The following is a 72089-nucleotide window of genomic DNA, read 5'->3' as shown; positions in this document are numbered from 1 at the left end:
CCAACAATCATTTAATGCAGCAATCAACATTTTACTTATTTTCGTCCCACGTTGTATAGTTGTCACCACTAACTACTCCTTGGAAGATCACGGTTGATTTTTGCAATTCAATTTTTGCAATTTTTCAAAATATCACATAACTCAGTCTTCTGCCAGATGAATGCGAATACGACAACAAACAAATCAAATTAAGCATGTGCTAGAAAAGAAATAATGGTAAACGCTAGTCTTAATGTCTTTTGATATCATGTCCAGTTCCGAGTAAAGTTCTTCGTTGTGGCATACTAACGGCCGAAAGTAGTCTAACAGTAGCCTAAACAGCTTTCTCTCCATGCAGTCAAGCTTCTCCATCATCACTGCCAGAGCTGCCCAAGTCTCCGATCCGTACATCATGAGAGGGCGAATTGCAGATTAGTAGACTTGTAGCTTGACTTCGTTGACGATGGGGGTCGACCACAGGCACTCGGCCAACGAGTTGAAAGCTGAGTTAGCTTTAACGCATCTGTACATCCCTCTCGTAGCTGCCATCGTTTATTCAGCATACAGCCCAAATAACAGAAACTCATTCATAGGATAGGATAGGTTGCCCGTCCACCCTGATTCTCGTTGAGAGTCTCGAAGAGACCCACATCTGCTTGCATTTACCGGGCAGATTCGCAATACGTAGGCTGCAGCTAATTTCGATACAAGGTTAGTCGAAAGCGGCTTTGAAGTCCAAAAATGCTAACCGTAGAGGCTTCGAATACCGCTGTCACACTTCAGTCACTCTCCTCACAATAAACACCTAATCAGTCGTCGATCATCCAGGGCGAAAGCAGGCTTGCTCGTCACGGGTGGTTTCTTCCCGATTTCGAATTAGTCGATCCAAGGTGATCCGCTCTTTGTATATTACACGCAGCAATGATCACCTTGACTTCCGTTGATTTTCGAACTGGTCGAGCGGGCGCCAGTAATTCTTCCATTTGTCCCGATCGCATGCCAGAATAGCCCTCCTTTCGCGTGGGATACGAAGAACATCATAACTTTCTTTGAAGGACTTCGTGAAGAAATCTAACCATCGGGTCGGCGGTCTTCCTGTGATGCGTTTGATGTCATGGTATCCAGTCGCCTACGGCTCTGGTCCAACGGTTGTCGTTAAAGGGCATCACGTGTCCGGCCCACCTCATTTTACTTTCCTTAGCTAATGCGGCGGCGTCTCTAATCTTCTATCGACGTAGGAGAGAACTTCGAATCCCGTCCCTCAATTGCGTGAAACGGGATACTCCTAGCACACTCTCTCAATTGCGCGTTCAATGACGCTTACCGCGTTTTCTTCCTGCTTGCGAAATGCCCAGGTTTCCGAAGCATAGGTCAAAGCAGGAAGTACGGTGGTGTTGAAGAGGTGAGCACGGAGCCGGGTGTTCCTGAGCCTCTGTCCTCGACGCTCTTGAATGCTCCCCAAGCCGCTCGTTTTATTCTGCCCAACTCGGAGGTCAGGTCGTTCATTATTTTCATTTCCCAACCTAGATATACATAGCTGGAGCATTCGGATATGTTCGTCCCGCTGAGCGTGAATGGGGCAGCAGAAACCCATCGGTTCCTCATAAGCATCGTCTTGTCTAGATTCAGCTGAAGACCGATGCATCCACATGTTTCGTCGAATTCGGTCAACATTCGTTCCGTTTGGCTGATGCTAGGAGTTATCAATACAATGTCATCAGCAAAGCGCAAATGGTGTAGCTGCCGACCGTCGACCTTCACTCCCATGTCGTCCCATTCCAACTTTCGCATTGCGTTCTCGAGGGTGGCTGTGAATATTTTGGATGAGATTGTGTCACCCTGTCGGACCCCCCTCTTCACGTCAATGATGATATTCTTGTAGAATGGCGCAATTCCGGTCGTGAAGTTACTGTACAACTCTCGAAGTACCTTTATGTACTGAGTAGGGACGCCTTGGTTGTCCAAGGCTTCCACGACCGCTTCCGTCTCAACTGAGTCGAAGGCCTTCCTTAAGTCGATAAAGGTGAGAAAGCGGCATCTTGTACTCTCGTGATACCTCGATGAGTTTCGAAAGAGTGTGAGTGTGGTCAATCGTGAGGAATCCTTTTCGAAACCTTGCTTACTTGCATGGCTGTCCTTCATCCAAGACTTTTTCAATCCTATTAAGGATCACTCTTGTAAAGAGTTTGTAGATGATGGACAGTAAGCAGATTGGCCGATAGTTTCCGATGTCATGTGGATCTCCCTTTTTATACAGCAACACAGTCTTGCTGGTCTTCTACTGTTTAGAAACCTTGCATTCCGATCGGTAACGTGTAAAGAGCCTCGACAGGGTGTTGATGAGTACCGGCGGAAGGTTCTTCAGGCTCATTCTGTCGTACCGGGTGCCGTACGATTTCTTATCGACATGATACCATGTCGTATTTCGGACGGGAGAACCTCTGGAATGACACGTCCGTCTTCCCTCAGATGGTGAGGAGGCAAGTGGACATAGCTGTCGAAGAGATCAGAGTAGAAGTAGATGATTTTCTCCATCCCCCTTTTCGATGCAATGTAGATGATATGGTTGTTCCCTTGTGGTTCCGGAGAGCAGTCATCTTCGTCTTGCGACTGACGGAGTATCGACGGGCATAGCAAATGTTTTTTTCCCTCCTCTACGGCTTCAGCCAGCACTTCTGCTCTTCTCTGTCTAAGATCTTCCTTTATCGCCTCTTTGCAAAGCCTTGCGAGCTCGAACGTGAGCTCTTGGTTCCCTGCGGCTCGTGCTGCTCCACGCTGGCGTATCAGCTCAAGAGTTTCAAGAGACAGCCGTCTCTTGGTGGTTTTTAAGCTCTCAGCCTTCTTCGCGCAATCGTGAAGGTGATCAACGAGCCGGTCATATTCCTCGTCGATGTTGCGGAATCTTCCCAAAAGCCAGCTAGCGTAGCGAAGAGACCCCAGTTGATGATAGTTGTGGGATTTCTCTCTCTGAACTTGGCGGCTTTCTCTGCTCTCCTTGTGAAGGAAAATCTTCCTCGGAGGAGGCCGTATAGAACTTTGGTACAACAGCGACGTCCGTCGACGGTTTCCCGTTAACAGGCTATGTCGGTCTATGAACGTGCTCTGCTGGTCTATGAATGAGACTTCATGAACTGATGGCGATCGTGAATTCACAAAGCAAGTGGACGAAAAGAATACGTTACGAGAATAGACACCCATGCCCAAAGAAGACAAAAACACGACGGAGACGATTTTGAAATCAAGGTCCAAATCTTAGTGCACGAATCTAAAACTCGGCTCGAAAATTGCTGGAGGCATTTTAGATTCAAACCAAAAACCCTAAAATGAACCGCAAAGGCGAATGCCTGCCGATAATGCGGGAACTCACGCCATATCTATCCGAATGAGACATTTGAACAATTCGTTCTCGTGATCGATCAGTCAGCGCTAGTCGTCTCCGATCTATGGTGAGCATTCAGTGCAGTCGCTAAGTTGGTGATTGAAAAAGTAGCATTGGAGTTTATAAATTTGGTTGTGGAGAGGTTTGGTGGTTTAAATTTTAAACTGAATAAATAATAAACCCATTTCAGGCTTTGAAGAAGGCCATTCTGCCGAAACGTTAGTCAGTAAAATTATTCAACAACCTCGCGTACAGCTTATCAAAATCAATACAACATTAAACTGTGCCGAGGCTCATTGAAAGTCTAACCTTTCAACACTTCTACTAAACTAATTTTTGCGTAGATAGGCACATGTGCATCTGACAGATGCTTGCGAAAGGTTAATACCTTACGTTTACACGTATTCAATAAATCGTCTTAATCAACAGAAAACAATATAGCGATCCACTGGACAAATTAATCAGAGAGGATTGGAAGGGTCGAAACACCCTTTCTGCTGAAACCAATTCTTCGCTTTCTTCCGTTCGCAGGTGTGTTTGAGTCCTTCATTATCAACATGACTAACCTCAATCAGCTTTGAATATTCTGTGTCACTCTGAACCTTGTGAAACCTGTTAGAAATCCGTTATTCTAACCGGTTCTGCATCTCCGTTACGGTTTCATAATTCCGTTTGTATTTTAAGATAATCTTCTCAGATCAATCCAGACCGGTTTAGCTGGTGCTTCAAAAGCCACTTGATGACAAAGGAGGGAAATTTAGAATGAATTTACAGATTGGTGCATGACATCCGAATCTGTCAGTAGAACGCATTCCTACTAATTCCGCCTTTCACTTATTCATCAATCCAATAAAATAGCAAGCAGACATGGAGAACGTGAATTGCAGACCGGGACATGAATGACAGCAGAGACTCCGTGAGTGAAACTCAAAAATTATGAAAGGGAATGTAAACATGAAGAGACATCGTTCTACTTTATCAGCCGAGTGGAGAAGTTGCTTCTGACAGTCTCTCTTCAGTGACGAAGGACATGCATTGAACGAGATAAAAGCAGGCGTTTCAACAGTTCTCTCAGTAGTTTGCCTTAAACAAATCAAGTATTTAAAGACAGTAGTTTCCTGCAATAGAATCATTCCTTTACATTTCATTAATCGCTTAATTTCCCTTAAACTCATTCAAAATCGTGAGGGAAAGACATTCATAGAAATTTCAAGTCTCTCAGTCTCCTGTTGGATTTGTCGAAGATGCTGGTGGAATTCTAATTTTAATTTAAAAAAATTTAATCCAGAGATTTCTAAGGTCACTTTAAAAGACCCGAGTTAAAAGGTTCCATCTACTGTCAGCGGCTCTACTCGAATTGCTAAAGCACTTTTAAAAACTGAGAACCAATCCATGCTCCAAAGATCCGAGACGGTGACCTTTAGGTGATTTCGTGGGTCTTTCGCACTACTAGAACGTTTTAACTTCTGTTGTATTTACTGCCTGTTTACGAAACCATTTCTCTTTTCCCAACCGCAGGAAGTAAATACTTTAAATACCATGGTTTAACCATGGTATTTCGAAGTAAAATGAAATAAATCTAAATATTTCGTCGTTGTTAGAATAATAATGCTTCCCTCTCATCAGAGGAGAAGTTTGTTCGTGTTCGTTTAGCTTTAGAGTACTGCAGAATGGAGTACGACTTTGCCAAATTTAGCATGCAGTTTTTAATTGGCATATATATATATATATATATATATATATATATATATATGAAATTTTAAGATTTATTTATTGAGCAAGTCGAGTATCAGACAAAAATTTGAGGAGTTTTTGTTTTCTCGTCCAAGAGATACCGACTAGCTTCTTTCAAAGTGTCTCTTTGATCAAACTATGCTTTCGAAAAGGTGACCTCAGCTGCTCCGTCGCCACCATGTGGTCACTGTAATTCTATTCCTATTTTATTGCAGTTTTGACTGCATCATATCTCTACGTAGCGGCTGTCCTTCCACCACAGCATACGGTTCGACTTCCTTTCTTTTTCGAACCTTTTTGATGTGAAGCTTCATCTCTATAAGTTTCTTCTGATTGTTGAGGATGACCTCCCAAAGCGAGGTTTTTGAACCACTGGTTGTCATTGCTATGAGAGCGTCATTCCATGAAATCTTAAAGGAAAAGTATCGGCGCGTTGTAGCAAATCCTTACTGAAGTAACTCAATTCTTATCCATTAGATATTTGAATGCCGTCAGTTTGTTTATAATGGAAATTCTATGTATTTGTTTTAGCCATCAACACAAAGATTCATTCGTGATATAACCGTTAAGTTCGTAATCTAAAAATAGCCCTCTACCTCCTCACGAAACTGCAAAGTGAATGTATTCTGGTAAGAAAAAGGACAGCTTTCTTTTTGAAACAAAAACAAAAAACAGTAGTGATTAATGATCAAAAATAGATATCAAGGCTATAAAAAGTAAGTCAATAGTAAAAACTGTAATCAAAAATACTATCTGGAAAATCTAAGTTCTATTTCATCCAGTTCTAGACATTATCATTACGAATTCACTTTTGTACCATTTTTGAATTTTCTTTGCTCATTCTCAAAGTAAGGTTGGGAATTTCTCTAACCAAACACATACTTGCTGATCTTCTAGGGGAGGTCATTTTGACGTCTTCTTCCTTAAAAAAAGTGGAAAGGTAGTAGAAACCAAAACAATTTCAGGCTGATAGCATGCAGAAGCATTTCGACATCTGTTCCTATTGCCAGGAAGCCCTTGCCAAAGCTTCTCATTCGGAATGTTTTCAAGCACCAGATACGTGTCATGCATATCACCACTGTGTATTCACCGGTTGTTTTGGCTGTTTTTCGGCAGACAACTGTTTTGTGCTGAATTTTAACTGGTGGCTCTATAGCAAGCCCACTCGGGTATGTCTCGTGTGAAACAGTCGTAGATATCGCAGCATCACATGGTCGACTTCACGTGCGTAGAACAAAGAGAGCGCCGCGTGGAGTGCCAGTGATCACGGACCACCATTACATCATGAATTCGCGTTCGATTCTTCCCGCTCTCCATACTGACAGCTTATTCATAAAATAAACAAAATAAGTGATGATTTCACAAAAATCGCAAGCATTTGTGGAGAAATGTCGGCGGTTACGTGATACCAAAAATGTGAGGAAAGAACGAGGTCAAGCTTCTCGTAACTGAATATGTACTTCAGTCGCATTTATTCATAATTATATTTTGGGAGGGGGTCTCACGAGATTCAGGATTTGCCTCACACTCATCAACCTATTGTTCATGTGAAGAGAATAAAAAAATCTATAAACGGATGGCACTAAGGTGATATGTATTCTTCTGCTACAAATGCAATATTGCTTACCTTCTCTGAAGGGAATTTGTCACGTGGAACCATCGCTTTCCGATTCGAGCATCCATTAACGTTCATGCAACTAAAACACGGTTGTGACCTCGGAAAGTCTTCTTTGTAGTGGCTATGGATGATTATCTCGCGTATCCTATATTTTCCCGTTCTAACATCTATGGGATTCAAAGGAGTGTGGGAAAAGGAACAACTATAGATATTGCAGAAAAAAAATCCGCACTTTTTTTTCCTGATAAATTTGAATTGAATTTAGCGGTGAGGTACATGGACATAAAATCAGGACAGCCGTCATTTTTAAGGGAGTTATTCGAAGATATTTTGATAACACAGGCAAGTCTCAATCTTGTAATACGATAGAGAATCTCTTGGAGTGGATATTCTAGAAGAAAGTGGTAAATTTTGTTCGAGTACACAATACACTCTGTGTGTATGTTCTTTACTGTTGAGAACAGTAAGGAGCGTGTTCCCGTAGAATAATTCTCATGCTTGGCTGAAGTCCACTGTGCCCAAACTTCCACACCAAGGCTACCTTAGTTCGCTATGCATTCCTCTTGATTTTTCTAAAGGAATTGATCTGAAGATGCCATCCCGAGTCCATTTTAAAGCTTCTCCTTTTGAAATAATCGCGGTAGTAGCAATTTACTGTGGACGAACTGAAACATGTTGTCTGCTGCGGCTCTCTGGTTTATTTTTCGTTCCCATTTTAACTTGACCACTCATTAAAAGAGTATCTCACAGTGGTGCATTAATTCAGTACTTAGCTCTTTATACTCAGGCGAACATTCCTTCAATGTTCGAATGGATCTGCGTGTGTAGACATTGTTTAAGGCAGCGAGGAAGCGAGGAAGGGGAACAAGCCTCCTCGCCTGGTCAGTTGTTTGTCGAGCTTCTGCAACTAACACCCATTTCCGAGTAATGCGCAACCTCAACCTTACCAAATCCTTCAGTTCCCGACCTCTTACTGTATGGTTATTTTACAACACAGATCCAGAAACTGTCCTACCGTGAACAATAATATGCAACCGCTTCGGGTATGCAATAGAGACGCAAGTTCTTCGTGCGAAAACCTGCTCTCTTTTACAGTTTTGACGGTTTTCAGTGAGAGGAACCGAAATCTGCCACGTTTTCGAGGTGTTATAAATCAACATTGGTGCGTTTCTTTACAGCGTACATAACTGAGACGTTAGGGGAATTATTGAGAGAACGAAGATTTATGGTCAGGTCGTATCCACACCATCTACGGTGACCTACGTGTTTAACGTCGTAATTTTCTTATTTATAGATCAGTTTTACTGAGTGTAGTGACATCAAAGAAATAATGTTGGAGTTAGCGTTTGTAGGTTTGTTTTACTCACAGGGTCACTTTCCTTTAATGCTTTAATGTCTCTTTAATGCTCGTTTCAGAGAGAACGAGAGCAAGAATACGTAAAATATCGCTAAGCAACAATAAACCCTTAGTTTCTTAATCAGATGAGCGTCAAATGTTGATGATAAATTTCAATGAATTCAGTAACATTAACAAATAACAAAAATGACAATAAAATAACACGCGTAATAACAAGGGCCCCTAAGGGAAAAAAATCCAAAAAGAACTAGTTTTGATAACCGACAGCCATTTCAATAGGACATAGACAGGTGATAGGTGATTTGTTTCCACATGCGGAGGGATTTTCACATGCAGAGGAACGTTCATGCTGCGGGCAAAAAAAAAATGCAACTCGTACAGTTGCACTTTTGCGGTTTCTAAAAGTTGGCAAATGCGTGCAACACAAATCTAATTTCATTTCCTTTGCTTTTGTTTGCAAATGTGAAGAAAAGTGTTCAATAATTTTTCTAAAAAATCCAAGCGGAGTTAGAAAGTTATAAAGAGCAGCTCCGTGATCCACAGAAGTGTCCGTTGAAATGTTGCCTTTTATTTCTTTTCTGTGTTTTCGGCATCTTTTCCTCTCATTTTATCGTCGCTTTTTTGTTCAATAAGCTGAGGAGGGTAGAAAGCAAGCATATTAAGGTAATTTCGCTAGCTAAAGCACATATTGTATCACCAATAGATTTCATTGGTTAATAGATGTTAAAACACAAACATAGTGTAGCAGGACCGCAAAGCAAACAAGTAAAATATGAGGAAATGAAAGCTTGTCGGCGGTTCACTTTTTAGAAGAGAGTTCATTTATTCGAGTACCTCTACTCTGGTAGCATTAATAGATCAACAACGCTGAAGACCGAAGACCGTGAAAGTACTGGATTTTAACTCTGCTAAAGAAATTTTACAACCCTTCGGAGGTACATTTCATTGAGAGTGCCATCAGACCACTATTTCTCCCTCTTTTTCTCGATGATTTGTCCAGTCAGAGTGAAAGCAGTGGTTCCTCTTGAAACCACTGAGCAGCATCTTTATGTGTTTTTTTACTGCTTCGCTGAAGTGCCAATTAATTGGTAATTGCTAAAATCGCAGAAATAAATATTTACGACTGGCGTGGACGTTCCAGCAGTTCGCTCGGACGGTCGAGCTGCCAGCATACGCTGACGAGTTGCATCATGTTCGACATGTTCAAACCCGGACGGGTGCTGTTATTTAAGGCGAGGAAAGTCTGGCGAAGCAGCATTGCTGTCCTGAACTCTCGGATGATGGCGATTACTAGGACCAGCGAACAGTCGTTGTTACGAACAGCTATGGCGGGTAATAGCAGACGATTACGCTGTATCTTCTCCGCGTTCATCAAAAGACGCTTGCTTTCGTTTAGTTTGCATTAGGACGTCGGCTAGGCACTGCAGGTAACAGTTACAGGAGGTCAGCGCCGCCAGGGACACGCCCCTTTAACCTCCATCGGCACTCACCACTCTAAGAGCCGCTCTTTTTGTGTGTTTGCCATAATCCGTGGCTGATCGCTATGGTCCTGTTGTCCGTTGTGTTCCCTTCTATTCTATCTGTTCAGATATTTCTCACTGGTTCTCGGCTTATTTAACAGCATATGGCTCTGCTCTAATTTTTTTTCTAGAGTGACCATGATTGACTTTGCTATGTTCGAGTGCGAAATTGAGCCGACCAATGCAAAGGAACCTAAGTCGCCTGTCCCGGAAGAGGCCCCCTCTTCACCTGTCAGAGACCAACGTCTCCACTCCATCCGCAAACATCTCGAGCAGGTCGGTATATTATCCTCCTTGATCAGTCAAAATGCGTTATCAAATGTATGGCGTTGCCGCTGATAACGCCGAGATCAGCTGCTGCTCTCGGCGATTTGTTGGGAGAAAAACATTCGGCGAGTTGGGACTGGGGACGGGTGGATCGGAACAGTCCTGCTTTTGATAACTCTCCCCAGCGGGATCTGTAGGGTGTTAGGAGGTTATCTGAGAAGTCAGGAAGAGTCCACTTGATATCCTGCGGCACTCTCGCACTTTCCTTTTCTTTTCGGTAAGAAAGTCGCGGACAATTATTGTCGGTAAACATAACTCAGTAATTCTTTAATCTTTGATCTACTTAAACTCTTGTCTTGCCTCGAATTCTAGACTTTCTAGAACTTACTTCTAGACTTACTAGAATTCTAGACATGTAAAAATCCCCAGACTAAACCGGAAGTGCTTCTTGGTTTTGCTACATAGCATTTCTTAAAATTTGAATTTATCAAATGAATAACGGATAAGCCCTGCAGGACTATTTCATGTTGTTTTCTTCCCTGTCTTGTCTAGTATGAGAGGAAACACTTGACATCGTGTAACCAACGGAACAAATGGACCAATGTTTCATGGAGCAAACATTGATTCTCGAGGATTGCAGCATCATAGGGCCTACACATCGTTAAAATTAAATTTCTTAGGTCTACGAAGCCGATCGCATTCTTTTGTGGAAGATGACGCATTGTACAGCGTATACCCAGATGACAGAGATCATTGCTGGTTTAAGATTGGTTCGAAGACTTGAATGTGCTATTCAGCAACGATTATTCGAATATGTGGGTTGAATTCACGGATTATTTTGGTGTTTTCTGGATATTTCAAACGCAAGAAAAACAACCGTTTTTTCAGTTACAACTTCCCCACTCGATTAACTAGAAGGAGACTCGGAAGATCTCAATAAGTGTCAAGTGCCTATCATTGTGTATGTCTGTAAATAACAAAGCTGTATATGGATATTGACTATTGTATTTGTTATTGTGTGTTATATATCTGTATGTATTCCATATTACTGAATCGCTACTAATAAAACATACTGCTGTATGTTTTCATCGTTCCACGAACTGCAGTAGTATCGGCGGATACAGACGAGTTTGTGGACAAAGCTGTATGTGGGTGTAATGGTGCGGATTTAGGGTTATTTAGATAGCGGTATGACAAAAAGCCTATATTGCTATCGATTCTGTGCATAAACTGCTTGTGCTGCACGTGGGGCATAGTACGAAATTCTAGAAGAGCTGCGAAATTCTTTTAATCCCCTTCCTTCGTCTGCATTTCCAAAGGTCAACAGCGAACTCAAGAGCTGATGTCTACAAGTACTAGGTACCACCTCTTTATCGAGGTGACTTTGCCGCTGTAGAATATCTACAGAGCATTCCCAGCACACCTTAGATGCATAACATACTTGACTGTCGGTGAGCTCTTCCTAATCCTCTTTTAGCATCGATTCACCGCTTACTATTTCTTTTTGCAGTAAATGTGCCCATGGTGTAAACAATTACATGGTGCTCGTGACCTTGCTGCCTTTATTTTTTCCTCCTTTCTTTCAGTGTTATCATTGCCATGTGTGATGATCTTTGGAAAGAAACAGTGAGCAAAAAAAACTATTTGCATCATGCGCTGCGTATCGAAATATTTTTTTCTACAAACTTGAGTGGTGAATCTTGCAGCTCCGTTCCTGTATTGTTCGCCCAGGAAGTTGGTTTTCATTGTCTTTTGCAGTACTGAACGATTCCAGGTCCCTGGAGTCAACCTTTTGAAAAGAATAAAGTATTCTGTCAAGTTTGAGCTACATGAAATCGCCAGCAACTGATTCAAAAGAAAATTTTGATTTTACATGCAGTTATGTAAGAAAGTTTGTGGGCAACTTATATAACTTCTCCATTATAATAATTATATAATGCAGTTACATCGATGAATCAGCAGCACTCAGCATAGAAATCAATTCTTCTGGCTCTGAATACGACTAAAATCCCAATATTCCAAGCTGATAATTGTAGATGATGAGTGGCATCGGTCAGTTCTAATAACAATTGGTGCCATCCTTTTTGAATGTCTAACATTTGCAAGTGCATTTGTTCTAGCCGTGTTATTTTCAAAGGTATCAAGACAGGATTTCTGAGAACAAGAAGAAACGTTTCGCTTAATGGTTTTAGTCAGCTTCTTTAGAGTTCACTTCATCTTAAAGTTTGCAAGAATAGAAGTGCACATTTTAGCGTTTTATAGTTTACAAAAGTACATGTGCAGTAGATGTAACATAAAATAAATATGTACATACGCATTCCTTTGAGAAAACGCATAAATACAGTCCCTGTAATTTCACAGCTCACATTAAGAGTAAACCCGCCTAATCCAGCGAAAGAACAGTGACCTGTCGCATCAAATTATTGAAAATTAGCTCTATGTTTGGATTCCTTTCCGGAGAAGATGTGAGAACTACTGCAAATGCCGCATAATCATCTCGTTTGCAAAAAAAAAAAACCTTTGTGCAAATCAGCAGTTCGGTAAATCCTCTTGAAAATGATGAAGTCTTTAAAAACTGCGAACAGAAAGATATTATACCACAAGAAATATTGCGTTGCAAGCGAATTTTGATAAAAGCTCCATTTACAGTACAACCATTCACATACATACACACACTTCACTTCATGATGGCGAATGAAAAGACTGGACGAGCAAGTAAGTCACAATCGCTCCGGCGCAGTTTTGTGGACTTTTGTAACTTCGAAATAACGCACATGAGGTTCAGGGAACAATCCAGAGTAGACTTCGTTGGGTACTTCATAAAACGCCACAATTTAATGGCGAAAAGTTAAACTTAACATTACATCTGTTCTTGAAGTTTTCCATTGGAACCTCAGCGGCATTCTATATATAGGGAAGGGAGGCGTTGGAAATCATGTCACTTACTCTCACCTTATAGGTCAGCATTCAACGCACTTTAGAAGAAAATATGAAAACAAGACTGCTCGGACAGGCAGTTAAGTAAAGTGAAAATAGAAACATCTTAGGGTGTGTTATCAAAAAGCTTACAATTAAAAAACCGAAGGCTTGTGCTCAGCCATTTAGTTTCAATTATTGAAATCTGCGATTTAAAATTGAAGCACCTGAAGTGAATAAAGACATAAAATGATTCAATTTCTTGAAATTTGATTAGGATTGGATATTGCAGTTCGTAGTAATAGTGGGAACTACATAATCATCTTATTTGCAAAAAGAAATCTTTCGCCATGCTCTATTTCGTATCTGTGTTTCTCCTCCGCTTTCTTCAACCTTATTGTCTTATGGAACTCTCAGACTCGAAACTTTTAACAGCATTGCTACTTTATCATAGATCTAACCTTCACTTTCTGCACTGCGATTGCTCTTTAGAAGTTTTTGCCACAAAAATTTGTTCTCCTTCGAACAGTAATCACTCATCGGTTCGGTGACGCAGCGACGACTAGAGCGACCAGCCCTACCTTATCGCTGAGAGTAAATCAGACCGTATCGCCCTAACGTCAACTTGCAGACTAATAAATTATTCTAACCGCGCTGTAAGACGGGGCGCAGACAGTCGTCGCAGCAGTGCGCTGCACTGCGATAACTACGACCCGTTGAGAGCATCCTATGATAAGGTACCCACTACACAGCGCATGTGTACTTTGCAATGTCATTCAGACCTTCCGAAATAGCAGTCACGTACATTTCCCCTTCAGCAAAAGAATGATAGTTTTTTCTTGAATTATCCATGGAATTCTTCTTCTTGATACGCTTACATCATATCATTCCATTTTCAGAAAAAAAAAACTACCCAAAGAATGGGGAAAAAGTTAGAAATTTTCCTTCGACGCTGAGCTGTTTGGTTGCTAAGTTTTCTTCCCGAACACAGAATTTAATGATAAGGAAATCACACATGTGACTCACCCTCTTCCCGTACGGGACAGGGACTGGTTTCCGGTCAATTATTTTTGGCATTGTGCTCAACGCATTACATTCATTCCTTTTAGGTTAACAGAAATGCTTTGAAGCAGTGCCAAACGTTGAAGATGGAACTGTGTCTTACTCGGATCGTATGCAGTTAACTTTCACATACTGAAAGGGTTGCTCATTACACAGACCTAAAATTGGTGGATGAAAGGATAAAATATGAACTGACTGGCGTTGATCAATCGCTTCGCAATGTACTTTCCGCTTCAATTCAGAATCGCAGAAGTTTACGAATGCTTATATGGTTTATTCAATTACCACTGTAGACTAACCGATGTGTCCTTGTCGTTCCAGAGAATTACGGCACCAGTTTATCGATCTCGGATAGACCCCCAAAAGCTACTGTGTGGGTTGGAATAAGCAGTTGATTTGAATTATTTTCCCTCCTAAAAACACGACTCTTGCGCTCACATACTTTCGGGAGTAAGGAAAACCGCTCGGATGACACACTACTGTGTTGACGAAGCTGATTATTGATTTTGTTCATTCGTACCTAAAAGAGGTTGGAAGTTCATGCGTCGCCACTGATATCAAGGCCAAGCAGTTAATTTTTCCATAAATACTAGCTGAAGCTTGCTAAGGTGTTCTTTCCTGTACTGATGTAAGATCAGATCTGGTTCAAAATAGTAATTACAATTAATGCATTAACATTCTCGTAAAGTTGCACACATAAGAATGTTTCTGATCTGGAACTCTGTGATGAAAAAAATGACCATCTGTTTTGTAAATTTTCTGCAATAAGCAGAATAAAATGCATTCGAGAAAAAGAAAATAAAAAATAGCTATTTCTGATATACACCCATTGAATGGCACTGATATTACTCCCTGACTTTTCTAAGCTACCAGGGGGACTTGTGCAAATAGTAGCGCTTCTTGTGCGGAACTCTTTCACATTTGCTTGCTTATTTCTAATACGATCCATCCCTGAGATCGACTCTCAAGGAAATAGAATGAAACGAAGGAAATAGGAAGAAAGAAATGGTTCCGACCAATTTTTAACCACTATTTCCGTTTTCTTTTCTCACAGAAGATTTTGACATTGTGCATACAACTGGAGAAAACATGCAGAATTTTTAAGAGGCCCTTTGGAATATAGAAAAAAATCAGTTGTGTCTCATGTATTTGCAGTCGTGTTACTTGAGGCTTTGATTTTTTAGTTTTTTGCACATACTTTTCTTTTCTTGTTACTCTGCCCACAATTCTTCGCTTCTCCAAGGGCATCGTAAAGGATTGAGCGCAGCCCAAAATGATGGCCACTGTCTTCGAAAGTCATCCCAAAGGAGGGATAATTTAAAGGCATCACCCCACGAATCTGACGTGGTGCAGATTTCAGGTGGAGTATTCGTATACGGGATGGGAGACTACGGAGAGGGAGGTGATTCCGTCCATTTCTTGCTGATTGCCGTAAAAAACGGCCCGGAAGATGCGGCGCCGCACAAGACTGGCGCGCTCCAATCGAACCTCTTGTACAAAATGGTGCGCCAAAACGAATGATCTTCTAAAACGAATGATGCGCCAAAACGAATGATCGTATCTTCCGGGCCGTTTTTTACGGCAATTAGGAAGAAATGGACGGAATCGCCCCCTCTCTGTAGTCTCCCATCCTGTATACTCCACCTGAAATCTGCACCACCTCAGATTCGTGGGGTGATGCCTTTAAACACGTGAGAACCTTGACAACAACCGTATCAACCGATCGCGATCTGGTGGAACTGCCATTGGATATGTGCTGACCTGATGAGGGCCTGAAGTTTATGGCCCTATCCGTGGGTGCGCAGCCACCGGGAACCTGTGTTGTCCGTCCGTGACGAGCCTCCAGGTGATATCGCTGCCTTTCTTATGTTTGTGTTGTGTTCGCTCGTCGGGCGCTGTTCGACGGACACATAACACTGCAATATTGCGCAACATCTGACCTCATCGCGTTCAACAACAGACCAAACGGGAGAACATGGAAAAGCTGTCAGTTTTCATCCAGTAACCGCCGCTGGATCCTTGATTCTCTTCCGTTCGAACCTGCTCTTTCGCAATCGCTCGCTACAGATGTGTCTGCCGTCTGGCTTGAGACGGTACGTCGTGACCGCCTGTCCGTCGCTGCCGTTTCAAACGGCCTTGGCAGCGTTGCGGGCTGTTTGTTGCTTATCAGGTGGGGATAGTTGTTCGCTGTCGGGTCATGCGTTGGCTGTTCGCCATTTATTAGCATTAAGTTTTTACAAGCGCATCACCTATCGCTCTCACTATCGTCTTTCTCACACACACATTTGTAATTGTGCACTTTGTTCGTTGCTGTTCTTCTTTGCATCGTTTGCACTCTTGGGAGATATACTTTCCTATATTACTTTCTTTTCTAATACCTTTTCTAATCATTTTTGTTCTCCTTTGTTATTGTTTTTAATGGAAAAAGTATTTTTCATGTCGTTTGAGAAATCACAGTGTAAAGGAAAGTTCCTGAAAGCATTTTTATGAATAATTACAATGAAAAACGCTTCAACGGAAGCAAATAGAGAGCTTATTTTCCTATACAGTTTCAAAATCTGTTGCATCACTTTCGATTTCGAAATTCAATGAAAACGACAAGCTACGTCCATTAGAGCCTTCCGTATCATTTAGCATTTTTACTAAAAGAGCTGAATTAAAAATCAAATTAATTAAATTCTTCATGGGAATCTTTTTTCCTGAGGAAAAAGCCAGTGAGCACACTGGATAATCTGAAACTTTTGCGCTTTTCGCAAAAAACAAAGGAACCTTTTCTATCAGTGTTGAAGAACATACTCATAGCTGCATATTCTCAGTAGAACTTCACGACGAGTGAAAAAGGCCCCTCAATGAGGATGCTGCGAAGAACGGAAGGGTAGGAGCCCATATCTGAGACACCAGATTAAATGATACCTCAAAATCTTTAAGTAATTGATCCTAAAATGACTGATAGTCGAGTAGATGGATTGTTTTATTTCCTGTAATTTTTGCATTGCTTCAAAGTAATAATCTTACTCATTTAGCTATATTTTCGGACTTGTTAGGACATTCTTAAGAAGTGACAATTTCTTTAGTCTACGGTCCTTCTTCTCAACATTTTACAAAGAAGGAGTCTCTTGAACCGCTACTTTTTATATGGGTGGTCTGAGAGAAGTATACGTATGTATTCAAAATGAACAAAACACTTTCGCACATATTTCTTATTTTAGAAAGCTCCTTTGGCCGTTATTTCTTTGGGTTTTCTGAGTACATCAAAAAATGAGTGTATCCAGGATCCACGAGAAAAGTGTCTTCAAATATTCGTACAGGAAGAATAGAGGAGCGGATGGTAGTCCATCACAACAACTGACTCCTAAAAAAGAAAGAAAGGAATAGAAAAACGTCTCGAGACTATTCAGTTAAGCGTTCTCTTAGCCTAAGTGAATTCGAGAAGATCTAATCGATATCAGAAGAGTTTTATGGGTCTGCACTGAAATGATTGACATAACGTCACCTGCGATCATAGTGTTTGTTATTTGCACTTTACTATAAACCAGCGATTTTTCATCGTTCAAGGAAATGATGCTATACTAATCGCTGACATTGATCACGGCTGAGCATGGCCGATAGTTTGCTTTCAGAACATTTCAGAAGTAAGATAAATACTTTGAAATACTTTCAAATCAACTCCGTCACTTGTCACTTCTCACCACCTTTCAAAATAAAGTTGTATACCTTTAGTTAGAGTTTTATTAATTAACCTAAACCTCTCAAATTGAAGTTATCCATCTCTTTAATCTATCGGTTGGAGGATCAAACTGTGTAGATGTCTGGATGCTTCAACGATGATTAAATAGAATGGTTACCAGATTGTTTGCGTGGATCTTTTCTGCGAATGTGATTGATTTTAGGAAGAAGACAGCAGGAAAAGAATATTAAACGACGAGTGTCACTTGAACATATGCTCTTTTACTATTTATCCACTTTCATTTTTAGTTTCAATTTGTAAGAAACAACATTTCTGGTGATCTGTGGAAGCCACTGGTACTTTCATGCAATTTTTGAATATCGAGGACATGGAAAGAAACGAAAGGATTTTTAAATTGACAAAAACAAAGGAGGGGAATGACATTTAAATGGTACAAAACCAATTGAACTTATTTCTGCCATGACAGTAGTTTGTTTTGAAATTCAAGAAGCAGGAGAAAATCGTTTTCACCTCATCGTAACTGATTTGCTTGTGATTACTTTATACAAATCTAATTATGAGTGATTAAATAATAGAAGTGTTTGATACTATTGTGAATTCTTATTTTTTAATGGTGAATGGTTATTAGATTTGACGTGTTTGATTGGAAACATTTTTTGGCTTTCATTTTTCATTGTTCGTTATTTTTTCTCTGCCCTTTATTCTTATACTTAACGAATAAGTTCTTCCTCCAAGAGAAGTGTACTTGACAACCCTGCGACTACGCATCTCGCGCTTCCTCGGCCAATTATTTTTTCCTTGCATACTGGTCATACTACATTCTTAATTTGTCAAGCTTAGCGAGAACCCATTTTCTGTGACCGTTTCGCTGTTCGCTTTCTTGTAACGTCTTGGTGCTAATCTCCAAGAAAGAAATTCATTCCAGAGTTTACGCGAGATCGTTCGCTATAAATAGTTTAATGTTTTTGCCATGGATTTGTGTTTATTGCCATATTCGTCGCGAAGCATAGCACATCACATGAAAGGTTCAGACGATGCAGATGACGTCTGGCATCACGGGAGCAGTGGCGATACCGTCATGTGCTGGACCTATAGGCGGCGGCGTGGTGAGCGCACCGCTCTGCTGTTCATATGATGAAGCCACACCGTCACCGATCCACGTTCCTCACTCAGCGATGGCGGTTTGTCTTCTCGTGCATTGTGTGGTGTCCAGAGAGCATGCGTGTGCGGGTGTGGAACCCAAGTGCAGTGCCGATGCACTTTTATTCATACAGTCAGTCAGTCGATCGATGGGTGCCACATTTTCAGAAACAGCAAAGGCAGAGCGCCGCCTCTGCAACAGCAGACAACGTTCGCCTAGCTGCCGCCGACCACATTTTGGAGTACTCCGCGTGCAGTTCGTCAACACTTTCCACTCCGGACGCCTTGCGAGTGGCGTACGAACAGCTTCGAAAGGTGAATTTCTCCACAGTGCCATCGCTCTCGGATGGTAAAGTTGATTTTGTTGCGTTAACCTCTCTTCAACTACGTCTTTTGTACGCGGTAATGAAGTGAAATTAAAATCCCAGTAATATTTTTTTCGACTCATGGAACCAGTGTTTTTTGCACATCTTAATCGCATATACATATTATATATATATATATATCTTTTAACATCTTAGCACAAGAAGTCACTGATAATGACGGTGATCACTGGCTAGAAGTAACAAAAACGCTTGATTCAAACCGCGGCATTCTCTGAGTTATTCGTATTCCATTCTTATATTTTGCTCATACCATTCATTGTTATTTGTTTGCCTGACATTTTTTGCCGATCATTATTGATCTATGCCATTATTTCCCATTACTCGATCATCTCGATCGATTTTCCTATCTTTAATTTATTTTCCGACATCGTCTTGCATTTATTTCGAATACCTAACCGTGAACACAAGGCTTTCCATTTGAGACCATCTTTGTTTGTTTTGCACTGACGTATTATTACTTACAAGACGGGTCAAAAGGACATGATGCTTTGTGCAGGCTGCTGCAGTGGAGCTAGCGGTTGGGATCGAGGTGGGACCATTGGGAACTGCAGCGATGCAACTGCACCTAGCTTCATTTCGTTTTGATAAACGTATGGAATGCGCACCCGCGCGAAAGTCAGTCAGCAATCCGCGGGCTACTGCTGCTTTGCATCCGTATAAATACAGGTGCAACAAAGAACTAAGTGCAACTATTGGAATTGTTCACAAAAAAACTGGTAAAGGGAATAGAAGAGCAAGCATAGCCGTAGCAAACGTAAGTAAGTCGTAATAATTAAAAAGAATAGAGAAATTCACATAAAGCCTGCCAAATACAATGTTTCGAAATATGGAACAATATGTGGTTTGCAAGTCCGCGACAACACATGTGACGCCAAAAGTCTCTGGAAGTTGCATTCCGACCTTCGTGTGGGTCGTAGATTTTATTTAAAATAAAATAAAAAAAAGCAAAAAAACAAATTCCTCTCTTCATTTTTTCGTTAACGTAAAACAAAATTTATTAAAATAAAAAATAAATAAAAAAATAAAATAAATTAAATTATTTTTTTTTATGTTAATTAAATATTAGTTTTTATTATTTTTTTTTTTTTTTTAAATTATTTTAAGTTTTTCTTTTTTCGACTCCCTTATAAAAAAAAAAGAAGTAAGAAAAAAAAAAAAATGTTAATATTAAAAAAGCATTTGCTACACTTGCAAAGGAGGGTTGGAGGGATTAGTTTCATCGGAGGGAGGGTAAAAAAGGAGGTTGTTGTACTCCTAGTGGGGATTTGGAATCTGGTAGCATTTCCCTATACTGGAATGATAAAACCATTATAACTTTTGATAGCGAAGGAATTACATCTCAAGTATCCTAGAATTCCATTTCCCATTCTTCGCATTAAGGGTGGGTGTAGCGCAGTCCGTTAGGTCCGCTGTGGCCACTCAGTGGACGGTTCGAAGCCACCCTAGTGCCAACCAAACCCCTCATATCTCTCGATTGATTAATTGTCATCTGAATTGTCCTGGAGAATAAAAACACTGGTTAGATCATCGGCTGGCCCCCGGAAGTCATTCTATAAGCCATAGTTTTTTTTTTCATAGTTGAGGAGAGGAACAACTTTCAATGGTGGATGTGAAAAAGGTTTAACAACTGTCTTTAGATGATGTTAGACTATCCGAGAAGTGTTTCTCTCTACGAAGATGACACTATGAATGACAGGCAATTACGTTGAGTGAGACATTAGTGTGAGATCAGACGGTATTAAAAACGGCTTGAAAGCATGCTTAACCTTTACTCTCATGAAGATAAGCAGGAAGGCATCAGCATAAACAAGCAGAAAAATCCCTTTCAAAAAAGTTAAAAAATAACATTTCTTAATAAAATAGATTTTCAAAAATGAATTGCGCAGGTGTAGAATAAGATCAGACAAAAATCTTATCAAAAGAAATGAGAATCTTTCAAAGGAAATTGAAGAGTACAAAGTAATATATTCGATGTCATAGAGTTGCTTGAAAAAAAAAAAAACCTCAGTTGAACTACTTTGAAATGGTCGCTTGTGAGCTGAAATTTTGATTGAAAAAAAAATCGACAGAAATAAAAAATATAGTGAAATAAAGAAATGAGACATAATAGAAGTTATACTCTATTTTTTTCTGCATTATATTTTCATTTTCCCAAGAGTTGAACTTCTAGTAATGAAGTATAATAGAAGTTCAGTTATTAAAGTTTTATTTGTTTCTTCTCCGAAAAAAAATTACAACAAAACATAAAATAATGGATGGACGGTAGCTAATTGAGGAAAATCTCCTGCTTTACTTTTTAATCTCTATTATCTTTCTTAAAGGAAAATTCTGGGAGAAAAAAGAAAACGTCTTAGCATTTAAATACTAGATTTGTTGCGGACAGGATATGCGATACGATTAATTCGAATAAAATCTCGTCAATATCAGGTCAGATTTCCAGATGGTGCCCTCTAGTACGCACCCCAGAAAGACTCTAGTGTGTTTGGAAGCGGCGCGGAAGCTGATCGTATAACAAATGGTCGTTCTGACTCTGGGAACTCCCCAAGGGCTGGCGGCGGCGTTGAGCGGCCTCAAAGATTCGCACCAACAAGCCAGTCATGAGAACTGGAGTGCGATCGAGATGATACGAGTGTCAGGCCACCACAGTTGTGCTAGTTGTGAACATCGAGTTCCTTACTGGCTGAAAACACCGACGTCATCAAGATTGAGTGGGGAAGTGATTGCGTTTCTAGTGTCCTAATCCAGCTAGACATAAAAGTGTATTCTATAGTTTAGAAATATCAAAACACACTACTCTACACTTTAAAACACTAAACTACGAAATACAAACTAAAGAACTGAAAAAAAGGAGTGGTCGACAAGTCTTCCATGAGAGACAAACCTTTTTCTCACTAAATGCAAAAAAGCGCTAATTTCTTACTATTCTGGAAAGTGTATGGATTATATCTCAACAAATGTTAGAGGAAATTTCCTAAGAGGGGTAGAAGTCAGAATGAAATATTGTGAAAATAGAGGTTCAAAGGCAGTAGAATAGAGGATCAACTTCTAAGAAGGACACACGGATGAAGCGAGACAGCTTTAATCAGAACTGTGAAATAGCGCCTGAACACCCGATAACAATCGACCCGCCTTCCTCGTCTTAAAAAATCACGTCAGCATCGGAGAGCATGTGTTTTGTTGAAAGCGTTCTGTAACTTTGAGCTCCATCCCGAGTGTGAAGCCACATTTTCCCTGTAAATCCTAAGATGAATTGCATACTACATGACTATTCTTGCTTCGGCTTACAATTTTTTGTGGATTGAGCATCCAGGTAAATAATTGGATAGAGAATAAAGGATGAAGTGTCTAGGGTTAATCAGCTCTCTTGGAATGCGCCACCGCGTTCACTTCAATTTAGGATCCTTTGAGAGTTTACGAGCATGTAATTAGCCTATACACACAGCGACTTGCGAGGGTTAGCCGATGTGTCAAGGCGGTATTTTTATCCTATCAGACGAGTCTGTTATCCTTTATAGTTTGTTTGACAGCTCAAGCATGTTGGAGCAAAAACTTTCGGGTGGGATTTGGAAATTTTGACAACCCTCGCATTTACCTCTTCCTATGGTGCCTAGTAAGTAAAAGGTTCAGTCCTAAAGAAGAAAAAAATAAGAAACATTCAAGAAATCCTTAGATTCTTGTGAGTAGTAATCACCTATTATAAAAACCATTTCAAACATTTCAGAGGCGTTATGTCTTATTACTCATTTTCACAGAAATTTCCTATGAGCGACGCTCAGGAGGTCAAAAAGGAAGAAGTGTTTCATGCTAAAGTGAAAAGCTGTGCTTCTCTAAACGCATTTTTTGAGCGAGTTTGGCTCATCTCTTCTTGGGAAATAGTGAAATTTCACTCTAATTTGTTCACAGGAAAGCTGTAGGTTGATTCATTGCAGCGAAAAGGAGCATATCCGAATAGATAAACGATAGCTTGTCTAGAGAGGGGTTATTGCACAAAATCTTCGAAAGGTCGCATCACGTATTTATATATTTTCTACTATGAGAGAAGCTACAGGATTAAACTAGGCTCACCTTGAAGCTTTTTAATTCCCACTTATGCATCCTCTAATCGGTATAGAGGGTTTCACGTCTTCTCAAGGAAAAATTCCAACATTTCCATTTTGAGGAAAAGAAATTAAGCAAAAGGATAGTTTTGTAAAAGTAATGCTGTTTATCTCGGGATGATTGAAGAAATAAAACACTAAGTAGCATTTACATGATGCTTGTATGTTATTTTGTACTCACATTTTGCCTTTGTTCCAAAATCAGGCAGACTGACTACGCTTGCAGTCATTCCGCATGCTCTGAGGTTCTAAAAAGACCTGCAGGTTTCTTTTTCCAAGAAGTGACTAGTTGTCAAAAGCTTGGATCTAACTGCGAGCAAAAAGTACTATCTTCATCTTTTATGGAGAGGAATATCGAAAACGTCAAATATTGCTAAAAGAGGAGTGTTTCCGTAGAGTAGCTAAACATATTTTGGTCATGCAAGCAGCCGATAATGTATATTTTCGTTTCCACGGTGGAAGCATATGATAAACAGTAATTACTACAGTAATACAGTGGTTGTCACATGTTATCGCATGAGAAATATAAATCAACAGATGGCGAATAAAGCCGTCGGCGTGAAGGTATAAGCGAGAGCGCAAAACAATGCGATCTCGCATTATTCATGATTCTAGTGAGGTGAACAAAAACGCCATGTTGAATTCTTTGCGACATCTTGCCCGTCCTCCCCGTGAAATTATACAAAGCGTTAAGGAACAAAAAAAATTTTTTTATTTTTTTTTTTAAATTTTATTTTTTTTTTAAAAAATTTTTTTTTAAATTTTTTTTTTTTTTTTTTTTTTTTTTTTTTGTTTTTTTTTTTTGGGGGGCTTTTTTTGGTGTACCCGAGTGGGGCTGATAAAAATTATTTTTTTTTTTTCTTCTTCCCTCCCCTTTCTCCCTTCCCCCCCTTACTTAGTGAGGGGGTAAATTAATTTATTATACTACTTTACACAAAAAGGAAGAGAGAAAATTTTTAAAGGGAGAAAAAAGAAGGTGGAAGTAGCCTTGGCTGCGCTTATCTAAAAATTATTGTCATATTGGCTCTCAGGGTTCTATCAGTTTCGCGACTGCAAAGTTTCGTCAAGCCCCGTTAATTACTTTCACACCTCCGCAATCCTCCCATTGGGATATCCCGCGGATACATCTCCATGGAAGGAAGGGGTGTTCATAGGATTTCCGCTTATTTCTCGAAATTGGACAAAATGTTAATCACATCCGTGATCAGGAGGTTATTTAGAGCATTTTGGTATCCCACATCATATGTTGGTTCGAAATTTCCATTCTGTTCAGAAATTGACGAAAGTGCTCCAGCGAAGGGTAATAAAAGGTCTTACTTTCCAAGCTGAGAAAAATCTCCTTCGAAATTTTTCAGTGAACAACTTGTACTCGACAATAGCTTATATTGTAAGCTTCTAGCTTTGACAATGCCCAGTTTTTCAAGTGTCAAACTTAAAACACTACTCTATTTCGTTATTTGGTCCAATTTTTGAACAGCTGTCAACGGCTTAGAGTGACCGGTAAGTCTCGCGATTCAGTACTTGCTTAGAACTCTCCTTCCTTTACGGGAAGTGAATTGGGCGCTAACATTGGATGACAGCTGATCATGGTTTTCGAGTGACCAAATTAGAGAAAATTTCGTCTGTTTTCAGAAAACAGAAATTTTTGCAGCCTCTACGAGTTTTTTCAGTATCTCAAATAGTCAGTTCTTCTCACAAAAAGACGCTCTTTCGAATGATGTTGAATTCACTTTTATTTACAAACTTTAGAATTTCAACACTGACTCTGCCCTCTTATAGAGCAGGCGATATTCTACAGCTGGAATGGTTATCGCGGCCCAGGCATGGTCTGCCAGGCATCTCACACCTTCGATAGGTGACTCCTCTGAAAACAGCAGTGATAAATTGAAACGGCTAGGAAGGAAAATGACTGACGAAACTAGATCAGTAAATAAAAAGAATTCCAAACATTATGTTGGACATAAATGAACGGTGACGAGAATTCTACACAGTTCTTAGTCATCGGAACCATACGGCTTCTCCAATTTCACTACCTTTCAGAAACAAATACAAACAAACGAAACAAACCTCCTGAAAAAGTCAGACATGTAACAAATTAAGACGTTTCATGGAGGAAAAAATTAAAACTTCTCAAATTATTGAATTTTTCTTGTCTTGGAGTTTAATTCAAATAATATTCACTTCTTTCTTTTCTTCCTTCTCCTCTTCTTTTTATTTACTGATCTAGTTTCGTCAGTCATTTTCCTTCCTAGCCGTTTCAATTTATCACTGCTGTTTTCAGAGGAGTCACCTATCGAAGGTGTGAGATGCCTGGCAGACCATGCCTGGGCCGCGATAACCATTCCAGCTGTAGAATATCGCCTGCTCTATAAGAGGGCAGAGTCAGTGTTGAAATTTTAAAGTTTGTAAATAAAAGTGAATTCAACATCATTCGAAAGAGCGTCTTTTTGTGAGAAGAACTGACTATTTGAGATACTGAAAAAACTCGTAGAGGCTGCAAAAATTTCTGTTTTCTGAAAACAGACGAAATTTTCTCTAATTTGGTCACTCGAAAACCATGATCAGCTGTCATCCAATGTTAGCGCCTAATTCACTTCTCGTAAAGGAAAGAGAGTTCTAGGCAAGTACCGAATCGAGAGACTTAAGCGTTCATTCTAAGCTGTTGACAGCTGTTCAAAAATTGGACCAAATAACGAAATAGAGTAGTGTTTTAAGTTTGACACTTGAAAAACTGGGCATTGTCAAAGCTAGAAGCTTACAATATAAGCTATTGTCGAGTACAAGTTGTTCACTGAAAAATTTCGAAGGAGATTTTTCTCAGCTTGGAAAGTAAGACCTTTTATTACCCTTCGCTGGAGCACTTTCGTCAATTTCTGAACAGAATGGAAATTTCGAACCAACATATGATGTGGGATACCAAAATGCTCTAAATAACCTCCTGATCACGGATATGATTAACATTTTGTCCAATTTCGAGAAATAAGCGGAAATCCTATGAACACCCCTTCCTTCCATGGAGATGTATCCGCGGGATATCCCAATGGGAGGATTGCGGAGGTGTGAAAGTAATTAACGGGCTTGACGAAACTTTGCAGTCGCGAAACTGATAGAACCCTGAGAGCCAATATGACAATAATTTTTAGATAAGCGCAGCCAAGGCTACTTCAATCTTCATTTTTCATGCTTTCGCAGTAAATCTGTCATCCATTTGGTGTAATGGAGTTTAATAACGGAATTCATCGCCTCATAAAGTTGCGGAGTGATGGATTAGAAGGCGGAAAGCCGAGATAAGAAGAAAACGAGTTTCTCTAGCTCCGAGTCGGTTGCACTAGAAAATGCTCCCCTACAGAGGAAAATCTGAAAGTACTAAATAAATAGTCAGTCTAAGTACTAAGTACTATTTCTGAAGCGAAAGCAGCTTCTCTGAAAAATCCTTACAATTTCTTTTCTCAAATAACCTAAGCTTGTTCTGTTCCTTAACGCTTTGTATAATTTCACGGGGAGGACGGGCAAGATGTCGCAAAGAATTCAACATGGCGTTTTTGTTCACCTCACTAGAATCATGAATAATGCGAGATCGCATTGTTTTGCGCTCTCGCTTATACCTTCACGCCGACGGCTTTATTCGCCATCTGTTGATTTATATTTCTCATGCGATAACATGTGACAACCACTGTATTACTGTAGTAATTACTGTTTATCATATGCTTCCACCGTGGAAACGAAAATATACATTATCGGCTGCTTGCATGACCAAAATATGTTTAGCTACTCTACGGAAACACTCCTCTTTTAGCATGTGACGTTTTCGATATTCCTCTCCATGAAAGATGAAGATAGTACTTTTTGCTCGCAGTTAGATCCAAGCTTTTGACAACTAGTCACTTCTTGGAAAAAGAAACCTGCAGGTCTTTTTAGAACCTCAGAGCATGCGGAATGACTGCAAGCGTAGTCAGTCTGCCTGATTTTGGTACAAAGGCAAAGTTTTTGTGAGTACAAAATAACATACAAGCATCATGTAAATGCTACTTAGTGTTTTATTTCTTCAATCATCCCGAGATAAACAGCATTACTTTTATAAAACTATCCTTTTGCTTAATTTCTTTTCCTCAAAAATGTTGGAATTTTTCCTTGAGAAGACGTGAAACCCTCTATACCGATTAGAGGATGCATAAGTGGGAATTAAAAAGCTTCAAGGTGAGCCTAGTTTAATCCTGTAGCTTCTCTCATAGTAGAAAATATATAAATACGTGATGCGAACTTTCGAAGATTTTGTGCAATAACCCCTCTCTAGACAAGCTATCGTTTATCTATTCGGATATGCTCCTTTTCGCTGCAACCTACAGCTTTCCTGTGAACAAATTAGAGTGAAATTTCACTATTTCCCAAGAAGAGATGAGCCAAACTCGCTCAAAAAATGCGTTTAGAGAAGCACAGCTTTTCACTTTAGCATGAAACACTTCTTCCTTTTTGACCTCCTGAGCGTCGCTCATAGGAAATTTCTGTGAAAATGAGTAATAAGACATAACGCCTCTGAAATGTTTGAAATGGTTTTTATAATAGGTGATTACTACTCACAAGAATCTAAGGATTTCTTGAATGTTTCTTATTTTTTTCTTCTTTAGGACTGAACCTTTTACTTACTAGGCACCATAGGAAGAGGTAAATCCGAGAGTTGTCAAAATTTCCAAATCCCCTCCCAAAGTTTTTGCTCCAACATACTTGAGCTGTCAAACAAACTATAAAGGATAACAGACTCGTCTGATAGGATAAAAATACCGCCTTGACACATCGGCTAACCCTCGCAAGTCGCTGTGTGTATAGGCTAATTACATGCTCGTAAACTCTCAAAGGATCCTAAATTGAAGTGAACGCGGTGGCGCATTCCAAGAGAGCTGATTAACCCTAGACACTTCATCCTTTATCCTCTATCCAATTATTTACCTGGATGCTCAATCCACAAAAAATTGTAAGCCGAAGCAAGAATAGTCAAGTAGTATGCAATTCATCTTAGGATTTACAGGGAAAATGTGGCTTCACACTCGGGATGGAGCTCAAAGTTACAGAACGCTTTCAACAAAACACATGCTCTCCGATGCTGACGTGATTTTTTAAGACGAGGAAGGCGGGTCGATTGTTATCGGGTGTTCAGGCGCTATTTCACAGTTCTGATTAAAGCTGTCTCGCTTCATCCGTGTGTCCTTCTTAGAAGTTGATCCTCTATTCTACTGCCTTTGAACCTCTATTTTCACAATATTTCATTCTGACTTCTACCCCTCTTAGGAAATTTCCTCTAACATTTGTTGAGATATAATCCATACACTTTCCAGAATAGTAAGAAATTAGCGCTTTTTTGCATTTAGTGAGAAAAAGGTTTGTCTCTCATGGAAGACTTGTCGACCACTCCTTTTTTTCAGTTCTTTAGTTTGTATTTCGTAGTTTAGTGTTTTAAAGTGTAGAGTAGTGTGTTTTGATATTTCTAAACTATAGAATACACTTTTATGTCTAGCTGGATTAGGACACTAGAAACGCAATCACTTCCCCACTCAATCTTGATGACGTCGGTGTTTTCAGCCAGTAAGGAACTCGATGTTCACAACTAACACAACTGTGGTGGCCTGACACTCGTATCATCTCAATCGCACTCCAGTTCTCATGACTGGCTTGTTGGTGCGAATCTTTGCGGCCGCTCAACGCCGCCGCCCGCCCTTGGGGAGTTCCCAGAGTCAGAACGACCATTTGTTATACGATCAGCTTCCGCGCCGCTTCCAAACACACTAGAGTCTTTCTGGGGTTCGTACTAGAGGGCACCATCTGGAAATCTGACCTGATATTGACGAGATTTTATTCGAATTAATCGTATCGCATATCCTGTCCGCAACAAATCTAGTATTTAAATGCTAAGACGTTTTCTTTTTTCTCCCAGAATTTTCCTTTAAGAAAGATAATAGAGATTAAAAAGTAAAGCAGGAGATTTTCCTCAATTAGCTACTGTCCATCCATTATTTTATGTTTTGTTGTAATTTTTTTCGGAGAAGAAACAAATAAAACTTTAATAACTGAACTTCTATTATACTTCATTACTAGAAGTTCAACTCTTGGGAAAATGAAAATATAATGCAGAAAAAAATAGAGTATAACTTCTATTATGTCTCATTTCTTTATTTCACTATATTTTTTATTTCTGTCGATTTTTTTTTCAATCAAAATTTCAGCTCACAAGTGACCATTTCAAAGTAGTTCAGCTGAGGTTTTTTTCAAGCAACTCTATGACATCGAATATATTACTTTGTACTCTTCAATTTCCTTTGAAAGATTCTCATTTCTTTTGATAAGATTTTTGTCTGATCTTATTCTACACCTGCGCAATTCATTTTTGAAAATCTATTTTATTAAGAAATGTTATTTTTTAACTTTTTGAAAGGGATTTTTCTGCTTGTTTATGCTGATGCCTTCCTGCTTATCTTCATGAGAGTAAAGGTTAAGCATGCTTTCAAGCCGTTTTTAATACCGTCTGATCTCACACTAATGTCTCACTCAACGTAATTGCCTGTCATTCATAGTGTCATCTTCGTAGAGAGAAACACTTCTCGGATAGTCTAACATCATCTAAAGGCAGTTGTTAAACCTTTTTCACATCCACCATTGAAAGTTGTTCCTCTCCTCAACTATGAAAAAAAAAACTATGGCTTATAGAATGACTTCCGGGGGCCAGCCGATGATCTAACCAGTGTTTTTATTCTCCAGGACAATTCAGATGACAATTAATCAATCGAGAGATATGAGGGGTTTGGTTGGCACTAGGGTGGCTTCGAACCATCCACTGAGTGGCCACAGCGGACCTAACGGACTGTGCTACACCCACCCTTAATGCGAAGAATGGGAAATGGAATTCTAGGATACTTGAGATGTAATTCCTTCGCTATCAAAAGTTATAATGGTTTTATCATTCCAGTATAGGGAAATGCTACCAGATTCCAAATCCCCCTAAGTGGAGTTCAAACACCTTGGTTTTCTACCCTCCGTCAGATGAAACTGCTCCCTTCAAGCCTCCTTCGCAAGTGTAGCAAATGCTGGCTTGATTGTCATGATTATCTTTTTTTCGAACTTCTTCCAATTTTAGCTGTGATCAGAGTCTGGAAAGCAACCTGGAAATTACTGTAATTTAAAAAAAAAAACTGTTATAAGCAACTATCACTGTTACTTGAGAAACAATGTACTAATTTAATTTATTGTGTTGACAACTCGTTGTTATAGGTTCATGAATTTTTGCTGAACGTTACCGAAAAATGCGGAAGGGAATTTGTTGCCTTGGTTAGTTTTTGTACTGAGTATACTCTACAGGAGAAGAACTAGAAGGTTCCTTTTCTTCAAAGCTCCATTTGATTCGTAGTCGAGAGTACTTTTTTCTCATTCCTACCGTACAAGAGAAACTTAGTTTTATCTTTAATTTTTGATTCTTATTTCTTTTAATTCTTAATATTTTCTCTAGTGTCTTTGATTGCAGTGCTTTCACTGCTTTATTTGACCATCATTTCGAGGAGGATTTACTTTGTTGTTTTTTTCCTATTGGCAACTGTTCCTGTAGTTCGTTTCCCTTAACTTCTATGTGTTAAAGTCCACACTAACTCCAGCTGGCTTTCTGCCGTTGTTCTCCGATCTTGTTGCATCGCATAGAAGTAACGAAATGAAAAAGAATAATATTTGGAGTTTATATACAATTTATAAAAGAAATGGGAAAAAAAACCTTGGAAACAAAGAAAACACTTCACAGCATAAGTGAAGATCAATAGTATTGATTTTTTGCTTTATTAGTATGGATGGAAGTTGCTGGTTGGATCTGTTGCTATTCAGTACATTCCAAGGCTTCTCCACCACAATCACCGTGAGCTTAATAACCATTGTCTTCTTCTCTCTCTTTTTTCCTAATTTGTCCATATTTGGACACATTTGAAGAGTTTCCTTGTGTATGTTTCTGAAAGTTGAGCTATGCTTTGGTGGTCCTCTACAGCTTTTTCAAATTAAGGTTCGTTTTCCAAATTTTCTGCTGCTTTCACCAAGTATTTCTAGTGTCGGAGTTTTCAAATTGACTCAAGCTATTTCTGCTCTCCTCCTCTCGAACATCGAGAAGGCATCTTTTGGCTTCGACTCATGACGCCGCCACACTTTCGTATAGATTTTCGTGCTTCACCCCGTCATCGTCTCTGATTTCACTTTAAAATCCACCTTTCAGCGGATTTAGAATATTTCCTCCTTCGTCTCATTGTTCGCGTATGGTGGTTGAAGAATGTTGCATACAGCTTTTTGTAGACTTTTATTAAGTTCTTTCCACGGCAAACTTAGGAACCCAAATATTAGTTTTCTCGTACTCTTGAAAAGAAATTAAGTTGCATTTCTCATGAGGAGTGAAGCATGGAGTGTTAGCAGTCGATCCGTCCGCTTGGAATTGGCCGACGCGTTCACTCCAATACGGAATCGTTCGAGGTTTATGAACGCTTGTGCAGCCTATACCATTTGCGGGAGTAGCCGTTGTATTGAGTCAGTGTTTTAGCTTCTACTAGAAATGAAGTCAATCGATTATTGGTCTTAGAATTGTTTTATCCCATCAAGTCTATGCAGGGCAGAGTTACGAAACATCCCTTTTCAGGAGTAAATTTATGACAATCACGTGATTGAGTTTGGAGCCATTTCTTTCTGCACAACTCAAAAACAGGAAGAACCTTCCAGTCAGGTCGCAGCACTGAACTCTACTCAACTGAGCCTCTTGCATAAGATGAGAATGGCATACTCTCAAAATCATAATTTTCTGCATTGTGTACACTACTTGCACACTTTATACTTTGTAGGAATTGCGTTAGTTGGAAGTATTTCAAGCCAGCACAGTACTTTTTTGAGGTTGAAAAAGTTTGTTCTCTCATTGTTACCGTTTCTATTTCACTTAGAAAATGGCTTCCCTCAGCACGATATATTCGGAATTTCCTAGCAGTAAATATGCAACCATCCCAAGGCTTTGGAGGCGATATCAAAAGTATGATGCAATTGCTTAGTCTAACTAGAATGGCTAGTCACTAACGAGATTTAGCTGCAAACCAAGTTATGGTACGCTACCCTCTTAATTACATTCTCATTCCTCATTCTCTAAAAGGGCTCTTCCTCGTTGTGCACGGACACGACTAAGAAAGGAATTCAAGTTTTATCTGTTCAAAGCATTACTACCCGTTGAGCGAATTTGAGCAGTTTTTTTCGGATTTCATCTGGAGAATTTTTAAATCAATTTCATAAGAAGTTCGAAAAAAACACTACATTTTTTATCCGAACTGCTTCTTCATAAGGATAAGATATCAAGAGAATAAGAGATTGTACTGAGAAAAAAATCATTTCGAATTCTTGACATTTTGGCTGTTTGTCAACCTGATTAGAAATTTATCGTATGCACAAACGTTCTGCCAATTTCGTGCCCAATGAAAATCCGTTGTTTTCATCAATTGTTCTTCTGTATTTGGGTTTAAAGGAAATTGACGATTTCACCGCTATCGTCTGTGACACGCGATTTTTCTTCCATGAACAGGGGCGTTGTTTGATACCACGGGAGAATGAAATCTCTGCAAAGCGTTTTACAGCCCACGTAGCTACTACATATTGTTCTTCCATCTTTGCCTACTTCTTTTTTATCGTTTTTCCAATTCTTATCAGTTGACGAAATATTTTCTGACTTAATCTGCCCTCGTCATGTAACAGTATACGAATACTATTCACTATTGTACAAAGCGCAAAATTGTTCATCTGTCCAACGCGAATTCTCACGGACACTCAGAGACCAAGGGGATCTCGAACTTGGAAATTTGGAGAGAACCAAACACATACGGCCATATTAAGTGGGAAACTTTGATTAGGCCAGTAAGGGCTCTTCCGACCTGGCCAGTTAGAGAACAGCGGAGGATCTCTGATGTCGTAAGTTTTCATTTTGTGACTTTACCCGTGTAAAGTTTATCTCCCAACATTTGTCTACGCTTAATTGAACCAACTAATGCGTAGGTCTGTTAAAGGCAGCGTATCACGAAACTGATGTTGTTAGAAAACCTGTGGAAAAATATAGAGTTGGAGAATGTAGATTATGGATATGAATGTGGTCCCGCTCAATTCCCCCTAATTGTCCTGAAAACGGCATTTGAAACGGTTATTGTTTCTACGAGGCATGTGAAAACGGTCCCCCCGGCCTTGTGCACGCGCACGCCATGCACGCCTCCAGGAGTGAGCGGTCGGCGACCAATGAGGTCTCCTCAACAACGTATTGAAGTAAAAGCAATTAATAACTACTCAGGGGACCGAAGCGGGTGCAAGGCCCGTCCGAACGTACGTCATAGAATGGCACACCACTTTTTCACGACGGGGGGAATTAGGCGGGAGCACTCATATTTGTAATGTTCACCCGAACTCTACATTTTCCATGGGTTTCCTAAGTACGTCAGTTTCATGATACGCTGCTTCCAAAGGGCCGATGACGGCCACGATTTTGCACTGTACGTTGCGGCGAGGAAGGCGTGAGACACTGCCACAGGCAATGATTGGTTCCTCCTTTATATCGTGTAGAATTTGTCGGAACGTGGCTATAAGGAGTAAATGATGTAGTTGTCCACTGATATGCGCAGTCTCCTGACAATATACTCCAGCAATGATTTATTTCGTAAACTTTTTTTCTGCTTTCACTGCAAACCTACCACTTAAGAACGCGACGAAAATGAAATTTGTGGAATGCGGCGAAGATCGCAGGGATACTTGATTGCGGATAACGCTATTTCGCATAGAGACCTCAGACAATTGTTGACACTATTGCTATTGATCTACTTTTGCTATATGGACGGTGTGAATGAAAAGCTAATGTTTTTCCACTTATACAGATCACGCTTTTTACGTATTCCAAGGAACCATCTGAGATATTCTATAAACTTTCAACATAATTTCCAATCTAGGATCATTCTTTTTCACTTGATATCTAATTATTTTTTTTAGCACACTTGCTTTCTCACATTAATGTCAGTGTTTGAAAAACAGTTCTACCAGCGCGAGAGGACGGCGAGGCCGGCAGCTCGCATTTGCCTCTCGTGATTCTTAGAGACCTAAAATGGCCCACTTTCAGTGGCAGGTCCCAGCTCCAGCCTCAGCCATCCTTGCCTGTTTCTCTTGCTGTTTTCATCCAAAAAGTTTACATGTTTGCAAGCGACGAGGTTTCTGAACAGGATTCATCTGGTCCATCCGGTTGCAAGCTCAGCGACGGTTTCTTTCGGAGGCGTTCTGCATTTTTGAAGATGCATTTTTGGGTTATGAGTTCCTGGACTTTAATGTATGTGCTGTTCGCTTTGAAAAAAGTCTCCGCATCGTACTCATGGGAACGGTAAGAGAGGCAGATTTAAGAGGAAGAGTTGACTCATTCGACAGTTTTTCCTCTGTAGTTCTTAGGTATTTTTTTGGGGTGGTGATTCATTGCGAAAGGAACGTGGAAGTACTGAAGCTTGTTTTAGCAAAACATTTTAAAATATTCCCTAACTTTTTTACATGCTAATTTCCTAATTCTTTTAGAATATTCCCTAACTTTTTTAAAATGGTAAAATACCGTATTGATGCATTCTGTACACTCTCATCCCATTGGTTGAGCCTTAAAAAATGGCATTTAAAAATGACAGTTACGATATTATTCTACCGTCCACCCAATGATCACTCAGTTGTTCACTAAAAAGCAAAACAATGCTTTGGCAAAAATCTGTGAAGAGTTAGAAATACGGGAGCAGGACCGGAAAAGGCGTTCATCTGAACACTATCTGAACTATTCTAACAATAAACTTTATCATGCTCTTGAAATATTGTCATGGATAATTAGGTAAAGTGGACCCCAACTGTGTCTTTCAAGATGACCGCTATGAGCCTTCAATTGTAGCAGAGTGCAGAAGAGAGGTTTTCATAGAGAGAGCATGCGTTGCGGCGTGTGCGTGTAAAGAGGGTTTTCTCATTTTTTATTTCTGTTTCCAAAGTCAATGTGAATCTCTGATCCTTTTCTTAATTGATGTATACTGAAAAGAACATAAAAAAGAGGTGAATTTTAATTATGGAACTATAATTGAGGCAGGATGGGTTTAGCCGAGCGACCGCAAAAAGACGCTCATTTTCTGTCTTAGCCGCAATCTCTTCTTCTCGGCACTGATCGCTTGAGCCCAGCGCTCACTTGATAGAAACCATTCGGCTCCAGCTACACATTGGTTTATGAAAGCTTCCAGTTGGCCGACTTAGTTATAGACTGCAAGGGATTCTATCCTAGAATAAATAACGCAACTACTTTTGCCTTATCACACTGTTGGAAAGGTGCGAAACGATCAGAATTTGTGTCCTAAGAATGTCCTTTCATTTGTTTTCTTTTTCAGTAGATGTCCCCGAATATGACAAAGAAACTGAAGAAAGTTAACGCGTTTCTGATAGCTAAGCTGTATCCCCAAAGAGTAAGGCTCGCTTCAGATTTGCCAGCGACTTTCAGATTAGTGACATCACGTGAAAGTTGGAGATGTTAAACATGACTGTGGTTCGATGATGTACTTGCGAAGAGACTTGATATTGGAGCAGACATAGGCAAGGGTTGTGGGGACGCGTTTGGCAGCCATTGCTTGATCATGCACTCCTCCCCCAAATCTTCATGTGTCCACCAGTGACGTTCCCCATTCTCACTGGGATTCATTGAAGGAAGCCGCGATGACGTGTATGTCCTGTCACTGAATGAGTGCATAGCGACAGTCATAAATCCCTGACAATTGCTCTTTTTTCTAAGGTCTCCCTTTGAGATGTTCGTTCAAGTGAGAGAAAAGACCCAGAACAACTCCACTTCGTCATGACAGAGAAACCTTTTAGCTCATCTCTATTTATGGAATATGGAAGCGCAAAGATTGCATATGTTCAGTTCTTCATCTCTGTACTTCATTTTGCCTTTTCCTTTTCGTACTTCCCTTTTCCACTTTTCACTTCATGTTGAATCTTTGATTCATTTGGGTTGTTGCACTCCTTATTGACTGTTCCTGGCATTTTAATGACAATTTCTTCCGCTTTGACTGTGTGAATAAATGAGTAAACAAGCAAACAATCAATTGGATAAATAAATGTAGAAATTCAAAGAAAAGCAATGTATACATCCACATCCTTTGAATTACTGAAACTGGAGCGGGTAAAATCCCTGCATAGCACCTTCTGCTGAGTGGTTGTTTTGCCCGCTCCTGCTCTCATTTTTCGCGTTTTAACAATTAGCAGCATTTTCGATAATCAAAAATAAAGATCACAAAGATTTAGAGCAGAAAACCTACGTTAAAAATGAGTTAACTCTGCCTTAGATTGTTTGAGAAGCTTTGAAAACTTGCTGTTTCTTGCGCTCCGAGGTGTGTGGTCTTCACGTTTTTTTTCTGCTTTATTTGGCGAGGCCTTTCGGTCTTCATTCAGTCCAATGAAAAATTCATGTGAATCCGTTTCAGGGTCTCTTCAAAATGTCTTCACTGACTCTGGTAACTCTGTTAGGGATGCTCGCAGCTGGTAAGTAGATTCTCAGTTGCAGTTGTATATAAAAATCTGGAGACTGGTTGCTATTAACTGCAATGGACATTTATTTTAGTGCACATGTCAGCTGCACAAAACTCGGATTCCTACTCGTAAGTTGTTTGGTTCACGTCCGGTTTCTCACTTACTATCGTAGTTCTAGCCACAGTAAGGTTTTCTTGTCGAAAATTCTGAGAAGGCACGCTTTCAAGGTGATGGGTAAGATCTCGCTTCACGTCTCTATTAGCTCACAATTGAGTTAGTTTATCATCGTAGCTCATTTCAACTTTTCAATGAGTAGCCGTAATTACATCGCGGGTGAGGAAATAGATGGTGGAGAGAATGGTGACTCACTTACTATTCTGAGGCACGAGAAGCGTTCAACAAATGAAATTGTACCAACAAATTACATTTGGCTATCAAAGCTATGGATGTGCCACATTTTGAACGAGTATACCCATCCAAGAGGTCAACTGCCCACTTGAACTCACGTCCCTCAGCAGTTATAGCCTGATCCAACTACTTTGGATCAACTTCCTCTGATCAAGGTACTCCCAGTTATGACTGCAAGATGCCCGTCATCTCCTCGAAATCATCATCCATTGCATTTTTCACTGTGAAAAACGGCTGGGCATAATGTTCTATTGATATGTACAAAGGAGGGGCAAAATGAATTGCGCGTAACCAGATCAGTGACCAAGCAGTGTCCTACGTCTTGAGAAAACTAAGGCATATATGTTCATGAAACCGACATTAATAAAGTAGTACACAAATATATACGCAATAATTGAGTTGTCAACATTACACTATCAACAGACGTTACACTATCAGAGTACTTGATATACAGGGTGGTCCACATGAAGTGTGACGGGCTATGGAGAATCCAGGGATGCGGTGATTCCTTGGCCCGAAGAAAACACTAGGGACATTAACTGGACCTTTCCGCGAAATTGAGCGCCAGTCCACGGCGCAGAGAAGAGACTGGAGTGATGCGAGACCAATTTTCCGGATTTCTTGACGAGGATGATTGGGCGTCAAACTCGCCCGATCTCAATCTTTTGGACTTTGATGTCTGGTCGGTTCTGGAGCAAAAACCCTGCTCTTTTAAGCACAATTCACTGGGTTCGCTGAAAGGATCCCTGAATGAGGCATTGAGCATGGGAACTGATTGCGCGTATCCTCAAAAATTCCCGGAAGAGATTGGATGCTTGTATTGAAATTAAAGGTGATCATTCTGTATGTGATATGCGAGAAATTGAACTGAACTGCGAGAATTTTCCGACTATCGAACTAAAGAAAAATATTCCTTATTTGGGTTAGTTGGTGCAAAGTTGTGGGCAGTTTTTCGCGTCACACTTCGTGTGGACCACCCTGTATAGACGACATCAAGGCAGAGCTCTAAATATTATGAATACTCACAAATTAACTAAATGCGACAGAGGCAGGTTAGTGTGATTTTGAGGGCTGGTTATGAGATCTGAACCTGCTGCAATATGAAAGGTACATGCACGCGCATGCAGCACTACACTACCTATCATTCAAAGCGCTCGAAAGGCAATCTTAATCATCAACCATACATTTCGATAGGTCATTATCTGCTAGAGAGTAACTGCCAGAATTGAATACTTTAGGGGGAGGGCAAACAACTGTTCCCAAAAATTTTTTCCTGGCATCGATGACGTGGTCTAAAATGATGGCACCGCTTCCTTTTTGGCGCTTCTCACCACCCCCCATATTTGATAAAGACAAGGACAAAAGTATAGTTGATGTCCAATGTGTGTTAAAGGTATCACCCCACGAATCTGAAGTGGTGCAGATTTCAGGTGGAGTATTCGTATATGGGATGGGAGACTATGGAGAAGGGGGTGATTCCATCCATTTCTTCTTAATTGCCGTAAAAAACGGCCCGGAAGATGCGGCGCCGCACAAGGCTGGCGCGCTCCAGTCGAACTCCTTGTAGAAAATAGTGCGCCTGAACGCCTGAAGCCGTATATTGCGGGCCGTGTTTTTACGACAATTAGAAAGAAATGGACGGATTCACCCCCTCCCCCCCTCTCCATAATCTCTCATTCCGTATACGAATACTCCACCTGAAATCCGTACCACCTCAGATTCGTGGAGTGAAGTTTATGGTGAGCTTTCTCCGACTGATGCTTCGAAGGAACCTAGCTTACTAGGACTATTACTGGGTAGTTTAGATAAAATTACAACTAACCACCTGAAACGGGTATGTCCTGCTTATGCGCCTTAACAAATAACGGCTAAAAAATAGAGCAAACAACAACGCTAACGGAACAAAAAAGGTTTGAGAAAGCAGAGGCGTGGATAGTTGACAGCCAAAATGAGTTCACAGCTCATCTCTTAGAGTATTGAAAATTTCAGTTGTTTTTCCACCACATGGACTTTCGGCCCACATGGAGTGTTCCTTCTAGGTTGCCTTGGAAATAGCTAAAAGATGGAACCACGCTTGAGAATTGAAGCAATATCAAGTTAGGGAATGAAATGGTTGAAGAGTTCTGAATGAGACATAATGATGAAGCGGGAAATTCAATTCAGTTGAACTTTGTCATCTATATAAACGTCTCTAAAATTTCCTTCCAAATATTTCGTAAAGAAGTATTGCTGATTGCTGATTGTACTCTTTCAGTACCTTTGAAGAAAAAAAAACCGGAACTATAAGTTTATAAATGAATTTCCCACAATATCAGAGCAAAGCATACCAAAAACACAAAAGTTTTTTTAAGAAACAGTTTTACCGTAAAGTCGAACTGATCTTGTATGCTTCTTTTATCTAGATTACTGGATTTTTCCAGAGTATTTTATCTACAGTTTCAATTGATTCTTTGTAATTTGCACTCCCGACTTTAACATTTACAGGGGAAATCAAAACTGAACGTTTCTCTGAGTAGTGCCTATGGAAGTAACTTTTTGCCCGAAACTGAAGAGATACCGAGACCACTCATCTGTACATATGCAAATTTGGTCCTTCCGGAAGTGCATTTTCACATTCCAATCATTTAGCTTCATTTCTGCTTGGACTAACCACCTGAGAAATTTCCATTCCATTTCATTCCTATCGTTGCCTCGTTACTGCTTATGTGCTTTAATTTAAAAATGAGTAAACAAATAATCTCATAACGCTCCCTATGATCTTTATCCTTACTGTAGATTTTAATGGGTCCATTAATGTAAACCAAACACATGCGTAATTGCTTTGGAGCTTTTTTCTGACGCAGTGCTCATATTTCTCAAGCAATCTTGAATGCATGAAGGCGTTGAAGAGTGACAGACATAGTCATCTTAGCTCTCGCCGTGCTTTCGATTTCGGAATTAGAAATAGGATATGTCCTGCTTTGGAGGCGTTGCAGGTTCTGGAATTATCAGTGAGAGCACACACCAGCTGAGCAATGCTAGCCAGGTCCCAAGTCTTCTCCCAAAAGTCTTTTTGCAGGACAATCGTCGCTAAACGAGGAGGTGCACGTGCTTTTCATAGCTACTTCAACGTTCCGAATGCAAAAAGGCTGAGCGGTATGTTTCCAGAGATCAAAGAAAAGAACGACACCTAGAACCATCTATTACAAAAACTTGGTGAAAACGACAAATTGTTGAGGTTATCACGAAGAAGTATGAAATACTGAGATCTACGTGATCACAATCACATTAACAAGTTTACGGTGCACGGATGATGCAATCAAACATCCTTGGTCATGGAATAGCGCTTGTTCCACTCAGGAGTCACACTTTAAAATGTATCTCCTTCTCTAAGGATCTAATGTGTCTTTATTTTCTCACTATTTCCTCTAAATGTATCCTTATTGGGTGGTAGCAAACGTAGGAAATCAACGCACATTTTCTAACTGTAGTAAGTTAGTTAGTTATTAGTACTAACTTACTGCCTCTGATTAGAGTACGAATCAGAAAGAAACTCTACGACACCGACTTCTTCACTCAGTGCATTAACGTGTAGTCTGTACTAAGTGCATCAGAACGCAGCAAAAAAAGCACTTCTAGTTCCAATGACGGAAGAGAAGTTTGCAATTGTGAAGACAAAATTCATGCACAGTTCTGTATGAGGCTTTCTCAAGACAGTGTAGCAGCATGGTGAGGAGGTAATCATCTGTCGTCAGCGCTGCCACCGAGGTCGCTGTCGACAACTCTGCCAATCTGAAGAGGACATTTTAGTGCCTCTCATCGGTGCCATAACTCTAGCACGTCCAACGACACATCTCTTATTCACCAAGAAAAAATGATAGGCCTAAAGAGGGCGACTAACGTAGAAATACTGGATTCTTTTCCTCGGCTTGCGATTTGTCGATTTGAGTTGAAGATGATCATTGTTCGTAGATTTAGATGTTTGTGGATATTACAAGGAGGATATTTAGCTTGCACTGCTAAAGAATATTGTTGCGTGTACCACAAAAAGTCCATAGTTCCTGGATCGAACTTATGAACCAAATAAAGAAATAAGCAGCGCTCAACGGGAGCATGCTTTCGCCCTTGTCCATCTGCATGTGTTCATTGCAAGAAGAATGATAAAAGTGTGGCAGCGGTACTGAAAATTTATGCAGTTAGCTTCCTAGACTGACACATTTGATTCTCATCATTCATGCCTTCTCAACGCGCGATAATGATAACTGGTGTAGGAAAACAAGCTGGTGAGACTCCCTCTTTTTTTTTAACGACATAATGAATAGCAATTGAGCAGCGCTCTGTTGATGTGGTCCTAGTTCCGGCAGAACATCCCTTGATCTCAAGTACGATGTACGGATCAGAAACTTGAGCAGCGCCTCCTCGGCGATGGCGCACATCGACCACAAGAAGAGAAAGCTGCTGAGAAAGCTTCTCGTCTACTTTTGTCTAACGGGTGTAAGTGAGAACTTGAGTAACAAGTGGATGATCCATGGAAAACACCAACATCATTCTCTGCTTTCTAAACTAGTCAGAGAACTGTCTACGCTTCTTCCGTCACACTATAGGGAGACCTTCAGATCGTTCCGTCTAAGTTGTCTCTAATATAGTCGGGTGGAACCAACCTGAAGATAAGTGTATTTGCGGAAACGACTGTGCTTGAAGCGGTGCGGTTAGGATCGGGTGGGGATGTTCGCTTGCACCACTCATCGCTGCAGTTTGCGCTGGTTCCAACGCGGTCGCTACCGCCAGCTCCACCACGTCACTTCGAGCCGAGCCGATTACTTGACTGCACCGAGTTTCATGTCGTTTCGACCCGACTTTAGGCTCTCACAAACAGGGAAAGATCAATTAGTCACAAAATAAAATCTGGACGGAAGCAGTGAAAGAAGCTATGAGAATATTTGTGGTTGATAGAAGTTCAGGCAGCAGGTAACAGATCTTTTGCTATCTGAGATATACCGAAGATATATGGGAGAGTACTCAGAAATATTCAGAGAGAAGGATATAGCTGGAAGAAAATGATTCTTTCTGACGAGCAAATATATTGTGAAATAAAATGTTGTGATTTCCTGTACACCATCCATATACTTCTTCATCTTCAATCTTGAATAGAATTTTTTGTCATAAGTTTGGATGTAAGCTGCTGCACTACGTCACCAATATCTTTGACTAAACTATCTCAGTGCTCTTGGATTTCCTTGAGTAAAGTTGAAATGCTTAGAAGACTTGTTTGTATTGCGTTTTTGTTTTTTTTGCGATAAAATAAGTTATATCCAGCATGTATGTTTGAGCATGCATAGTAGGAAAACTCAACTTTCTACATTGATCACAGAAACGAAATCATTTTCGAAGATTGTGTGGTTCTTTTGCTTTCTCCACTCTGTACATTCGAATATAGATTATATGCGTTCAACCACATGTTCTCATTGATATCCTCAAATTGGAGCAGGATAAGGAGGCGGTGGTAGGGGTACGTTTATTTGAATCACATCGCGTCTTTTCGTATGCAAGATTTTTGCCGTCGTATCCAATAGAATGGGGTTTGAAGCTATTGAGGTGGAAAACATCTCTTCCATTCTCGTATGGTTCGACTGGACAAGATAGAGAACTACAAGAAACATGTGTAGAAATTCCACCATGTTTTCGGAGTGTTGTAGTAGAATTAAAGAAATTGTTAGAAGCTGTCAATTGAAATCTGCGAGATAAGATATAACGAGGAGAATGGATTTTTATGCTCAGTAAAAGCAAAGCATAAATTAATGCTGCTTCTGCACAGTAGAAGATTATGGTCTAGGACTTTTTCTTGTAATTTTCAAAACATTTTTGATTCATCAAAAAACGGCCTCATGTCATACATAGTATGCATTATTTGTGATGAGGCGTCCAACGACTTAGGCACATACTTTACATGAGGTTTATCAGACTTATAGTGATCATTATAGTCTTAAAAATTAATGTTTCACTGGAATATGTACTGATAACATTACAGTAGTAATGATACTTGATACTTCTCAGACCATTCATTCTCAATCTTATTTGGCGGCAAGTGCTAAAATAAATGAAGAAGATTTTTTTGATTCGTTTGTTTATTGACAGAAGCATCTTTGTTTCAAAATTTCACAATGTCCTTTAATAGAGTTCCTTTCATGAATGAGCTGCGAATGTCATACTTAGAAATACATTTTGTATTTTCAAGTATGACGCATAGAAATCAAAGAGAACTTTTCTTGAAGTTGACGTTCACGAAACTAGTGGTACTGGGACCCCCCCGTGAATAGATGGAGATCGAGATGTAGTTCACGAACAACTCAAGTCTTCATAATCACACCAAAAAACTGCATTACCATCTTCTCTAGGAGACACCTGATAACGCGCCGCGAGCATGCGCTCAATGGGTTGCTAGTTCTGTCTCCCAGTTCGCTTTGGGCAAAAACCGAAATCCTTCACGCGGTCTGAAAAAAACCGTGTAGTACCAATGTCGCATAAGAAACTTCTGATTTACTTTGACAGGTAGAGGATCTTCTCCATCCACTTTTCTTCTTAATCTGTTGTTTTGAGCCCGATTTCTGCATAGGATGAAAAAGAATACAAGTTTTGTACCTTCGCATAGTACTGTCTTATGTGAACTGATGCCTTATACCGACACTTGTTACCATGCTTCATAATGAAGGACCTAGTCTGTTAATTATACTTACTTATAAAACATATGGGGTGGGTGTGGTGTAGCGGTTAGAGGTTCCGCTTCCTGCAGGATCGATCGGAGGTTCGAATCCGCCCTAGTGCTCACCAATTCTTTCATCCCTCCGGGGTCGATAAATTGGTATCAGATATGTCTGGGAGGATAAAAACATTGACTTGACACATCGGCTAGCCACCACAAGTCATTGTATAGGCCAGATACACGTTCGTAAACCTCAAACGATTCTGAATTGAAGTGAACGTGGGGGCGCATCCCAAGCGGATTGATTAACGCCATCCTTTTATCCTTTTATAAAACATATATGTATATAACGAAAGTCCAGAAAGCAATGAGAAGGATCAAATTGCTGCACTAGCATCAGAAAACGCTAGAATGGGGTGAGACTAGTCCCACGGTGTCGCAAAAAGAATGCTGAGGAAGATACCATTGCATGTGATTTGTGCGACGGCCACAAGAAAGATTGGAACTAGCACGTTCAGCATAGGTGTAAAGTCGAGTGTGAATGGCATTGCAGCACGCATGGAGACTGTGGTACTTAAAAGTTCCAGGTTCGACCTTTTTTGAATCTTGGCACTGTTAAGTTGGATAGTGCACTATTTTTAGATGGACGAATACTGCAGTTTTTATGGGGTTCTAAGTAGTGTTTCAGAAAATCGTTCTGTCGTGCTAAAAAATTTTTCTGTACACCATGTAAATCTGTATTACTCAAAAATAGCGACTCCTTTAATACCATTCAAATCGACGAGTCTGTATTCAGTGGCGGCTCCATACTACTTGTACGAGAAACGCGGCGGAGGACGGGCGTTCGTTGGCGGATGGCAACCATTTGATGGAATCAGCGGAAGGTAAATAAATGTCTCAATTCAAATGTATCCAAACGTGTTTCTTGGAACAGGCACATTCAAAGCCTTTTCGTATGTGTCGCGTCTGATTAGAGTATGTTTTTTCGATGAAGCTTTCTAAGGTTTGAACAAAACTCTTTCAAGTCCTGTCTGATGGATGTCATGGTATGCTTTGATGATTGATGGCTTGAAAGTGCACTCTCAAAAGTTCTGCATTTCTCTGGGGGAATGCTGAAGAACTTTTATGACGACTTTCTCCTATTGTTATTGCTACTGTTCTCAAATTCCACTGTTCGAGGAAGATATGAGAACGACTGGGGACTTAACTTGAATCGATGGTTTTTCTAGACTAATAGCAGTGAAACATCTGGAGAGTTTTGAACATTAGCAATTCACATAGGTTTATTTTCATTAGGAGATGCGCATTTTCAGCTGTTTGGATGTGTTTGTTATTCCATAAAATGTGAGTGCTTCAACGTGTTTGGACCTTCCATATCCGAATTTTTATCCTTAGATCGCTACATCTGTAAATAGATACATAAGATGCTTAGGTAGGGTGATTTCACAGGCCAACTAGAGAAATTAAAAAATGGGAACTGAAGCTAAGATCACGAAATTCACACTTTTATTATCGTACTTACTTTGTTTTCTTTGTTTGTTTTTTGTACTTTGTTTTCTCATGAGAATTAAAATGATCTTAGTGAGATATTGTTTTCTTGTTGAGATTTCTTTCCATCGGCGAGAATGTTACTGCAGAAAGAAGAAATTTCGGCTGTGAAATTTATCTCATTCCGTCCATTGTAAAAATGAAACGTTTTTAGTGGAGACAGGACCTCTTTACCGCATTAAGAACTGCAGATGACTTATTACTTCAAAATTTTACGTTAACTGTGAGGATACTGATTGATCACGAATTTCTAGAATGGAACGCCGAGGTGGCGGCAGGGCATTTTCTGGGTGGTGGGGACCTAATGAGTACTTCAGCAGGTCTGTGCTGATTTGCGCCGTGAAGTGTTGTGTGTAGTTAGCAGCATGACCTCCTTTCTCTGGGGCCCATTTAGGGGCTTGTTAGAAGGAGATTTTCTTTGCACTTAAAAGGTTCTGTTTGCTTTATTCGATGCACAGATGGAGTAGTACATGTGGCCTTTTTGGTTGCTTGTCTTGTGACCTTATGTTTGTGTTTAAAAAAAAAATATTCTGCAATATTTGGTTTGTTCGCCTCCGATCAAAATAACATACGACTTTTTATATTTCTTAGTTTATTTAGTTTTATTTCAGATTCTATGAGAATCCTTACTATAAGAGGTCATCAAATCTCTGGGAGTTTCTTGAGGATCGCAATGGGTTTTAATGTTGTTGCTTGGAAATCTTGATTGCACTCTTCATTTGGTCCTATCAAGCGATTAGTCTTCAAATGCTTTTTGGCTCTTGTTGTCTGTCCACTAATTTATGTGTTAATAAATGGACGCTGTGGTATCATCTGATCTGTTATACGCATTGCAATCCGTGGGAAATTTGATTATTTCCTTATAATTGACTCTCATCCATGCGAATGTTGCACTCTGCCTCTCCGTATGGTCCTTTGATGATTGACCTTCCTTAACAAATAAAGTTGCATTTGTTTCACTTGCGGACCTTTTCAAATTTTTTTTTCCAGTTTTTCTTCGATGTGCGAGCCTGAAAACTAGAATTTGAGTATATGAATTGTTTGACGCAAATGAAAGCTACAATTGCTAGAATGCGGAGAGACTAATTAACTAAGTTCTCAAGTATAACTTAACAAACAAATAAAAATTAGAAACAAATATCGATATTGCGCAGCACAAGAGCTGGAGGGGTAGAAACACGATAATAAGGGAGGCAATCTACTCTGAAAGGGATTGTTCAGAGGTAAATCATTGATACAGGATTCATTCAAACGAAATGTGGGGTGGTTTCGAAAATTTCGCCAATTTTGGCCACATCTATTACCAAGTAACCCAAAGCGCAAATTTCGTCGATCTGGCCAAGGGAGCTCACACTCACTTAGACTTGAATTTTACTTTACTTTTACTTTTGTGTTCTACATACCTCTACATATCTCTACATAAATTACTCCGAGGTATGCGTCAACGACTTCAACATCAGATGTTGCCTACCAGCGAGCAGCAGTGGATCAAGTGCTACTTCAACATTCGAACCACTGCTGCTCATCGCGCCTATACTTTCTAGAACTTCATTTTCCGTGGACAAGGCTGCTCAAATCAAAGGAATAAGGATGAGGGATAAAGTTTCTGGCGTTAATCAATCCGCTTGGGATGCGCCCCCACGTTCAGTTCAATTCAGAATCGTTTGAGGTTCACGAACGTGTAACTGGCCTATAAAATGACTTGCAGTGGCTATCCGATGTGTCAAGTCAGTGTTTTTATCCTCCCAGACAAGTCTGATACCAATTTATCGACCCCGGAGGGATGAAAGGCTTGGTGAGCACTAGGGCGGATTCGAACCTCCGATCGATCATGTGGGAAGCGGAACCTCCAAGCGCTACACTACACCTTTTAAATAAAAGAATAGCCTGGAATATCAATGAATATCATAATATATGATAACGGGCTTATTCTGTCACGTGTATGTGTGTGTGCGTGCGTGCGTGCGTATATATATATATATATATATATATATATATATGTTTGTGTGTTTGTGTGTGTGTCAGTCAGAAAATTCGAAAAGGGGGGTGCGACGGGTCCACCGGCGCCAAATACCAATAGAAAGGGGGCGAAGGGTCCACTGACATCAACGCGCACCGTCGCACCCCTTCTATAGGTATCTGGCGCACCGACGCCAGATACCTATAGAAGGGGTGCGACGGGTCCACCGGCGTCGGATTGGCACGCCGGCGCCAGATATCCCTAACATAGGATGCGACGGGTCCCACGGCGTCAAATTCATGTGTCGTGGTGCAGAAGTATCGCGCAGTACCTAAGGGTAAATGGGACGTTGCAAACGTTTCATGTTCGTATCCACCTTTCGCGTTGCTGTTCACCTCTACGACTTCTCTGTTCTTCAGAAAGTGGAAACACCAATGCTAACTGCTGCTTAAATAGTAGCCAACTGTTCACATGATCTGACGTGCAACCCTATCTTTATTAGTACGATGATGTCGTTCACTTCATTTTATGTGAGTGAAACATCATTCTGTGAGAATGGTTGAGGGAAACCTATACTTTGGGTAATGATTCCAAGTTGTATCTATATTACATTGGTATCGAAGGAGCGGTGCGAACACCACAGAGAGTCTGAAGTCCGGTTTTAGCCGGACGTTCAGACTGGTAGATGTATATGAGTAAAATTAATGCATTGAATATAGATGCGATTATGATATCTTCTGGGATATATCTGAATTCTGTTAGTTGTTCCTCACATACCTTTTCCTTCACACCTCTGCAAAGAGAGCAGCTTAGGATTTCTGGCGTCTGCTAACATGCTTAGAATGAAAAAAGTGTCGAAGTTTTTTTATTGAATAAAATGTATATATTCATTCAACATAAAAGTTGATCCTGGGGTAAACGCGCGAGAAGTCAGGTTAAAGTACTAAGTACCTTAACACGAAAGTATGCTCAGTGACAAAAGTACCGGAGATAGTTACTTTTGTCACTGAGCATGCTTTCGTGTTAAGAAGATTTCAATAATTTGTCGAGAAAGATAGGATTTGGAATTTTTACTGTGAGTCTTTCCTGAGGCTGTGAATACCAATTCATGAAGTTCAACGGCTGGAGGATGTGGCACGATGTGTAAATCCAAAGGATTGCCCACTCTAAATTTTGGTACGTAGTATACATAGACGTGTTGTTAAAACTATAGGCTAAAATTGCTATCAGTTTTTATTACCAGTTAATTTTTTTGGCGCTATCGCTGTTATCAGAACTACGAAAACCAAAGCCATAACCGATTTACCCTCTCAAATTCTTCACCGTCCTACAGAAAGCGGTTCGCGTACTCAAGTGGCAATATATCGGCTAGTGCTTACGTTAATTATCGAAGCTGGTGGAATAGCTGATCTCACCACCCGGGACTGTGAACCACAAGGCATCTGCCCTTGTGGTCCTAGTACGACGTGTGGTAAAATGTTATGTCAAACAGAGACATCTGATGTGACGTTAGTTGTGACGCTGAGCACTCACAGGTCCTGCTCCTGTGCTTTGGGCCCCTATTCAAGACGCTTCTGGTGTTGTGTGTGCTATGCCTTCTCCTCGATTCTCGAGTAACTCCACATGTTACTACAATGTCTGACGTCCGAGCGCGATATCCAATCAACTCAGTGTCGAGAGTGCTCCATATTTATTCATGAAGATTTAACGCAGCTATGAAAGGAATTGATTCGAAATTAGATAACCAGTTTAGCGCTAGCGATACTTGTGAGTACCAACCTTGCCTGTAATTTGCCCGTCCGACGCGAACCCCAAGGACATCCCAAGATCATGTGTACTTCAAACTTGGGCAATGAAACCTGTTCACATCACAGCTTGGATTGGCGCTTACTCAACTTCAATCATCACGCTATATAATGACATGCTTATTCTTTCACGTGAGTATGTAACGAAATGAACGACATGAGACAGATCCCACAGTGTCAAATTGATGCACAGGTGCCAGTAACCGTAGTAGTGGGACGAGACAAGTTTCTTGGCGTCGAATTTGTGCACCTGCAGTGGAATGCGGTAAAATGGAGTGAAGTGCACTCCTCTGCAAGAGATTAGCGAGTGCGAAATTGAAATCAGCGCGATTATTTTGCATAAATACAGCGCAACAATTTTAAGTGGTCTTGTTGGAGAGTAAACGGGACACTGCGGACCGTTTTATCGCTGTAGCAACTCTTTGCATCCTAATGTACACTTTCACTTGTGTACTCGCCTGTGATTATCCGCATCATGTTTGCCGGATCCTTTTTGCATATACTAGATACATACATGCAGATAGATCTTAAATACTAACTAGCAATTTATGTGATAAGACATAACACCCTTATCCTTATCAGTATGATGAAAGCATTCATGCTTTCATCATACTGATAAGGATTTCACTTTCTCACCTTTATCGCCAATTGCTGATAGTATCGCATCGCTAGAAGCTGCTGTCAAGCTCTGCTGTCCATTCGCAAGGACAGTTGTCCCAAAAGCCCTGCTAAGGTTACGAGATGTTTCTGCCGCGGAGTGTCCGAATTTAAGTTCGTAAAGCATGATGACTCGATAGTCGCTTTCCGATTTTTCAGAGCCCTTGGGAAAAGCGCGCTGAAAAAATTAGAGCGATTGCTATATATATATATATATATATATATATATATATATATATATATATATATATATATATATATATATATATATATATATATATATATATATTTGAAAAGCAGAAAAAAACCTACAAAACGGTAAGTTCTATAACCTGACCTGGCAGTGGCGTTGGAAAGTTCTTCTTGCGATTTCTGGATAAGACTGCCTTGTGGGCATACTGACATCCGACTCGAGATACGGATTATTAACACAGAACCCGGATGATGGCTAGGCATATGGCAGTAAGCGCCATTGTCGACATGGATGGAATCACTGAAGTGATCGCAAAGACAATTGGAACAGATGCGGTAATCTTCTGTCATATACACTCGCTCCGAAAACATCTTTTAATTTAAGCATTTCGCACTTCGATGCGTATTACCAAGACAAAACGCACAAGGTGGTCAGTGCGATGGTCCTTGACGTGATGGACCTTGGCGATCGGAATGCACTTTACATGTTCTAACTGAGGGCGGATCTCGTGAACGTACCCTACCACGATCCAAAGACTCCCTCGCTCTAAACTGCGCTTAATCCTGTCTAGTCCTTTCGTCAAAGTGAGAACGATTGGAGGCTAGTCCAGCTTTCCCTGGCAACAAAGGACGGGGACGCCTATTTGGTTTTGCACGTCAGGAGCTAGATGTGGATGAACTTTATTCAGGTAAAGCTGACTCTATCGAGGGTTTCGTAAACTTAGCCTATGAAAAATTTGGCTCATGTTCTTTCTTACCTGTTTCCATCGGTACTCTGATGTCTTGATGATGCTTCAGAGAAGTAATAGAGCGGCGAAAGTATGCTAACATAGGATCCGAGGGTTTGTGGATTAGTCACCACACTGGGCGCTGTCGAGGTAGTAGGTGCCACGGTCGTATTGCTGTCCCAAAAGGATTCGTAAGTACCCCATTTATCCAACGAGGGCTGTATAGATGACGCGGCTGTTAACCTAAGCAGTGACACGGTTTCTGTGGGCGTGGGTTCCTACTTACGTTAGGTTGTTCTTGCGCGGTTGCGGGCTACTTCTTCACGCCTTAAGTCACAATGGTCTCAGCTGGCGTTAGAATGCGAGGCAGCAGTGACTCCTACGGGTGGTTTTCTTCCGGTTCGGATCTTACGGGTGGTGATGGTGAAGCAGAACTTGTTGCTGACCTACTATATTCCCTAACAGCCTCCGGGAGAACTGTCTTTCGCGTTCTACAATTTGTCTTTCTACAATGCAACTTCTGAAGTCGCAGTTGTGCGAAATGCTTTTTGTAATGGGATTGCCACCAACGCAGTGTTTGTGTATACGATTCTGATGTTGTGGGTAGATTACCTATTTGGAGTGGAACAAGCAAACGATGTTGATAGTCTCCGTCCAGCGGAGCAGTATAACGATGCTAATGGTACAGCACGTGCATCAGCTGCTTCTAAAGTGCGCATTAATCGTGTAGCATGTGCCGAAATGGCTGCCAAACTCATCACCGTTTCTCGGTTGCAATTCATAGATCCAAGCGATGAGGACAGAAGAAACAGCGAATTTGATGCGCAGTAAACAATTAAGGTACTTACATTTTGAAACGCTAGAATGGCTGCATCTCAAATGTTTTTCAGCTGCCACACATAGTGGACTGTTCGTCTAACTTGTTCTCGCTCCAGTTTCCGAGGTTGCTTCTACCTCCGGAGGACTCTCTATCAAAGATGGAATCTGTGACCTGATGGAATTGGTTTGCGCTACATACTATATACACACATAAAGATTCACCTTAACGAGTATATTTTTCCCTACGGTGTTTGTCCTTTGGTGAGCTTGTCTTCGCTGTTGCTCTATTGTCGTGATGATCTTCCTCAATTCCAGTCCGTTAGAAGCTGAAGTGAGGTTGCGACGTGCTTCTTCTCTTGCCAGCGACATTATCCTCCTTTTGACGTCTAGCGTCATAGTTGTTAATAAGGTGGACTTTATACCTGATGGAGGGGAGGGTGTTGGTGGTGGCAACTTGTTTATACATAAACCTTGCAGGTGACTTGCGCTGCTTGCGCCACACACTGCACACTGTCCAAAGCGGTAGAGGTGCTAAATTGCGCTAAAGACGATAATGGAATGTTTGGCGCATGCGAGAGAGGAGAATGAGTATAGGTGGAAGAGACAACAATGTATGGAAGAGATTGTGATGTGACGATGCCTATAGGATCCTCAAGACTTTCACACCTCGACGGTGAAACAAAATCGGGATCATTCACTTGATCATTCATTTCTACTGCCTTCAAAATCTATTAAGTCTGGGTAAACGAAATGCTATCAAACAAGACGGCGGTGTTGCGAAATAAGATGTTGTAATAAAGACTGAGATTTTGCAAGCGGTAAAGGTGAAGTAGAAGCTTTGGATGAAGCCCAACGTTACATTTTAAATTTCAGACTGCGATTCGCAGAATATGCAAAAGCGCCAAAAGGAATAAACTAGAGCTTCATGCATAACTCCCTAGAGAGAATGGAAGACAAAGTAATCGAACAGTAGGATGTAATCCGGCTAAAGAAGAACATATACTCCTTCCTATTGTTGACGATTGCGCGTGTACATTCTGCTGTCGACAACCCAAGTGACCTGCTTGCCTTCAGATTGGGCATTTGGCGGAATATCTTCATGGTCAGTCATAGTAATATAGCTCAGAGGGTTACCGCCAAATACGAATGGATATTGTATGGCTAATTTCACTGTGAGTGTATCGTTAACTAGTACAACGGTTAAAAAGTACGATAAACTAATATAACTGAACGATAAAGAAGCCGGACAGTAAGCAGTGAGCAAAGCAAAGCAAGAGAGAAAGCAAGAGGCAGTAAAGCAAAAAGGCAAAGGAACAAAGAAGAAGAACGCGATAAGGCTAAGGGCAAAATAGAGAACTTACAAATAAGCGAAATACAAAATGAAAATCTAGATATTGCATTATCGTGCCTTATAAGAGATAAGAGCACATGGAAAACAACAAGAGCGTACGCTGTTGCGCATTAAAGGAGAATGAAAGAAGAATATAAGATATATCGCGATAGAAAACAAAAAAGAAAGGAGCCAGAAAAGGAAGGAACGCGTAATAAGAAGTAAATGAATAACGAAAGAAAAGGTGTTACGAAGTGTTTACTGACGCCGTGAAGATCTTAGACACTGACTATTAACAGCGCCTCTGGTTGCAAACCGTACTATGTTATATCGCTATAGGAGCCATAGGGACGCTACCTTTAACGTTCAAGCGTAGACCGCAAGCATAATGAGGAATAGAAACAAAAAATGAAGAAGATAAATGAAAAAGAAAGAAGAGCTTACGTTTACTGCTAGAGATGGGTAATTGCACTAATGAAGCATTTAGAATGCGACAGCTATGGTGAAGATAACCTTTTAACCCATTGATGAAAGTGCACGCTTTTGTGTGTCTGGCACGTGGGACAGGCACACTTTAGGGCACCGTTCAACCGCAGCTCAATGTTAAGCCGGGTTCTCTCACGGTTACCACTTTTTTTCCTGTGTACAAATTTTTGTCCTTTTACATAATTTATCTTGTATTTGTTGTTAATCGCGTTGTTGTAGGATTTTTTCTACTCCCATTCATTCTGATTCTTTTGCTCTTTTGCTGGTAAAACTCAATTATCTGATTACATACAAATAATTGAGTTTTACCAGCAAAAGATGGACAAACCTGAGACGATTTGGCGAACAATTTCAAAGGACTATTCGATTAATCTGATGAAGAAACCACAGAAAATGGTTCTATCTTCAGTGATGCGTTAATGCTGCTTGCGAATAAGGAGTCTGATTCGAGAAATAATAGGAGATTTTCGGTGCTAGATAGTGAGAGCGAACAGACGAGTGGTTAAGCAACGCAGAAACTCAAAATGACTGGAAAATTTCTCATCAATTTAGTCCACATGATCCGTCACGTAGCTGTCACAAGACAATCGATTTTTACGACCTATAATTGGACAAGGAAGTATTGTCAGTAATTGTCGAAGAAAAGGGTAAGCAGAGCAAGGAAAAGGGTCCTAAATTTAATTACACATTTGCCGCCGATCAAAAACTTTATTGGATTATTTTTAATGAATGAAAAAACAAACCTTCCATAGGATGTATCTAAAAAATGCACAAAAAGTGTGATTTGCAATTAACGCTTGAATTTGCTTTTTGTTTTCAAAAGATGGGAACCTTTTTCCATACCCATGTTGTGTGTTATATTATTGGTTTTTGGCGCAGAGGCGAAGAATGACCAGACGAGGTGGACGAGGTCTCGTGAGAACTGTAGAGATGTCGAGCTGTACGAGAGTGGTGGTGGGAGACTGCCCGCCTTGCATCTTCTTCTAATCCAACGTTACTACAACAGTTCTTGGTTGCTACCAATTCAATGCATTGTGAATTTCTTCTATTTCGAAAAGGAAATATCGAAAACTAGCAATGAACGAACGAATAGCAAAGGAGAAAATCCGCAGCTGACAGAAGTGAATAAACACCAAGTAGTATAAGAGTCAAATTTGTTGAAATGTTGTTGAAATATTGGTATTTAAATATTTTTGTGCTATTCTATTTTTATTCTGAAATCTATGAAGCATCTTTAAATACTGATTAGAGGACATAACAGGAAGAAAAAGGAAGCAGCACAAAGAAGAAGGAGTCTAAAGAAGTACCGCAGGGATCCACGCGAATAAAATAGCTGAGCGAAGACGGGACTAGCACGTCTTCTCGTCATGAGATGGAAATCATTACGGAGAGGTTCTACTCGAACCTTTTCCATTCATCAACTCCTGTGTCAAGCCCGATCATCCCCACTGGTGAAGCACCATCACGGATTCTCCCTTCGGAAGTACGAGTCGTTATCGAGAGCATGAAACCGGGCGCAGCCTCCGGACCTGATTTTATATCAGCAGACTTTCTTCGGGCTTATGGTCATCCATTTCATGTAATCTTAGCAGCGCACATGACATCCTACCTTCAGAAAGAAAGGATCCCAGACCAGTGGAAGACCTCGCGAACACTTTTTATCCATGAGAAAGGTGACCGAGAGGACCTTCGGAACTACCGTCCGATATGCTTGCTGAGCGCGTTATACAAAGTATTCACCAAGATCATCCTCACGCGCATATCTAGGACGCTGGATGAAGCCCAGCCTCAAGAACAAGCTGGATTCCGTCAAGGGTTCAGCTGCTTGGACCACATCCAGACCGTGTCGAAGGTCATAGAGGTTTGCCGGGAATATCGCCTGTCCCTTGTTCTAACCTTCGAGAAAGCCTTCAACAGCGTAGAGGCAATGCAATACTGTCAGCACTGGTCGATCAAGGTGTGGACGCGTCGTATGTGAGGACATTAGGCAATTGCCACGATTGATGCACCACTAAGATACAGCTTTTCCACCGCCCTCTCACCATACAAATTGGAAAGGGGGTACGACAAGGCGATACTATATCACCGAAGCTGTTCACGGCTGCATTGCAATGGATAATGAAATCACTTTCCTGGGAAGAAAGGACAGAGGAGTACAAATTGAAGGCTCCCAAATCGTGGAAACTTCGTCATACGTATACCTCGGGCGTTCTATGAACATGGAAAACGACTTGAAGGAAGAACTGAATAGAAGAGTGAGAGCAGCATGGGCATCATTCGCAGCCTTCAGGGAAGGAACTGACCAAGATCTTCGTACCCATCTGTTCGACTCGACAATCCTTCCAGCGCTCTGTTACGTAGCGGAGACGTGGGCAGACACCGCTGCCACGTCTAGGAAGCTACTTATTACCCACAGAGCACTTGAGAAATGTCTTCTGAAATTTAGCCGGCGCACACAACACCTAGCCGGTCCTCGCAGCTCCGACTTAAGAGGAATGTCCCGTCTTCGCGACCCACCGAAATATATATCGAAGGCAAAGCATAGATGGGCCGGTCACATAATGAGAAGAATCGACGATAGATGGACTAAAAGAACGCTAGAGTGGATCCCAAGAGATGCTTAACGCCATCGAGGGAGACCGCCAACGAGATGGGCTGATGTGTTCGCTACACGGATGGACCAACTGAGAGCTCGGCTGGATACGGCTCAAGGACTTCGTCAACGTCACTCACGAAACTTGAGAACTTGGATGACAATGGCGGGGGAACGAAACGAGTGGAAGAGATACTGGGGCCCGCACGTCCAGTGAAGACGGGCCACCTATTTGTCTAAGCAAGTAAGATTCCAAAAAGACCAGAAGTTGAAAAAAAACAGCGATGTAATTGTTTTTAGGGCAAATCTTCTTTTCTAAGAAACGTGACATTTGTCTTTTGGTCCTCTTATGAAGAAGTTATTCGCCATTTTTCAGACCTAACAATTTGCACAGAATCTGAACTCTTTTGGTCATAAGTTTCCATTAAATATACTTTTAAACTGCTGTATACTACGTGCAATCAAATTCTTAGTCTTTTAGAAATAGTTTGAAGTTTCTAACTCTTTTGATGAAATTTGACTCAGCCGGGTGTCAAACCTACGAGGTCTCATTGTTACATTGTCAACGTATATGGAAAAATTTAATATTAATTATTATAGTATTTTATAGTGTATATAATTATCTAATACTACGTAATATTTTGTCGTGGTTATCATGTAATCGTCCGTTCAGTATACCCCCTCCCATTACGACCCCCTACGTGTAAATCCCATCACACGCTTGAACCTGTGTGCTACTTCATTTCGCAACGGAACCTTTTCTCTGATGAGTGTGCCGTCATTCGTGTCTCTCACGTAATTTCTTTTGCTCGTAGAGCAATCGCGTGGGATTTGAATACGTTCTGCAGCTATATGAAAGACATGAAGGTCAGCGTAGGTATGTTTTCTCGCGTTGTAAGGACAAGGCCTGAGACAGTTTCCAATGCGAGTCGTGCGCGTGTAGCCTTGGTCTGGAAGTGAAAACTTCCTGACCAACGTATGACTTGTTCGCCTCTCACTGGTCACCATACTTTCCGACGTCTAAGACGGCAGGACTCAGTGCGGAGAGTACGGAGGCATGTATCCTGGACTAGGAGGAAAACATGTTTCACCCACTAAGCAGTCCTTCCTACTTCAATTTCATTGCTGGTCGCAACCTATATGGATCACAAAGTCACTTATCAACATTTTACCAGCAAAGAATCCTGGCAGTGGTTTACTCTTGGCTAGGTTTCCGATTCGGAGAAATCGCAAATCGTTGGAGGTGTCGAACGTTCTCAACTTGGAAGGTCCTGCCAAAGGATGCACCTCTGCTGTTCATCGCAGTTTGACGCCCTGAGTCACTGCCACACTGCTATGAGGCGGTAATCCTTGTGGAGGTAAATGCTTATAACGAGCAGTGAAATCTTCATCTGTGAGAGCGATGAACGGTACTGTCCATTGAACTTCGTTCCGCTATCCTCGGTCCATCGACGTAGAGCATAAGTGGGCAATTTCCTCTTCTGTTGCTTACCAAGATACCCAATGTTTAATTAGAGCTGATTATTTAGCTCTCGCAGTTCTTGGAACGTTTGCTGTTGATGCATACCCAGGGTCCTAGGTTGATGGTTTCGGTGTTGGTTAGATACAGACAATACTCTTCCCGATGCAATTTTGAGCCAACATCCTATAAAAGTTTCCAGTTGGATAAACGCGCTTCAGCGAAAAAGTGTGCTTTGATTACATACATTGCTATCCAACCAAAATCTCATGCAGCGAAAATACTTTTCCACTCATTTCAGCACTGGAAATGTTTCTGCAGTCAACGACCCGCAGAAGTGTCACTGCACCCAGCCAAATAATATTGGATAGCACGACTGAAAAAGAAGTCTCAGATAGTTTCATTTCCAATGCCCTTATCCTCCCAAAGACAGACGTATTGTATCTGAACGTTACGTAGGTTTCAAGAACTGCTTGCGATTACTTATTAAAGGAAGAGCAAGAGAGAGGAAGAAGAGACGGAAGTAGCCTTTTGCCTATAAGCGTCTTTCATTGTGTGTTCAAATATGTGACTCTGATCCCAAGATGGGCTTTGCGTTTGTGACGTTATGTCGACAGTGATTTGTGACATTATTCGATCTAGCGCTCCACTTACACATCGCTCTACATACAATCTTTTTCACATGCAAAACACAGTTCTTTTTCCATTACACTTCAACAATGGCATCTACATCGTTATTTCTCCTTTTCAACAACACCTAAGGTACAATGTGAAGGAAGTGAAGGTGAGTCAAAAAACTTGGGATGGTTCTTAGAGGTTGACCATATAGCTAGAGTTGTTGTAATCGATGGTAATGTGATCTGATCTTTCCAATATTACGATGTAATTCTCAGTGACCAACACAGAATAGAGAAGGTAATGTAAGGACTTTAAGCAAGCCATGGGTGTTGAAAGTTCCATGTAATGTTATGATAAGAATCTTGGATGCGGTGTTTTCATCTTATTTGGGACTCGTTGAGACCCTTGGATACTGCTACGCTTAGCGTTAGCGAGTCAGAACAATCCGTCCTTGATTAGAGCATATTTGGAATTCGACTCAAAGTCTGTAATTGGAGAATAACTGTGTCAAATCTCAGAAACTAAAACATGCTGTGTACCATCATAGTGAATTAGAAACGTTAACGAGTTCAAGTGGTCACGCACATGACTTTTTTTTCTTGGTGCTACCGAACAGATTTTTAATAACTGTGATTCAATCAGCAATTTTATTATGCATTCATTTCGCAATATTAAGTGTACGAGAACAAATAAACAACATACAACCCGTCAGCTGCCGTTACCGCTAAAGAATAATGCTGGTTATTTGTTTGTTTGCTTTTTTGTTTCAAATACTGAGAGCAGTGTAAGTGTTGACCGAATGCTTCGTTACCGCAACGAACGTGTTCAGGAAATTGGCACCTGTTTGCGATGGATGAGCCATATCCTTGCATTCCTCTATGTGAAATAGCTCCATATAGAAATCGCTCAAATTTTCGTTTGCAGATCCTTCCTTCGGTAGCTTTTCAGGCGATTTCAAATAGTAGTATAATCCTTCCAAATTCGCAGTAATCGAGGAGGAGTGCAGTAATGGATGCGATGGACTACAGTGACTACAGTCACTATCAGTGACATGCGACTGCAGTCACTGATAGTGACTACAGTCAACGACTGAAAACAGAGGTTGGCTACTGCGCTCGTCCTCATTCGAGGGCCTGAAAATTCGGAAATTTAATACTTGGAAATTACACGTTGCACACTTCAACCCTCTGTGTCACTCTCATACCTCTAAGGTTCTGCAGTTGCGATTCTGACCAATTTCTAATTGAGAGATTGTAGTGTTTTTGTCTCATTGTTGTAGCGTCCTAGTGTACATTCTCTATATATTCATTCCACACATTTTTTTAAAATCTTCATTCTGTTGGTTGAGATTTTGAACTTAAGTTTAGTTTTGCCATTATTCGATGTGCTTGACCAAAGGAACAAGTACCAGATACTTCTCAAATTATTGCTGCAATTAGTATTTTGATATGCAAGATAATGAGCTTTCCTCAATGTTGCGAGTCTTCAAGCGGAAAGATTGGTGAAATATAATTAACAAAGACTGCAAAATTATTCTGTTTGCTTTCTTTTGTAACTCAGTGATAGCATGCTAGCTTATATAGTTGGTTTTGATTCGTTGTACCGCAACCGTACAGTCACTAGAGCTGCAATTTCAAATTACACGTTTTCATTGAAGGCCTCTCTTTCTTTTTACCTGCCTCCATTGAATGATACTTCAACACCTAATAGCCGCCTACAATGATAATGCTTCATGAAAATATGTATTTGGATAACTTCTGCCACACTGATGCGCTCAATTAATAACACTCGAGTAAACGTAGTGGATAAGATGGCGAAAAAAGCAATGTTCGTTCTGTTTTCAACGTCAATTCTTATTCATTATGAAGGAACTTTTGAATTTCAAACCCCCGATGATAACTAACAACGGTCAAAATTTCCCTCTCGGAGATCTGGAGTTCCAAAGGTGTTAATTTGTTCATGCATGATCTAAATGCCGCAGCTAGCAGCTAGTATCATATCAATTCTTTTGATAGTTATCGATCAAGCTGTTAGAGCAGTTAAAACGACCACTATGAAACCAACTATGCAGAAATAATGCGATGGGATGCGCGCTGTCGTGGCTGTACACCACTTTAGTCGGCACGGCAGGTTCAGCTGATCTCCCCACTGTTTTCGCCAGTGCCGGATGGTATACATGTGAGCACAGGCTCGTTCTCGATTTCTTTGCTGCTCGTCTTTCGGTTAGACGTGCTAGAACTCAAGGGAGAGACGTCCAACGTCACTGCCCGCTACGCCCGAACAGCGGGCTATCACAACAGGACCGTTGTGGCCGGCCTACGCCACATAATTTCTCCTAGCTTTCTAACCGCTCGTCCCTCTCTCATTTGTTCTTATACTTTCATACCATATCCACGTCCTCGTATATTCGTTTATCATTTGCTTTGTTTCATTTCAGTTAATTTGCAGTGAACAGTAAGTTGGTATAAATCCGAAGGGTCAGCAGGCAGGTACTACAGACCTTTACACGAGTGCCCGTACGAATCCAATTAAAGTAGATCATCGCAGTATTTTTACCCAAGTCCAATCTTCCTGGATCCGACTAGTCCACCTCTGCTCTCTGCTTCTCTTCTAGCAGACCTACATTGCGGGAGTCATTCCGAACTGTTTGTATTTTTGCTTGTGGAAAGTAAAATAGAAGCAAAAACTACCACATTTACTTTCACCCTTCTATGGATTTTGTGGGTCTTAACAATCTTGAGTATGATCAATTAGGAAGAAATGGTCGGATATCACCCCCTCTCCATAGTCTCCCATCCCGTATACGAATACTCCACCTGAAATCCGCACCACCTCAGATTCGTGGAGCGGTGCCTTTAACAGTGCATTAGAGGAGTTAATTCCCGAATAAATAACCCGTCACATTTGCCGTGGTCTGCAATGGTCTGCTTCGAATATTGATCGTATAAACCATAGGTGAGCGATTTTGCATGCGATATCCCCCTCTAAGTCGACATTCTACTTCTACATAGAGCAAGCAAACTTTCACAAAACGAGAAAAACTCCGCAATAATGAAAGTTCCCCCAACTCCTCATTTCTTTTCTTCAACTTCTCTATATCTCTATATTAGCATATTTCAAATTTTTATGGAGAAATTATTAGTCGTATCTCCACTCTTATTTAAAATGCGATGCCTTTATTTTTGAATTTGTAAAATTTACAATCCCTATTATATTTGGCAGCTTTTAGAGTGCCTGGTCGAAAATAGTTTTTTTTAGAATATTCCAGTTTGTATTGAGCTTTCTCAGTTTGGAAACGTCTACTCACGTTTTGTTTTCTTGCCTGAATTCTTTGCCCTACCATTGTTTTTATTGGGTTTTCTGACGTGTTTGATGACAAAATGTGAATTGCTAGAAATCCCAGGAGTCACATTCACAACAGTTAAATCATGCACATCTCGCTCTGGAACTCTCAGCACTTTTCAAGCTTATCGAGGCAAAAGCATTATGCCGTTTCGAATTCATAAGATATTCCGAACATCACAGTGTTCAGGACAAGTTTTTAATGTGGAACGTATATTATTTCATGGGAAAGAGTGACAGGAATGAGTCGCTCGCTAATACATCTTATGCTGTTGCCATAATCGTCAAAAGAAGAAATTCCATAATGGTGATAGAAAGGTTGGGGGTCATAGTAATTTGCGCAAAACAAGGTCGGAAACAAAATTGTAACTCCGAGTAACTAATAATGTGCCATGCAACAGCCATCGTTCCAAGCGATAGCATGTGGTACTCCTCTCTGGAGGTGTGTGAGTGCCTTAGCTTTATATCAGGAGACTCACAAAATTATTGTGGAAACATTGCAAAATTTGCCTATACAGCCGAACCTATATAACCTTAACTACCTTGCACTTCGCCGCAGATCATCAAATACCCGAGATGTTGAAGTATGTATGGCACGACATCATCAATCCTATATCGTTCCTTACGAAATACTGGCTTCCTTCTTGCTTGCACCATGATAAAATGACTGATGAACAGGAGAAATCGTTTCGAAAAGAACTGCTTAATTTTTGGAATTTTCTTTTTTTGGAACATAACATTAAGTCGCAGGAGTCACTGAGAAAATCTTTCTTCATGCTATGCATGTGTATGTAAAGAGAACGAAGCTTATTATATTTCTTTTTTTATTCTGTAAACCCTCCATCCGATTCAAATATGTGTAGATCAGAAACAAACTTACTGTTTGTAGTGATGTTTGGAATTGCAAAAAATTCCGTGATTTTGTGTCTTGACAAGTTCAGAACTTGAGCTGAGATCATGGATTCCAGATAGGACTCGTGCACTAAAACCAAACAAATAATTTTTGTGGTACACACAGATTTCACGATCAGCGTTCGCCAGTGGAGGTGTTCTGAACATGCTGCTTTGCTTTTGCTTTGCGGCAGTAGCTAACATTCGGCGGTAGCTCTCGTCTTATCGGGTATGCTATCAGGAAGACAAATATGAGAGGATTCGGCGTCAATTCTGCATGTTGCGTTTTTGACTTCAAAAAGTCCAGTCCTTTTGACTTCCACTCTCATGCCCGATCCCTGCGATGAGTTGCGGTCGTGAAGACACGAAAAGCGACCGTAAGATCATAGAATGGGCCAACACAGCAGAAAGAGCAGCAAAACAGTTTCGTCGAATATTTTGGTGTGGTGCCCTTCCCACCGAGTACAACCCTTAATTGCCGTTTGATGAATTATGGGGATTCTCATTTTATGGGGATTCTCATTTTACTACTACTGGAGCATAAATGACATGTTCTGAATCAGACAAAAAATGCGAAAAAGTTGGGCGTCTGGAGATCAAATATTACATCCAAAAACCACGTACGCACACCAACAGAAAACGTAGCTAGTGATTTCTGGAAAGCGGTTCTCTGGTTTTTGATCCTCTGGAATTTTCACGGAACCTAAATTCTAAGTGAAAAGAAGAGTGTTCGTTGCCGGACGTGCCTACGGCAAAATCACTGATAAACAGATTCATCGTTTCGAAAAAAAAAAATCACATTTTTCGAAACAAAGTTAAGCCAAGCCAATAAAAAACAAAGTGTTTTTTATCTTTACAGACGGCTCTGTTACAATTTTATCGACTCCGGAGGAATAACCATCGACCATTTTGGTCTTCTTTGTTCACGCAATCAGTATATATCAATCTTGCGTCAAATAACCCCGTCTTTCCACTAAGGATGTTTCATGAAAGAATAATGAGGACAATCCCTTTTTTTCTCGTTCCAGTAGTTTCCTACTGCGTCAGGAGCTACACCGCTCTACCTAGTGTTTGGAGAGTTCTTTCTCCTTCACTCACGCAAATCGGGCCAGAAGACTTTGAAATACTAAAGACTTTATGTTTCGTTAACGCATCGTAATCTGAGTCACTGTCATTCAATGACATGTCACCATGTATGAAAAACAATTTTCATACTCTTACTGTGGAATGTTGTTTTTGAAGTACAGCCACTGCAACAAGCCACATGGAGATCGGATATCGCGTGAAGCGTTCTTCGTTATTATTACAACGAATTCTTCTCATGCTTGGATTTTCCTGGCTTTTTAAATTCTTTCTTAGTTTTTTTTTCTACTCTTTCGAAACAGTCTAAGAAAGGTTAAACAAAAAGTAATTTTACTCATTTTCCAAATTTTCCTCGACTATTTTAATCTCCATTTTTCACAGATGAAGTATCAGTCGTGGATGTATTCTCCACTAGAACGAAAGACAGTGGCTCAGCGTTTAATGAGATTTGCATTTTCTGGAGTGGGTCCAGAAAAAGGAGTTGAAAAAGTGAAGGTAAGTTTTGAGATCTGCGAAATAACTGTAAAGCTTTTCATGCAAGGAGTTGTTGACGAGTCGGAAGAGAAATCAATCTCAGGAATGAAATCTTCGGAACTACCAGCGGGGCGAGCTCATCAAGCTGGCGGCGAAAGCCCAAAGCGAAATGACGCGGGGAGCCTTCGTGTTGCAGTTGAGCTGCGGCGAATCAAATTGGCTCTCCTGAGTGTCTGTGAATGTTGAGTGTGAAGTGAATGTTCGGAGTTGTGCCATGCAAACGCCAGAGATGAACGTGATGCTGTCGGCGGGCAGCTCCGGAACATTGGACTCACACAAATATCCATACCTCAGCAGTCCTAGGACATTGGAAGTACTGCCGAGCAACGCTTCTCCACGAAGAGCCAGAACACGTCTTCTTATCGCATGAATATTGTTGTTCTGCACAGCGTTGAATGTTTGGACTTCCACTCGAAGAAGATTCCTCTGAGATGTCGCCAGTCCATTTTGAAATATAGTTTATCTTTTCCAGCGAGGACGCTCTTGCGAGCCAAAGAAAGACATTTGAGATACATGAACACTTACTCGAATGAAAGGAAAAATGGATAGTGTTTAGCGCATGCAAAACGTTCATCGAGAGTTGCTAGGGAGGATCGGCAATTCGTCGTCGGTTCCGAATATGTCAAGAATGGCATTTTAATTTAGTTGCCACAAGAGTGAAGGAGGGTGGTGACCTGTTTCTATTATCCATCTGAAAACCCACGCTGTTGTTTAACTTCACACTCTAGCTTCGTCTCTCGCGTTGTAGGTAACGCGAAAACTGAGGTGTTCCACTCAAGCAAAAACCAAAGCCGATGCTCCTTCATCGGTAGCTTACTTTCTGCCAGGAGGGTTGATGTTTCGAATGTGCACAGCTGTACTTCTACAAATTTGAAGTACGGAAGTCTTCTTTTGATATCCATGCACAAGCAACTTGCTTGAGAATCGTGGAAGACCTTCCACTATTATCTGAACACAATGAGGAACCATAACAGCATCCTTACAGTACTTTATAGTCCGTTGTCTTTCTCGTAGAATCTCTGACCTGCAGTCTGACTTTCGTGTCTCTTAAAAGAAATGTTCATATTTCAAGATGACGATACAAGGCAGTGTATTAAAAAAAAGTGGAAGTGCAAATATTTCTAGATGTCATTCCCTCCTTGTACTTTTATGGCCTCTTCTAAGAAATCTGGTATGCAGGAAATAGACCGAATAGCTAGAAAAGTGCAGAATAGCTTTCTTCCTGCTGTGTCCTGGATTCTACATATGTAGGGGTGGATGATCTTTTTCCACCGAATACCAGATCGAGTACTCATTTTAGTACTTCGTCGAGTTCGAATTACAACAATTTGCTTTCATCTTACAGTACTCAATACTAGTCTCATGAGACCTAAAATGTGCAGACGCACTTCAAGTTACTATTTTCTGAAAATAACATTTTCTTATTGCCATCAAAAGACCGTAGTACACCTAATTACATCGACTTTACGAGAACTTAGATGTAAGAATGAACTTTTAAACTCGTTATAAGCAGACTAGACTCATTTCTCATTCTTCTTACACTATGTAATTGGGTAAAGAAAATTTCACCAAAGTGGTGTTTTTACGAGTTTATTTTTATACCCTCAAACAATCTCTAGTTTTATAATGTATGGATATACATTGTGGTTATTTCACGCCATTCCTTCAGGATTTCTCGCATCATACATTTTGCAAACAGCTCTTAGGTTCGAAGTAAAGACCGCGTCGGAAGAAACATGAAAGGAGCAATCATTGACGTTTTTATATATAAAATACCATCATAAAATATCATAAACGTAAAATAAATATAATAACCATGTTTTGTTAATATTTACAGAGAAACTGATTGTCAGGCATTGTCGAGACACCGCTGCTGGTGGAAACGTGACGTAGCCACCTCTGAAGTTTACGTCGATATCTTAACTTAGGAACCTAGAACATAAACTATGGAATTTTGATGTTAAGCGGATAAAATTGGCTCTGTCCGCCTGGATATGTGCTATTCTTTCACTTGAATCACTGCGCTGTCTTCTGCATTTTCCTCAAGCTCTATCGGTTCCTCTCATTGTTGTTGCTAAGTTTTGTTCGGCATTGTTAGTAATAATTAGGATCGCTACGGTTTATGGTTTTCATTTCCCATAGGTTTACCATATTCTCTTCGTCCAATTGCTCATGCTTCTTTCGAAAACTATAACTTTTATTGATGAGTTTCACACCTAGAAAATAGAAAAAGTTATGAACTATTGTGTAAAGCAGTATATGCCAATTATTGAAGTTATTATTCTCAATTTCATACTCCTGCTTAGAATTGATTTTTTACTTATCATAAAATAAGTGGTAACTCTTTTTTGTTGGAACAAGTCATAAAATCATGTCAAAGTCCATAATATTTAAGCAGCGCACAATGTTTTACTGGGAGTTGCATAAAACGTTTCGATTACATCCAACATAATGGAATGCAAGTTGTCAATTGTCGAGTTGAAGCAAGACCCAAGATTTCTAAAAAACTTTATTACGGCTAACATTTCGGCGTCGTCGCCTTCGTCAGAGACTCAGACTTGGGCAATTAATTAAAGTTGCAATCTCTATGCCAGGTTTCAAGGAAGGTCGAACTATCGCGCTTCTGGAACGCAAGTTGTTCCAACAGTTATAGAATTCGGCAAAGAACTGAGCAGAAAGACTTTGAAAATATACCCGAAGGCATCGTATCCCAAAATAGAAGAAGTTGGAAGTTCTAGTTACCCACTGTCATGCCGGATCTCCCTACAACGCACCTAATAACGCGTCACGTTCTCGAGAGCAAGCATACAAGCAACACGCATAGCGTGTAGTATTGTTGTTATTATTATTTCTTCGACCACTCTCAGTCTGCTCTCACAGATGTTGCACGTTACTAGACGCTTCGTAGGAAGAGCCGGCGCAGGAACCCTGCTTTCCACGCTATTTTTCTTGATAATTAGCGTGGATGGAGCGCGAGTGTGCTCACAATCGTGAGCTACACTTCTAACCCCACTGTTCTATATTAGTGTGCAGTTATAACACCCTCAATTTCGTGGTAACTGCCTTAAAAGTGATGTGATTGTCTAAAGATGCACGGTACAGCTAGCGATGTACATCATCACCATTATAAGGTGGAACATAGCTACCGTATAACTGCATATTGTTGGACCACTCTAATACTCCGAACAAATAACATGTGAAAGAAAAAATGAAATGAAAAGATAGAATGTGATGAAAAAAACGTAAGAATCACAGCATCCACGCTGTGTTCTCAATATCAATAAGAACAGCAACTGATACACGGCACTTTCCATGAAAGAAGTAGCACTGCAATAGAGGTGACCTGACCAGCTGCGCGCACTTGAAATCCTGAAAAATAGAGCTACGTAATATGTTATCACATCCACTACCTGAGGACGGTTACGAGGGAACGAAGAGGGGTGTTGTTGCAGACTTCACTACTTTTGTGGAAAAGATGATTGACGCAGGTGTCGAAAGTACAACATCTATTTGTATATCTTACATTTCGTACATGACAACACTCGGATCAACCCCCTAAAACCGGATAGAGTCTAATTTCGGCGGAATTTTGGATGGAAATGGTCCCGAAATAGTGATTTCGAAATGCATATATTTAGAGAAGAAACAGTTATGGGAAATTAAAAGGAGCAAAAAAGAAAAAGAGCAAAAGAAAGCGGGCGAAATAAAGCTATAATAAAGTGCGACAAAACAAAAACGAATAGTAAAGCAAAATTACAAAATAGGATATCTTAAAGCAAAAAAGAAAACGGAGCATACATGTTCTTGTAGACGTGCTTTTGCGTACTAGAAAGGTGAAGACTAATGAATAACCAGATTTGCATGTGCAATTTGCTGCAGTGAAAGTTGCAATAACTGGTTCTGCTATTGTGAATCTTGTAGAGAAATATGAAGCGAAGGTTTTAGGCACTATAGTGCGATCTTCAGACCTATTTACGTCCAGCGACGGCGGAAACTACAGCACTTCTTATCACAGGCTTGTACATAGTCAAGAATCTGAGTCAATACTGGCACATCATCCCACCCTCATGATATCGCGATCGTCGCGTTATTCTGCGAAATGGCGATGAGTTGATGCGACGCGGCTCGAGAGGAAGATTTGAGGATGTTACCTCAAATATAAACTGTAAGAAAGATCATGGGCTCAGGTCTTAGATGGAATTCCGTGAGTCTTGCCTTGCTTTTACTTTTAGTCTTCCAGTTTTTGACTGCGACCTTCGAAAAGGCATTCATTTCTGGGGAAGAGTAGCGCTGATCGAAGCTTCGCCCATTTCTCTCTTTTGCGTCCAATAGTCGACTTCATATCAGCTGACAGCCCTCACTACGATAGGGCCTCTCGGAGATTATGAGGTTAATAGCAGAGCCACAGAGCATGTAAACCTACCTTCTACATTTGAATGAAGCCAAGGCAAAGAAAGCAAATGCAGACAACAACAACACGATAATAAAAGACATTTTGCAAAAGAGCATTGCGCATTTCTTATCGCTGCAAAACTCCCATTGAAACTCCACCTCATTTGCTGTGTTTACAGTTGTGTACATTTGAAATGATAACGTTTTTTGCTCTCATTCCATGCGTCACCTTTTTTCTTCAACGTTTCCCACTGTTTCAGCACAAACTTAGCAACTTCTCTCCAGTTCCAACTGTTTTTCTTTTCCTTGGTAAATCCCCGCGCGCCAAATTTGTTGACTATTCCCAGGAGCGAGGTTTTCAAATTAGGTCTCACTAACAAGTTGTTGTGCTCCATCTGCCCAATTAGTTTTTAACGAACTCGTATAAAGACGTTAGCTTTACTGACATCACGGAAGGAATAATGGAGTTGCTCAGCACATAAACATTTCGGATGCATGTGGATTTGCTTAATTTTTAATGCAAATATTCAATGGGAATTCGTGAATTTCCAGTTGCTCTTTCCGTAAGTAGAATGATTTGATTCCTCGCGCAAAGAGAACGTAATTTCATTTCGGACCTGGTCAAAATCCTTCTGTGATGATCTCGAAAGCACCTATCCAGAAAGCCCCTGGAACCCTCGTACTGGTCATGTTTAGTATGATTAATGTTTGGAGGTGAGCTCTTTATTTCTTCCATTTTAAACATAAACAACTTTTTTGAGCATACCTTTTCGTCGGTTTTTGTCTCCTAATTGCGATTTAAAAAAAGCAAAATGTTACGCTCAAGTTTTCCAAACCTAATAGATGAGCTCCGTGAGTTACACATCGAATTCCTTGCAAAGCTCTCTAAATCCTGAAGCAATCAAGTTTTACGGGCTCTCTCTGAGATCATCTTCCAACGGTAAGGTGAATCTAATTCTTTGTTCCTGCATCTTCGTTCCCGCTATTACGCTTTATATTTCCTCGGCTTCTACTCCAGTTTTTCTGGGCACCTTTCTGGTAATTTATTATTCTCCATCCAGCTTTCACTCTTGCAAATATATCCACTTTCACAAAAAACACCCTGTATTTGTTTGTATGGACACACGTATGTGAGGTCCATTGCTGCTGTACAAACTGTTTTTTTTTTGTATCGTGATTATATTATCCCGTCATATGGTGATTGATGTCAGTGAAGCGCAATGCAAATTTATCGCCACAGGGCGTACATTAAACAGCGCCATCTCTGAACTACTGTTCGGAATTACATTTCAAAAACATTTTTCTTGAAACATTTCAACTTGTGTATGAAAACAACTTGTTTGATTTCTCGAATCTTTAGGCTCCTATAGAAAAGAACACAGTAGGTTCTTCATTTTCCTTGACGAATCGCAAATGGGAAACATTTAGCATTTTTTCCGTTTTCACCAATTTTCTCTGAAAGCTGTTTCAAATTACCAAGAAATTTCCACAAATAATCAATTTTTGTGGCTAGATTGTATTTCTCTGGGAAAAATCCCAAGGAGTGAATATAAATATGAGGGTTTCTATCGACAGCAGCCGGTATCAACACGTTCTTGTTTTTCCACTCTCTGGCAGTTTAGTTGTTTTCAACCTCAGTGAACTTGTGAGTCGCTCGATTTTCGAATCAAAAACGTCATTGTATGTAACGAACGTAAAAACCTGCGCTTTTTTTAGACACAAACAAAAAAAAAAGCAAATAAAATTTAAACATAGATTCTCGCCGGAACATAATTTGTAGATGAGTCTTTCGGAAAACATGGTTAACGTCTTTTGCTCTTATATTCCGAACGCGTGCGTTACGTGGTTATGCATGCAGATACTTCTACGAATCATCACTAAAACTGATTGCCTTTGATGCAACCTTCAATCCTTTTCAGCAACTTGGAGATAACTTATACTACGAAAATTTTCAGTTTTTCTTGTGACTAATCCTTGAGATGAAAATTTGGAAAGATGGTAAAGCACGGTTCTCCAGAGTCAGCTTGGAATTCTACATCCTCCATCATGGAACAGAATTGATTACACCTTTCCTCGTTACTCTTCTTTTAGCATTTTCATTTCGTTTCAACAAATGAATAGGGTTTTAAACAATTAGAAAACCACAGCAACAAAATTCGCGTTACGGTGGTGCAGATGTCGTACGTGCAACCCACGTCGACATTCATGTCTTCTACAGTAACTTCCTGTGGTATTAAGCAATTTTTGGGGAGATTCAAAGGGATCCCTCTAGCACCCAAAACACATACATATGGCATTGTTGTTGTCTTTGAGACCACTACTACATAATTACTATATTGTTATAAGACAACTGCTGGCAAGCTTCTTTCTCGGATGTTCACTCTAAAGGCCAGAGATGACTACCAGAACTGAAAAATCCCAAGTTAGCAACAAGTTATATGAATTTTAATTCTTAGATTGTCGTTAGCTACTAGAAGTCCGAGTTGCTTAAGTGTAAAAAAAAGTTTTTAAGCATAAAATAGCTTAGCTTCTTCCAAGTGAGATTACTATGTTCTTCTTGCGGCAAAATTGAAAAGTCCCCCAGGAGCTACATACGTAGTCATGACTACATTTATTCTTGTTTGCGAGATTATCATTTCAAATGCATAACATTTTTGCAAATGAAATAGTATAGAGAGAGATAAATTACAGATAATCGGTTGTGTTGACGTCTAGCCAGCTGTTCAATACTAAAGAAGAGCGAAGCCTCAGTTAAGGAAAGGGACCCATCAAAAGTCTAGGGTGGCTCGGCCTTCTTTGACTTCTCAAGGAATTCTTCACTCATGCAACACGATCATGTCACAGCTTAATCGTGCTGACATGCGATGGGGTTTCATTTCCAATCGTCACTTCACGCCTCACACATTTGCGCCTAATTGTTGTCCCTCCACAACACGTCGACGCAGTTTTGCGCAGGAATTAAAATTTCATCCATCACTGTTCAGATAAAATCTATTCAGAATAGCTACTTCCTCACTAGCATTCTTTTCGTCATTTAAGTGCCCACTTTCCAGCCTACTTACTTTCGTTTTCTTGTTAAATTGTCATCTTCGAATAATAACAATGTACGCAAATGTTTGTTGGAAACTATTCTAGCACGTCATTCTATAGTGCATTTAAGAGAATTGGTCGCAAAAAGTTGTGGTTTTATTGGTACAATTGAAAACACCCCTTCAGCTTCTATTTATTATTTATTATTTTTGGTCCAAGTGCAGTGATGAGTGATGAGATAACAGTTTTTCGAGTGACATATCAAATTCCCCATTTTCAAAAATTTTCCGAAATTCAAAGCAGTTACATTTCCCTCTTCAACTTGGTTTGAAAATACCAGTAGACTAAAATATGTTATTACCTCATATCAAAAAATAGCTATGCACACGCTGGGGCTCACAAGTATTAAAAAACTGAAAAAAAACTAAAATTAAAACTTTGCAGGTTTTAAAAAACCGAAAAGGAAACATTTTTAGCCGTTATTTTATTTTTTTATTGTTTTATTTACTATTCCTTTATCATTATTTCTAGTTATGCTGCAACAAATCTTAAAAACGGAAGTTGAAATTAATATGTAAGAAAAAACAATTCGGTTTTTTGAATATCACAGGTGAGGTAGTGACCATCCTTCATTTGCTTACGTGGTGTGTTGTTTTTTTAAGGAGTTTTTCTTCGGCCCACATTTCAAAGTTTTACATTGTTTGCTGGACGAATCTCAACAATCCCAAAGCTTTTTTAAAGGTGTTGGTATTGGGAAAATAAAATTGTGTTTTTTTTTTTTTTTTTTTTTTTTTTTTTTTTTTTTTTTTTTTAATTTTTTAAAAAAAAAAAATTTTTTTTTTTT

The 72089-nt window shown here is 40.3% G+C and overlaps 8 protein-coding genes across 10 annotated transcripts; 6 read left to right on the top strand and 2 right to left on the bottom strand.

Annotated features, from left to right (window-relative positions):
* Positions 1-1350: 1350 nt before the first annotated feature.
* Positions 1351-2121, bottom strand: RB195_014396 (uncharacterized protein; the record flags this gene model as incomplete). The annotated part of the gene is made up of 1 exon (XM_064204645.1): positions 1351-2121. One exon carries the CDS (start codon positions 2119-2121, stop codon positions 1351-1353), a length of 771 nt encoding a protein of 256 aa, XP_064060526.1.
* A 225-nt stretch (positions 2122-2346) lies between these two features.
* On the bottom strand, positions 2347-3177 carry RB195_014395 (uncharacterized protein; the record flags this gene model as incomplete). The annotated part of the gene is made up of 1 exon (XM_064204644.1): positions 2347-3177. The coding sequence occupies one exon, from the start codon at positions 3175-3177 to the stop codon at positions 2347-2349; it is 831 nt and encodes a 276-aa protein (XP_064060525.1).
* A 6548-nt stretch (positions 3178-9725) lies between these two features.
* RB195_014394 (uncharacterized protein) lies at positions 9726-10769 on the top strand (the record flags this gene model as incomplete). The annotated part of the gene is made up of 3 exons (XM_013451041.2): positions 9726-9863; positions 10535-10669; positions 10743-10769. The coding sequence occupies 3 exons, from the start codon at positions 9726-9728 to the stop codon at positions 10767-10769; spliced, it is 300 nt and encodes a 99-aa protein (XP_013306495.2).
* Positions 10770-18554: 7785 nt separating this feature from the next.
* Positions 18555-46010, top strand: RB195_014393 (uncharacterized protein; the record flags this gene model as incomplete). Of its 3 annotated transcripts, none has more annotated exons than XM_064204642.1 (8): positions 18555-18701; positions 18829-18975; positions 36646-36703; positions 36783-36819; positions 40158-40234; positions 44575-44662; positions 45581-45646; positions 45938-46010. In XM_064204642.1, 8 exons carry the CDS (start codon positions 18555-18557, stop codon positions 46008-46010), a joined length of 693 nt encoding a protein of 230 aa, XP_064060523.1. The 3 variants fall into 3 exon arrangements, with proteins under 3 accessions (XP_064060523.1, XP_064060522.1, XP_064060524.1); XM_064204641.1 differs by having other exon boundaries at positions 18561-18701; XM_064204643.1 differs by lacking the exon at positions 45581-45646.
* A 5252-nt stretch (positions 46011-51262) lies between these two features.
* On the top strand, positions 51263-51499 carry RB195_014392 (uncharacterized protein; the record flags this gene model as incomplete). The annotated part of the gene is made up of 1 exon (XM_064204640.1): positions 51263-51499. The coding sequence occupies one exon, from the start codon at positions 51263-51265 to the stop codon at positions 51497-51499; it is 237 nt and encodes a 78-aa protein (XP_064060521.1).
* Positions 51500-54675: 3176 nt separating this feature from the next.
* On the top strand, positions 54676-55281 carry RB195_014391 (uncharacterized protein; the record flags this gene model as incomplete). The annotated part of the gene is made up of 1 exon (XM_064204639.1): positions 54676-55281. One exon carries the CDS (start codon positions 54676-54678, stop codon positions 55279-55281), a length of 606 nt encoding a protein of 201 aa, XP_064060520.1.
* A 133-nt stretch (positions 55282-55414) lies between these two features.
* RB195_014390 (uncharacterized protein) lies at positions 55415-55927 on the top strand (the record flags this gene model as incomplete). Its single annotated transcript, XM_064204638.1, has 1 exon — positions 55415-55927. The coding sequence occupies one exon, from the start codon at positions 55415-55417 to the stop codon at positions 55925-55927; it is 513 nt and encodes a 170-aa protein (XP_064060519.1).
* Positions 55928-63670: 7743 nt separating this feature from the next.
* Positions 63671-64009, top strand: RB195_014389 (uncharacterized protein; the record flags this gene model as incomplete). Its single annotated transcript, XM_064204637.1, has 1 exon — positions 63671-64009. One exon carries the CDS (start codon positions 63671-63673, stop codon positions 64007-64009), a length of 339 nt encoding a protein of 112 aa, XP_064060518.1.
* Between the last annotated feature and the right edge of the window lie 8080 nt (positions 64010-72089).

The sequence above is a fragment of the Necator americanus genome, chromosome V (assembly GCF_031761385.1).
Source record: "Necator americanus strain Aroian chromosome V, whole genome shotgun sequence".
Classification (NCBI taxonomy): domain Eukaryota; kingdom Metazoa; phylum Nematoda; class Chromadorea; order Rhabditida; family Ancylostomatidae; genus Necator; species Necator americanus.
The sequence above is the reverse complement of the archived record's forward strand: the minus strand, read 5'-3'. Positions and strand labels throughout refer to the sequence as shown.